General features: G+C 47.8%; 1 protein-coding gene across 2 annotated transcripts; it reads right to left on the bottom strand.

The window, feature by feature from the left end:
- Positions 1-7,494: 7,494 nt before the first annotated feature.
- On the bottom strand, positions 7,495-47,205 carry VIRMA (vir like m6A methyltransferase associated). Of its 2 annotated transcripts, XM_066578639.1 has the most exons (24): positions 47,110-47,205; positions 44,259-44,374; positions 42,365-42,451; positions 41,334-41,382; positions 37,886-38,060; positions 37,050-37,178; positions 36,442-36,723; positions 34,229-35,384; positions 32,695-33,186; positions 31,094-31,248; positions 30,623-30,705; positions 29,127-29,220; positions 22,469-23,013; positions 22,150-22,385; positions 19,564-19,819; positions 19,259-19,476; positions 17,323-17,455; positions 15,200-15,349; positions 14,956-15,116; positions 11,934-12,030; positions 11,635-11,798; positions 10,139-10,470; positions 9,415-9,555; positions 7,495-7,903 (listed from the first exon to the last, which is right to left on the bottom strand). In XM_066578639.1, the coding sequence occupies exons 1-24, from the start codon at positions 47,170-47,172 to the stop codon at positions 7,746-7,748; spliced, it is 5,472 nt and encodes a 1,823-aa protein (XP_066434736.1). In that variant the 5' UTR covers positions 47,173-47,205; the 3' UTR covers positions 7,495-7,745. The 2 variants fall into 2 exon arrangements, with proteins under 2 accessions (XP_066434736.1, XP_066434735.1); XM_066578638.1 differs by lacking the exon at positions 37,050-37,178 and having other exon boundaries at positions 47,110-47,191.
- Between the last annotated feature and the right edge of the window lie 13,743 nt (positions 47,206-60,948).

Here is a 60,948-nt window from a genome sequence, read left to right as displayed (position 1 = left end):
GTCGATCTTTTTATCCATTGGATCAGACAGCTGAGAGGTGTCCTCAAAGGGCAAGAGGGTTTTCTTGGCCACTTTTGCAATTTGTATGTCCACCTTAGGGGTCTCCCTGTACAGGCGGACGTCCTCAGTGGCGAACGCGAGCCGGTTTCGGATTTCTCTTTAAACCGCTATTCTTTTTTCCGGCTCCTGCCATTCGTCTGCAATTACTTGTTGCAGGGTCTGATTGACCGGGAACATGGTCTTTCTCCTGGACCGGAGGCCACCGAACATCTCATCTTGGATTGTCCTAGGCGGGTTATCCTCTTCTATTTGCATCGTCTCCCTCACCGCCTTGATGAGGTGCGCAATGTCGCTTGATGAGAAACAATATTTTTTCTCATCTTCTATAGAAATTGGTGGGTCCTCTAATTCTCCTTCAGACAGGAGCTCCAGTGATTCACCGGAGAGTGAGCTCGCCGATTCGGTCTGCCTTGGCCTTTTAGGGACCCGTGACGGACCTGGCTGGGCCTGGGGAAGGAACGCCATGGAGGCCTGCAATTCTTCCCTGATCATACAGCGGATGTCAGATTTAAACGCCGGTTTTTCTTCTGCAAGTATCTTCCCTGTACATTGCTCGCATAGGGGCTATTTATAATTTTCCTCGAGCCTTTTGCTGCAGAGGACGCATTTTTTTGACTTTTTTCTTGGGTCCGTTTTCTTTGGACCTTCCTTATCCATCTACCCATGCAAAGTGGGGGAGAGGGGAGAGAAAAAGGGGAACATATATGCATCCGACTTGGTACAAGTGGCAATTTTTGCGCATTTCCTTTTGGCATATAGCCTACTTACAGTTTGTAGGGTATCAGTCTCTCCCTCTCGTGCTGAGTTGTTGCCGGCAGACATACTCACTTGCACTGTCTGGCAGTCAGCAGGATCCTCCATGGAGCTTAGCCTGCTTATATGGGGAGGATTTTTGAATTTGGCGCCCATTTCCGGGTTCTCGCCGTTAGCCACGCCCCCTACGTTGAGCGCGTGACGTCACCACGCCGGATGACGTCACCGCTATGCGCGCCGAGGACCAGGGAGGCCGCGCGAGGGAGACCAGCGCTGCTGAGGCGACTTACGGCTTAGTCGGCAGCGCAGGTCGGGGATGCAGGGACTCGGGAGTGTGCGGCCCCGACCTCTACCCCTCCAGGGGGATCGCACAGCGTGCGGTAAGTTTTCCTTCTTCCTCCGCAGCTTGCCTGGAGCTTGTTCATCTGTCCCACCGTAGGGACAGGAAGACACTAAAGCATGGTGGAAGGGGAGGTGCTTTTAAACTCTTCCTGTCCCTACCTGGGTCAGAGGGCAACCTCCATATGTAATGGGGCCGTCGGGATGACGCTCTGGAACTACTAGTTAACTCATCAATAAGTTTTAAACTTTTTCCACATGGCATGCTAATTCTGACAAATTGATCCAATGGGCGGGCCGGACCATTTCAGCGGCCTAGAGTATGTCACCTTATGTCTCACTGCCAGCTGTACATCACGTAACGCTGCCCCTCTCTGTCGGCCTGATGTGAATGACATACCAGACGCCATCCACAGGGCTTCTGAAATCTCAAGCATGCGCCTGGAGATCACAGCCCGACGCATGTGCAGTAAATTGGGCCCTTCCGTGGGCGGATTCAGCATTTTAATATGCACATGCATGAAATTTTAATAGCCCTGTGGGTGACGCCTGGAACGACATCCACATCAGGGCTCTTTCACACGAGCGTATATCGTCTGCCGTTTTCACGGCCGGACGATATACGCTACGATCTGATGCATCAGATCACATGGCCATATTCCCATGGCGTAAAAGTGCCCAGCCGGGCCGAAATAGGGCCGGGCACTTTCCCGTTGGGCCGAAAATATCGTCCTAGAACTACAATTCTGAACGGAATACGTCGGCCCCTGCATGGGCTCCTATGGGAGCCAATGACAGCAGCCGGAGAAGGGAGGTGGGAGGGAGTTTAGCTGCAGCTCTGCTAAACTCCCTCCCTCTTCTCTCCTCCTTTCCAGCTGTTTGCAATGGGAAGGGACGGGAAGGGGGTTAAGCTAAGTTCCGCCCTGACCGCTCCCATTGCTGGCTGCAGACAAGGGGCAGTAAGGGGTCGGGTGCCTACCTCCATCCCACCCCCTCCCATTGCAAACAGCCGGAGGGGAGGAGAAAGGAGTGGAGCCGACGAGGGGGAGGGAGGCAATGGCATTGTGGCCTCGGTGTATATGTGTGGGGGGCTCGTGCCATTTGAATGGATGCACAAACGTTAGATTTGTGCGCCCATTCACACATGTTTGCGGCGCCGGTGGACACACCTAAAAATGCCTGTGGCCATGTGAAGGAGGCCTTAGGCTGCAAGTGAGATAATATGTGACATACTCCAGGCCGCCCTTACGGTCTGGCCCGCCCACTGGACCTTTTGATCAGAATTAGCATAGTGCGCAGGAAAAGTTTAAAACTCATTTTTCCAGGTATGATTTAACCAACATAAGTTTGGGAATGAGCAATACTCCCGCGTTGTACGGGTATAGGCAGTTTGATTGCCTCAGAAGAGGGGACTCGTTCCTTTTCTCAAAGCGAAACTTACCTCTGTGTGTAATGTCATCAGACCATTTACATCCTGAATCTAAAATCGCCATTATCGGACACTGATTATATTTCAGAAGTTAATCAACCATACTATGCTTTTGCATCTCACCTGATACATGCGGAACTGGATGCAGACCCAGTGTAAGAATTACAGAAGTGGCCGTGGGATGGTTTGTCCTCTGGAATCCATAGAGAAACATAAGAGAGAGTGTGAATATAGTCGTACGTCCTGTATAAATACCGGTGAGTTCATTAGCGACATTCTTTATCCTTCCATTCTAAGTAAAGTTCTATGTGAGCTTCCTTGTATTAGGCTGTCCTGTGCAGATTGAGAGAAGACAGGCAGATAGGCACCTGGCAGTGGGTGAACATTGGAGTCGGAAATGCCCCGATGGCTGTGACTATGCCATCCTAAGTGCTGAAGACTTACAACTAGAGATGAGCGAGTAGTGCCTTAGCCGAGTATCTCCCCGCTCGTCTCTAAAGATTCGTGCGCCGGCGGGGGGCGGCAGGAGAGAGCGGGGAGAAACAGAGGGGAGATCTCTCTCTGCTGCAACTCACCTGTCACCCCCGCCGGCCTCCGAATCTTTAGAGACGAGCAGGGAGATACTCGGCTAAGGCACTACTCGCTCGAGGAATGTGCCTTAGCGAGTATACTCGCTCATCTCTACTTACAACATAACTGTATAAGTGAACTGAGAACAGAGCTTGAACTTCTAAGGTAATAACCTTTATGCTCACAGAGAACACTTGGGACCCGACCAGAGATATTATTGATTGACCAAAGACTAAAGGCCCTTTTACACGGCTCATGCTACGCTATGATCAACAAGATCGGTGCTCATTTACCTGGCCTTCACATGGACTGATTTAGAACATATAGGAGATGAAAGATCGTACATATGATCGCTCATCACTCAGTTTCATCATCGTTGGCAGCACACCCACCATTCAGAGAGATGTGCTGCCAACAACAATGATCAGCAGCAGCTTTACATGGCTCAGTGAAGGGCAACTAAATATTCCTATGAATGTTCTAGCCCGATCATGAGGCTGTGTGAAAATCTCTTTAGCAGATCGGTATTTTGGAATAACTGCAAATAAGGAAGGCGGAACAATGCCTGTGCAGCGCCACCTATAGGATGGCAGCATTCTTGCACATCACTGTCAGACACTTTATACAGGCCTTATAACAATGACTGGGAATTCAAAACTAAGCCAGAATACAGCTGTTTTAGGGTGTTTGCCCCTTATTAAAGTGCAGTAGGTTTCTGGCTTGGCAAGTGATAGGCCTATAGACATGGATTGGGAAGTGTAGTGGCAAAAATCCCTAAACAGCTGTTTGTGTATGGTATTCTTGCTTGGTTTTTAATTCTCAGTCATTATTAGAAGGCTTGCATAAAGTGTTTGACATTGACTTGCAGGAATGCTGTCTTCCAAGAGGTGGCGCTGCAGGGGTATTGTTCAATGTTCCTTATTTGCATATTTCCCAGAGGAGCATGGATGGACTTATAAGTCTCTTCACACCTTCTAGGTGCTCTCCTTAAGGAGAAACAATGCCCTTCCCAACCAGAATCTTGACTGATATGCTTATGTCAGGGAAAAATTTCTGCGTACAGCACCAATCAGGCCCACCCCACTTGCCCCGCTGCCGGCGGTAAAGAAGAAAACACCACACGGAGGTCTGGTATAGTTCCTCACACGGGGACATGACTGCGCTGCCCTTTATTACAGATTACATGAGATCTTATACCCTTTGGTCTCATCACTAGAAATGAGTAATAGTCTCATTGGCTCAAATCCACCGTATAACCATATATGGGAAGTCCGGATTTCCGGCCTGAGACAGTGAAAGTTCAGATGCATAGTTGAACGGTCTTCATCTAGATATGGCGCTTCTGGGAAAACGGCCAAGTACACGGCCTTGTGTCTGGTTCTTCTTTGCTGGGTTTGATACATTTTGTCTTCGCCTTGCAAGGCCTTTTGGAATATCTGATGTAAGGCGACATATAAGTTTTTCTCATTTTAGCATTGAATAGAACTTGCATACAGGTATAAAAGCATAAAGAACATATGGCGCTATATATATATATATATATATATATATATATATACCCTCACACTTAAAACAAGTGTTTACATAAAAAATGCAATTTTACAGTACGGAATAACATGCGGCCAACCAGCAAGAACTTTTGTCATCACAAAAGATACCTTTAGTCAATGAATGAACGTTTGCTCCTTTTACGTGGCCCACCAATTGAGCAAACAAACATTTATGCAAATGTTCTTGCCCCCAATAATCAGGGCATGTAGATGGCCCATAAGATTATCTGTCCTGAAGATAGGTCATCAATAATTGATCAGTGAGGTCCACCTCTTGAGATCCCTGCCAATCAACTGATTGCCAGACCCACTGTCAATGCGATCAGCACTGGAAGCGGGTAGCCCTGGCCGTATTGCAGTGGCCTGGCCTGGTACTGCAGGCACGGCTCCTGTTGAATTCAATGTGGAGGAGTTTGAATGGAATGGTGGTTCAGCATGAGTTATGTTGCTCCATTCGGTTTCTCTTGGGGTTGACAAAAACTGCCAAGTGCTGTAGATATTGGTTTCCTTCAACCCCATAGACATTGAAGAGGGCGCCGTCGGCACAGGCTTGTACATTGTACTTCATTCAAACCTTAAAATATACTATTTATAACTCATTTAAAGCCTGAAGAGAACCAGAGAGGTCATAATAATCTAAGCTCTTCATGGGATGTTATGGAATGTGAATGTTTCCCTTTATAGTCACTGTTATCAGCCCCCTTTCATTGTAGTAGGCTGAAGATGAAAACAAGTCTCCTTAAGGGCGGACCCCCCACTGGCATTTTTTTCTCCATTGCGCTGTGAAAGCAAGTGAAAACTCTCGCCTCGCAGTGCGAGAAAAAAAAAAACCGGGATGCCGGGATATCGCCAGTCTTTTCAATGGGGCCAGCGGCAGCAGCGCTAGCCCCATTGAAAAGATATGGAGAATACCGCGGCCTTCTGCTACAGCTGTCACAGCTGTGGCAGAAGTGCAGCATGCTATCCCATTGCTTTCACTGGGATTAGCGTTGCTGCCGGTCCCATTGAAAGCAGTGGTTTTGGCAAACTCTGCAGTATGATTTTTTAGGAAAGGGCTTGAAATATAAACCCTTCCCTGAAAACCATCAATAAGTGGTTAAAAAAGTAAAAAAAAAAAAAAAGTACTCGCCTCTCCACCGCTCACACGCGCCCTCCAGCTGGCTCCTCGACACTGCTATCCAGCACTTTCAGGAGGCGGGGAATCTCCGCCTCCTGAAAAGGCTGTGCTGATTGGCTGAGCGCTCAGCCAATAACAGCTAGTGCTTAGCTATTCATGAGCAACATGGGTATCCTGGTTACGGTGAACGGAATGTATTCTGGATACTTTTGTAGGAAGGGCTTATTAGCTTGATCTCTGTCAACTGATATCCCTTTCACACAATGCTGATGAAAACCAGGGGATGTTAGTGGGAGCATTCTTTTACCAGTTTTTTCCATGGACTGTTCCCGTAGAGAGCCCCTGCAACTCAAAGCTGAAACGGCTTGGCAAAAAAAACACCATATCAATACAAAATCAAAAACAGCGAGTTGAAGCAAGGAATATTTATGGGCAGCAGTATTGTGTTTAAAGGGCCAGGATGCTAAACGGAGGAGCAAGCATTCTGACTCTGCATGTTGGGGGTTACATGGTGTGTATACCAGCCCTCTTGTATCGGTAAGTATATGGCCGCTTTCTGTGATTTTTTTTTGTCTGTATACTTCCCTTTCTGTGACTTTAAATTAATATTAGTGTAGTGATCCACAATAAGCAAGGACTCGTGATGTGGGTTGTGGGCTAACGTATTTTGGCCAAAATATCAGCTAATACCTTGCAATTGTCAGTATTTAAAATGTTCAGTGCGGCTTTGAACACTGGGGAAGCCTAGGCTGCCAGTGTGGTTCACCTGTGAGCTGCAGGGCAACCCGCTGGTTTCAGATATGGCGTCATTAATAGGTTGTAAACCCGTATGGTGCACCACACGTACCACGTGGTCCGAACAGCCTGTATCTACATTGCTGTGCAGGAATAAGCACTAAGCAGCCACCCTCTCAATATAAGGAAGGTGTGTGAGTGGTGGCTCATCAGGGTCCTCACTGGTGTTTCTTGCTCCTCTGTTTAGCAGTCTGGCTGTCTGCATGCTAGAGGATAAGTGGTGTTTATACCTGCTCTCCTATATCGGTAAGTATATAGATGCTTTCTGCGATTTTTTTTTTTTCAGTCTATATTTCTCTTTCTGAGATTTTAAGATTAGAAGTTATTCCCTTTCCTCAGGACTTGGCGATTGGAGGAGCTCTCACCGCTGAGACCATCGCTAATCTCGAGAAGGGGGTACCCCATGCCCCCTCAGTGTGAGGCTACTGCAGCCCTCGCACTGAGGAGACTGAATAGAGCACTACTACTGTAGCACTACATTCACTTTCAATAAGGGATAGCTGAGTGGCACCCGCTTGGCCATTTCCGTCAGTCCTATCGAAATGAATGGCGCGCCAAAATCACATACTCGGCCAGCAATCCATTCATTCTGATGCGACCTCTGCTGCAACAGAGCGGGACATGGGAGTCCCATTCTTGAGATCAGCGGTGGTCTCAGTAGGGACTACCCCACCGATCAACAAGTTATCCCCAATCCCGTGGATAAAGGATAGCTTCTAATCTTGGTACAACCCCTTTAACAATAAGGATTTGTTAACCCTTTCACGTTACAACAGAAGATATGAAACATCCCAATTCAACCGACTAAACATCCGTCCATTTACCAAACACCCCAAAACGGGTGAATACTGCGAGAACAGTTACACAATAAACAGAGAATCTCGTATTTTATTATTTTTATTTTTAAAAAATGAACCGAAGAAATAGACAGACACAGAAAAAATTACTATACTGTACAGAAAAATAAAAGGTTTAGAACTTTAACCTGAAACTTGGATGTGTATCAAAATACATCCACCGTCAGGCCCAATAATGCTGGTGTGGCTGTCTCACACCACGCCGCCCACGGGTCCTTCAGTGCCATGTTGCTTTCCAATATTCACATATATAACATTGTCCAGCAGAGTTCCTTCTATCTGGTGAAGGAACGTACATGACGTCCTCTGCTGCCATTTCCTCCAAGGAATTTTCCACGTGAAGCGTTTCCGCCACCTGCAGTAGTAGTCCAGGAGGGTCCAAGAGCACCACCCCGACCCCTGGCGACTCGTTCACGAGGGTTTGGACGGTATCCTAAGTAGTAATAATATTCATTGGGACAAAAGTAGAAATATACAGTCAATGCTGATCTTATGGAAAGCTTGAGTATGCAGTCATGTCTGGGGGGGGGAAAGATGGAAATCCTGGGGTTCCAGTATTTGACAGCAAGATTATCATTCCTCCAGCAGCCTTGGATCAATATATCCATCAATTTATGTGTATTTGGCCATTTTCCCATCTGTGTTGGATCCTCCAGTCGGATGTTGGGTCACAGATGTGGCTCAAAGTACCCGAAGAAAAAGCGCATCCCATCCAAAAGCCGGGCAGCTCAGCGGAAACGGAGTAGAACCCATTATAGTCAATGGGATCTGTTCAGTTCCTTCCTGAAATGGAGCAGTCCGGCTGCAGGAAATCACCTTTCCTGCTTCCGAATGGAGCAGAAAAGCGGAACCACGAGCGCAGGAGTAAACAAAACTGGAAATCCCTTACTTCACGCACCGACTTGTGATTTCTTCCACTCGGCATGGCAACGCTACACTGATTGTGACTACAGGAGCATGGTTTCCCCTAACGAAAAACGTGCCAAACCTAGATAAATAAAGTTTTTTGGTCTTTTGCCATGCTCGGCCTGATCAAGGCAGCCATAGTAGACATCTTAAAAGCATCGTAGCTCATGCTATTGGCAGTTATATTCTTTCATCAATAACTCTGGGTGCCACTTCTCTTTATCCGAGTCTATCTGGTTAGGACTTTGTAGTTATCCCTGTATTCCCACAATCTTTGTTGTTTCCTGAAGACCTAAGACATCTTCCTCCTGCAGACACTAAGCTAAAACAGATTTAGTTCAGTGCCTGAAGGAGGGATATATATATAGCTGGTAGGATGGACAAACTATTTCTTTACTTAGGGTCGCCTCCTAGTGGCATCAGCTACACCCAATTATATGGACAAGAAAACTAGTTTCTGCCAGAGAGACCCTTTAATAGTGTATGTGTACATCAGTATTCCTAGGGTGGACAAAAAAACCCTAAGTGTATGTTTATGTATTCCTACACCTATTACAGTCATTGCAATTTGGTACACCATAACATGTCATCGGCAGAGTATTTTCCGCATTTAAGCCAATGCACCCATAGACTTCAATAGCTGAACATGTTCCAAAAAAGAGTGACCTTTTGGCATACGTTTACCTGGTATACATTTTCCCCCTTATTAAAAGATTTAGCAAGGTTGGTTTTTTTAAGCAATTAGTAAACGTATGTAATTGTATAGATATACAGTTACATCCTCCCGGGTGATGTGTAACAGCATATTTCATATGTATGTACCAAAAGGCCAATTTCTTTTTATTTCACGACGCAACATTTAAACTGGCCTGAAGGCCGTCTCACAAGTACAAGCGTCGCAGTGTTTAATGTTAGACCAATGAGAACAGTTGTGGCCAAAAAAGTCAGACAGATTAAACTGTTAGGAATCAACCCAACAGAAAGAAACCTGCTGAGATCTGCAGAACACAAGACATTAAAAGGAGTGCGATTACTCACCTGCGGAGCTCTGCCTAAGAGAAGGCAAAGGCCCCCTATCAAAGTTGCTTTGTGCTCCTCTGCTTTCCACATATGTTGCTCGTTGTGCGGCCTGAGCAGTCCAGTTGAGGACACGAACACCTTCACGACGGCTGTAGTTGACTAAACAAACAGAACAGCAATGGAAATAAGTTAGGATAGAAGAACATTTTGCCCTTCAACAATGCATGGATGAGCAGCATCTCTCTGCCTACTACGGATCACACACAAGGCTTCAGCTTGGGAGCGGTGTCAAAATGTGTGTATTATATATATATATATTAATGTAGCACCCCCAGAATTACCTTACACTTTAAAAAATTTCATGTACATCTGCCGCGGATATTATATATATACATCCCCCCCTGCAGATATAAATAGGTAATTCTGCAGGAGGTAGACAGCTCTGTTCGCATTGCAGTGGCCAGGCTTGTCATTGCAGGTAGAGCATGAGCACACCGGTCCAGAGAATCAGAGGGCATCCCAGGTGGCACATACCCACTGATCTATCGATAGCCTATCCTGAGGACAGACCATCTATAGTTTACAAATGGCAACCCCTTTAAGATTATCCTCTTATGTGAGATTGTGCAACATTTAAATGCCTAAAAGGTTACACACCATTTCCTTTTGATACAGTAAAATGTCACAATGTATCTAATTAATAAACATAAGTTTACTGAATGCTTAAACAGTTGCAACCCACGTTTAGGAGCAGGAGGAGTGAAGAATCTGTTCTGGCTATGAAATGCCCCTCTGCCACCCCGGTTTCCTGGGAATCCACCACGAGATGAAATCTTCTGGGTAACTTTCGGAGGTCTCTTTGGCTGAGGAATTCCAACTTGAGGTACAACTTCTTTACGCTCAGCAGCGACAAAGTCATCCACATGCATGGAAGGAGGGCGGCTTGTATTCTGCTTCCTTTGTCTAAAGAGATCGTGGGGACGCATTGCCTGTCCAAATCCCCCTCTGCCCCTACCACGTGGCAGAGGCACAAAATGGGCTCTTTTGGGTGGTTCAATGTATTCAGACTTTCCACTGTTGAAGAAAGGTGGAAATTTAGGTAAAAGGCAACTCACACCAGCTGGAAGTCCTCTGCTCGGCTTAAAGAGAACCCGTCTGTTTAGTAAATACTTGCATTTGCCGTGACATAACAGTTCCATGTGCATAAAAAAAACCGTAGCATGTCCTATTTTGGTGCACGATACGCGGCAACACAGGCTATGGGGATTTGACATACGCAGCAACTACATAAGTACATATACATCTGCTGTGTACTGCATATTTTCCGTGCGCTTGATACGCATGTAAGCGAGTCCTATGAAACGTCGCTCCTCAATTTTTATTTTGTGGAGAATACAAGTGTTTACTAAACCAGACAAGTCAGGAGAGCGGACCAATCCTCTTCAAGATAGACGTACCGTGTTTCCCCGAAAATCGGTTCTACCCCAATAGTAAGATCTATTGGGTTTTTGGGGAGGTTTGAAATAGAAGCCCCCCCCCCCCCCGAAAATAGGACCTAGCTAAAGCGCCCCACCCCCCAAAATTCAATACTCACTTGGTTTGCGACATCCCGATGGTCTCCAGCGGCGCTGCGGTAAACTGTGTCGTCCTCGTCTCACAGCTGAGCTCCTACTGGTGATGGGGCTTTAAATACTCCGCCTCCAGCAAAGCGAGCGCTGTGATTGGCTGATCGAGCGCCAGCAGCCAATCACAGCCGGCGCTCAATGAGCCAATCACAGGCATTCAGTGAATGATGTCACTGAATGGCTGTGATTGGCTGCTGGCGCTCGAACAGCCAATCACAGCGCTCACTTTGCTGGAGTCTGGTATTCAAAGCCCCGTCACCAACAGAAGCTTAGCTGTGAGACGAGGAGGACGCAGTTTACCGCAGTGCCGCTGGAGACCATCGGGACGTTGCGGACCAGGTAAGTATTGATTTTTTGGGGGGCGGGGGCACTTTAGCTAGGTCTTATTTTCAGGGGGAGGCCTTCTATTCCAAGCCTCTACCGAAAACCCGAAGACCATCGGGACACCCCACCTCCCCTCCCTGAAAATAAGTCACTGTGCCCTTTTTGGGGGCAAAAATTAATATAAGGCAGTCTTATTTTCAGGGAAACGCGGTAGTATTCTTACATAACTTGTGCAATAAACTTTTGCCATTTACCAGCTTATTCCTTCACCATCGAAACCAAAACCCACCTCGTGATGAACGTCTCGTTTCTGTGTTTTCCCAGTTTGAACCCTTTGGAGGCTTTTGTCCGACCTGGTGATGAAGGCTCCAACAAGAAGGATCTTTCCAGTTCTGCTTTTAAGTCAAAATCACTGCAGCATTTGGCAGAAAGGTCGATTAAATCAACTTTCGCCTAGAATGAGAACACACAGAACTCATATCATGGTTTGCGCGTGCGCATTGGTAATGAAAGTGCAGCCATGACACATTCAGGGTTCTTCATGTCTAAGAGAAGTCTGATTAGCTGAAGCGTTACAGTAATAGTTACCAAGTCGAGGTCAACATCTGCTTCTTCAGGCTGGAAGGGTGAAAATGAAAAGGACTTCACCTGCTCGTCCATCACGTCTGCTAGAACATACACAGTCCTACAGAAAAAAGAGAGAAGATGCCAGATGTATCTATTGTCGGAACCACTGATCTCCAAGTACTAAAATAGATGTCAGCTGTCATGGCATACCAAAAGTTCAAAAATACTGTTAATATCAGTTTTATGTTACTTGCAAATGTTTCTAGCATAAAACAACATTTTTCATCATTTTTACTTGTATGTGCCTCCCTTGGTGCTGTTGCTAATCTGTACTGTAGTGATTGGGTTCGAGACAGAATCAGTCTCCTTCCCCCTCTGGTAGCTATACTGCAATGTATTGCAGAGGCTGTTTCTTCCCAAGCAAGCAGAGCAGAAAGTCACTTCTATTGGTTGCCTTGCAGTGAATAAAGGATCACTACGCAGAGATGTGGCGGGGGGTGGGGGAGTGACTGCGCATGTGGGTCCATCAGAACTGGCCTCGCTGTGTGCACATTTCTTTAAACTGTTTCATCCACAGGACAGGGGATAACTTTATGATCAGTGAGGTGGGGTTGGGCAGGGTCGACTACTGTGTCCCCCCATGTATTTTAAGAACGGGGATCACAAAGGTCTCTGCATGAATGGAGCGGAGGTGGCAAATGTGCACTTCAGAATCACTCATTTCAATGGCAGCACTGATTGATCTACAAGTATCCGTCTGTGGATAACTTTATAACTTGGCAAAAACTTTCTGAGGGCATTTTAAACCCCTCAGTAATTTAAGTAATTCTAGCCTTAAAGGGGTGGTCTGGAACTTTTACTACTGATGATCTGTCCTCGGGAATAAGCACTGTGCCTGCAGTACAAACCTAGGCCACTGCCATGTTGACAGTGCAATCTGCTTCCAGCACTGTCTGCAGGTCTAGTGAACAGGTGATCAGCGGGATCTCAAACTATCAACTTGAGAACAGATCATCAAAAGTAAAAGTCCTGGACAGCCCTTTGAAGGACCGAACATCCATATTTAAATACTAGTAATTACTAGGAAATTATAGTACCAGTGTTTCTGGTGGTGCAATGCGCCACACAGCTGTGCTACATGCTACATCCATCCTGATCCCCAGACATCACACACACAGCTCTACTACATCCATCTCGATTCCCACACATTACACACACAGCTCTACTAACATGCATGCTGACCCAACACATCACACACAGCGCACATTACACACACAGCTCTGCTACTTTGTACATCTATTATGATCCCCACACATCACACACACAGCTCTGCTGCATGATACACCATTCATTATGATCCCCACACATCACACACACAGCTCTACTACATCCATCCTGACCCCACACAGCTATACTACATCCATCCTGATTCCCACACATCACACCCCCAGCTCTACTACAGCCATCTAGATTCCCACACATTACACACACAGCTCTGCTGCATGATACATCATCCATTATGATCCCCACACATTACACACACAGCTCTACTACATCCATCCTGACCCCACACAGCTATACTACATCCATCCTGATTCCCACACATCACACCCCCAGCTCTACTACAGCCATCTAGATTCCCACACATTACACACACAGCTCTGCTGCATGATACATCATCCATTATGATCCCCACACATTGCACATACAGCTCTACTACATCCATCCTGACCCCACACATCACACCCCCAGCTCTACTACAGCCATCTAGATTCCCACACATTACACACAGAGCTCTGCTGCATGGTACATCCATTAGGATCCCCAACACATTACACACACAGCTCTACTACATCCATCTTTTATTCCCACACATTACACACACAGCTCTGCTACACTGTACATGCATTATGATACCCACATAGCTCTACTACATCCATCCTAGCCCCAAACATTACACACACAGCTCTACTACATCCACCTTGATTCCCACACAAGACAAAACACAGTTTGCTCATCCCACAGCAGTGACATCACCACAGGTCCTTTAGTTCACCGGATCTCTGTGGTGGCGGTAGGTCAGTATCTCTCACATACATACTCACTGACAAGTGGCCGTTAGTAGTTTGATGGCTTTCAGTTAGCACCCCATTTACATGTAACGATTAACGCTCAAAATGTGTTTAAACAATGAATTTGAGCGATAGTCGTTCAGTGTGAATGTGAGAAAAATTGCTCACTTGTCGTTAGCGGTTGTTTAAGTTGATTTTCCAGTCAGCTTAAAAAAAACCTCGTTAGCGGTTGGAGGTGAAGCGTTGATCGAGAAGCAGATGAGAAGCCCGCGAGTCGGCGGCAAGTCCGAGTTTAAATGCTCTGCACGAGCGCTGATGACCTTCGCAGTGACGCGGGCGCTTGTACAGTCGCTTAAAAGGCCGTCGGCCCGTGTAAGAGGGCCTTAAAGGGGTTGTCTCGTGAAATCAAGTGGGGTTCAGCACTTCTGTATGGCCATATTAATGCACTTTGTAATATACATCGTGCATTAATTATGAGCCATACAGAAGTTATTCACTTACCTGTTCCGCTGCTGGCGTCCCCGTCTCCATGGATCCGTCTAAATTCGCTGTCTTCTGGCGTTTTTAGACGCGCTTGCGCTGTGCGGTCTTCTCCCTGGTGAATGGGGCCGCTCGTGCCTGAGAGCTGGTCCTCGTAGCTCCGCCCCGTCACGTGTGCCGATTCCAGCCAATCAGGAGGCTGGAATCGGCAATGGACCGCACAGAGACCACGGTGCACCATGGGAGAAGACCCGCGGTGCATCGTGGGTGAAGATCCCGGCGGCCATCTTGGTAAAGGAAGAAAGAAGTCGCCGCAGCGCGGGGATTCGGGTACGTAATAAACTTTTTTTTTTTTTAACTCATCCCTTGGGTTTGTCTCGCGCCGAACGGGGGGCCTATTGAATAAAAAAAAAACCCGTTTCGGCGTGAGACAACCCCTTTAACACCTGAATTGTACAATTCTTTGTGAGTGATAAACTCATCACGGCTACCTGTTATTGAATAGGTTCTGCAGGGAATCACCCGCTGGCAGAACTGGCTCCACTTCCTGCTCACTCAATGGTACGGGCTCCTTCACAGTTTCAAGTATCTGCCGGAATCCGACCACATTATCCAGTAAGGACTCCAGACTGTCGTCTTCTTTGGACTGCTCCTAGGAACACACAGAAATCGGCACAATCAGCACGGAGATTATTAAAGAGCCTTAGAGCAGAGGGAAGAAAATCCCAAACTTACCAGGACGCTCTTCTCCAGGTCCAGCAGCAGGTTCTGTGCAGGGTCGTCTTTGTTGAGCACAAGTTGCTTCATCTCCCCAATACTGAGACCAATGCTCTTTGAGTTGTGAGCCCCGTCCACTTCCATCATCCCTCCGTCATCTCCACCAGTCTGCACAAGGACAGGCAATGGCTCAACCAGTTACTTTAAAAGTGACAAATCCAGCATTCATTCTCAGGACTGAGGGCCCCCGAGGTCGGAGCCCCACTGGTCATGAAGCCATGGCATGTGCCAACCATACATTACTTGATAAAATCAGAAATGACCCCTTAGTGGTCTACTCACACACCGTAGAAAGTCGGCAACAAGATCACATTTATGGGTCAAAATCCGCTGCTGATCAGCAACAAAAGCGTGGATTTGACATGAAAATGCTGCAGATTTGGCGGGATCCCCGTCCACAGTTTAGTTGCGGTATCGCAGCTCAACTCTTTTGAAATAAATGGGACTGATCTGCAATATCACAGCCACCTACGGACAGGGCTGGGGCGGTTTTTAAGAAGATTGCAGTTATACTTTTGTAACCCTTTGAAGGGGTTGTCCCAACTTCTATCCATTCATATATTGAGAGCACTCTATACATGCATTTACCCCTTCTTATCTTCCTAGTCGCCCCCCTGCAGCTCAGCCTTTCACTACCCAGATGGCAGGATGGGCAGTCCAGTACTTAGGACCACATGACTATCCGCTGCCCTACTCATTTCATGCTCATCCAGTGCAGTGAGGAGGACAAGACCGTGCATGTGGCGCCTCACTGTGGAGAGGGGAAGAGAACCGCTATGTTGAGATAGCGGTGAAGATTTGCTCATACTCGCCCTGAGGGCTTATTCCCACGAGCGTATATCGGCCGGCGCGTTCATGGCTGGCCGATATACGCTTCCAACTACGCAGTTCCTCCTCCTCACCGGCTCTGTCTCTCTCCTCCACTCCTGCATTTGCAATGGGAGAGGGCGGAGATAACCTCCGCTCTGTCCCACCCAATCCCATTGCTGGCTATGGACAAGAGGCGGGAGCTTAGCTCCGCCCCATCCACTCCCATTGCAAACCGCTCGGAGGGGAGGAAAGAAGCAGAGAGCCGGTGAGTGGGAGGGACAGCGTATATCGACCAGGTGTGAAAACCCAAGCGATATACACACGTCTGAATAAGCCTGAAACCAAGAAATCTACTGGGGGACATTGTCAGCGACAACAAAAAAGAAACGGAGGGTGGACTACTTCTGGGGTGAGATCTTGTCACACAAGCTTTTTGGAAGATGATTGTATTTGGAAATACTAATGCTTTTTGAATAGGTGGATAATCGGGGCATGAAAGTTATCATGAAATACCCCCTTTAGGGCTGTAAACAACAGACTTATAGGCCCATTTCCAGATTTAGGGTGCGTTCTCACAGAGCACATTCTGGTGCAGATCTCACTAATTCAATTGAAAGTGTGAAATCTGCACAAAATCAGCTACATGGGAACGCACCCTAAAGGAAATTATTTGCACTTCGATCCTGACCACATTATGGAACAGGCTACAAACATATCGCATCGTTCCATTGGGTTTGCAGGATTCACAGATAGGAGAAAAATCTGAATTTAAAGATATTGGATCCGGGCCCTAAAAATGCATTTTCACGTATTCATGAAATTTCAACCCTGAGAAACCCCTTTTGTTCAGAATTACTACAGACAGCCATTTAAAGCCTGGAGTTTATTACACGAAGGTCTCCAGCGCACTAACGTATTTGGGCTCATGTGCTATCCGTTTTAATTCGCGGCCCCATTGTAGCCTATGCAAATGGACGCACGTCGTATTTATGTCCACATCACAGATGAGAAATAGGACATGACGGTGCGAGTCAGTGTGCAGCCGGTGTTTAAATCGGACCGCAAGAGGACAAGTGTCCACGTGGTGTCTGATGCCAGCTGTGCCCGAGCCCCTCGGGTGCAGCTCGCACACCACAAGTGTGCCGGGGGCCTAAGGAGAATAGAAGACATTCTCCCATATACCCCCAAGATAATAAAAAAAGACATTATGTACTGAAGTTCAACATTATTGAAAAGGCTACAAGCATATCTGGCTGTAAGCGTTTACTTGCCATTGGCTCGGAATTCAGTATCTGCCGCATGAAATCCAAGAAGGATGAAACCAATTCCCCGGTGTCTTTTCCAAACCCACAAACTACTCGCTTCTGCAGTAGGAAGAGAGCAGAGTTGTGTTTCCTGAGGGAGCTGAGGAAAAATATACAAAAGGGGCATTAGAGAAAGACCTTGCTGTAACCAATGGAATTTCAATTAGTTTCTAAGGAAAAAAAAACCTCTTCTTTCGGTTGTACTTGGAAATGTATTGCAGGTTTGCAGCTTTCAAACTAGCCACTAGGTGTCAGCATACACACCAATATTCTGAGTAGGCGACCCGTGAGGCTGACTAGCTCCAAAACTATACTGACAGGCTAATGCGGAGAACGGTCAGATCACCGGTCGGAGAGCACGGCCCCATAGGGGATAAGTGGAACGCATCACTGGACCATCTAAAGGCTGTAGCCACCTTGGCAAACAATACTTTATTCTCCCGATGCTTCTAAAATGAAAAGTGAAGCATTTTTGCAAAAGGTCTTGATTAATAATTTCCTACAGCTCCTATGCAACCCTCCTTTTAACCCCTTCAGCACCAAAGATCTTTCACTTTTTTATTTTAGTTTTTTATCCCCACCTTCCAGGAGTCATAACTTGTTCCCCCCCCACTGACATAGGCAAATGACGCTTGGTTTTTGTGGGACAAGTTATAATTTTCAATGTTATCATTCAAATGTGTCATAAATCAACGTCTTTTTTTTTTTTTTTTTAACTTGAGTGTTGAGAAATTAAAAAATAAAAAAGGTAATTTTGCCATTTTGGGGGAGGGGTAGGTTAGTTTTTACAGCGTTCATGATGCAGTAAAAATGATATGCGATCTTTGTTCTGTGGGTCAGAAGGATTACAGTAATGCCAAATGTATATAGTTTGTTTTTCTGCTGTTAAAACTTTTTTTTTTTTTCTAACAAAAATTGCTGTCTATCGCCATATCCTGAGCCCAGGAGCGGAACTAAAGGCTCAGGGGCCTGGGTGCAAAAGCTAAGCTGGGGCCGCCCACCATCTGTACACATACCTAGGAGGCGTAACTTGAAGATTTCGGGGCTCCAATGCAAAATCTGTAACAGGGCCCCCAACTATAATACTTTATTCATAGTACTGGGCTCCCTATATGGAGAAGAGAGGCCTTATGGGCCCCCTAAGGCTCCTGGGCCCGTGTGCAACCACATCCCCTATAGTTACGCCCCTGTCTGAGACCCATACCTTTTATGTTTTCGTTGATTTGGCTGCCTGAGGGCTCGTTTTTGTGGAATGAGCTGTAGTTTTATTATATTAGTACCATCTTATGATATAAACGCCCTTTTGATCGCCTTTTATTCATATTTTCTGGGAGCCAGAAAAAAAAAAAGTAAAGGAAAAAAAATTTCTGGCATTCAGTATTTTTTCCTGTGTACTGCCTTCACCATGTGATATAAATATTGTGTATTTTAATAGCGATCCCAAATGTGATTATTATTTCACTGTTTAGAGTTTTTACTGGGAAACAGCAAAATTGATTTTTTTTTAAACTTTGCTTTCACGGTTTACAACAATTTACAAAAACGTTTTCACATTTTTATTTAGTCCTCGTAGGGGTCTTGAACTTACAATCACTTGATCGCTTGTACTATATACTGCAATACTTCAGTTAGTTATTTAGACGTGCAGTCGACTTTGACCGCAGCATCTCAAGAGTTAACTGACTGCAGCAGCCAGAAGCACCTGACATCAGCGGTGCACGGAGCCGACTCTGCTCCCAAGCTTGCTCCATACACCCTTCACGACCGCATGCCGTATCTTCACATTATGCGGTCAGGAAGGTGTTAAGAGTCGCAGTGATTTTTTTGGAGTAGCGTCAAGCCCTCCATCTCAACCCTTAAAAATGCCCATGAACCCAAACCTTAGATTGGATTTCCATGTTACCTCTTCAAGTAGAAGAACCCAAACTCATGCTCCGAGAGGAACATCATGGTCCTGATACAAGTAAGGAGTGTAGTAAAGCTGCTGTCACTGTTCGCTACGGTTTCCATCAATGCATCACAGATGGAAGACAGATGATCTTTGCTCGGTAAGGAGTTGGGAAGCTGATCTACTTCAGATGCCGGAGTTTCTCCTGAGATGGGCACAACGAGGGCGATGTCCTAAAGAAACAAGGTCATACAACGATCAATGCCCCAGTGGGAGCTATTAGCAGAAAGGAAGTTCATGAGGAGTAACGGAGTACGTACCTGGTCACAGAGGTACTGCACGATGGACGCCACATACTCCGCACATTGCTGGTGGACCACATTGTCATCTGAAGATTTCATAAAGGTCAGTAAGTCTTGGAAAACTTCAGAATATCGCTCATCGCCTTTCCCTCCGTTGATCAGGTGTAGAATGGCCACTTTGCAAGCTCTGTGGGCAGCCAAAGAGTCGAGGAGAGCGAGTAGTCGAGCCGTCTGACCTGTGCATTGCTTCTCCTTCTCCTTCTCTTCGGGGATACTGGAACACATTAGATCACAGATTAATAAATGGTTATCAACAAGCCTTGAAAAGGGGCTATAAAAAGTTTAAGTCCAGTTTTAAACCGAAGAACCAAGTCAGGTCATGAACCAAGTCTTCAAATCTCCTGCCGCCGTATCAATCGCTGATTAAAAGGCCGGCCTCGCGTCACAGGGGCCATAAAATTGCACGAGATTTATGCGTTTTGAGACACACAAACATGAACCTCATTCATCTGAATGGCTTCATACACACGAATGATGTTTTTTCGCACGGCAGTTCGAGAAAAAAAAATTATGACATGTTCTATCTCGTGCGTGATCTCACATCGCAGCCCCATTGTTTTCAATGGGAGAAACTCCACGACCCTCTGCAGTGTCTGCGACAGCCGCAGCAGAGGATCCCTTCATCACATGAAAACGCATCCCTTGGTATTTCACATGGAATATGTGAGTCCTGCCCCCATATAACGCTCGCCGTGTGAGGTTAGCCTTAGGCTGTATCTACATGGCCAAGAGCGAGATTCCCCCGAGATCCTTGGGTGCAACTCGCATTGCACGGCATACAGACACCCCGTCCGTGATGAGCGGCACACTGAAAGTCCTATTCTTCCACGAAAATAGGGCATGCTGCGATTTTTCGATCTCGCACTCTTGGTGCGAGCAAATCACCACCCTATGGAAAATAATAGGTCATTAGAATATCCGAGCTGTATGCGTCTCGCTATCGCCCAGAGCCACGCGCATTATTCTCAGCCATGTAAATACAGCCGAAGCTCTGGAGATCTGCATCATGCAGGGATCATGAATGGATGGGCTGGGTTTGCTTAGCAGCTCTCTGTTCTGGCTCATGGACAGCCCCTTTAAATATTGGGAAGCCATAGCGTTCGCTTTATCCCCACATAGAACACTTTGCAGGGCTCTTAGATGCTCATACACAGTACCTACCTATGAGAAGCCACTTCCGTTAAAGCTTAGCTGCTTCTGTTGGAGACCCGCCGTAGGGGTCCACACACATTACTTACATGCTGGACGAACCCGCTGATTTCAGAAGAATCAGCCAACTATCTGGTGCGTATAGGAGTCACCGGACTCTTTCTGGATGGCAGTGCCAAATCTCCCATGAGAAGGATGGGGCATGCTGAAACCCAACAAGCCCAATCGGTCTCCCAGCCCCCCTGCGTCTGCTGTCGGGACATCCCCATACATATTAGATAATGAGCGGTTGCAGACAATATTAATCTAAGTCGCACGGTCACCTTAAGAGCAGAGCGCATTCATTCTTTAATTCTAGTCCAGACATTAGAGCGCACACACTGAAGCGCACATCGTAAAGGATCCCCAGAAGTATTTTGGAAACTCTGTACTGCATCTCCTCCAAGTTACTACCGGGGTGCAGAGAGCTCACATCTGTGCTACTATATGTGGGCTCCTGGCACTAAAGGTATGACTGGAAAACTGGCCACAGAGGCGCAAGTTTATGTCTTAGTAGCCAGTAATGAATTTCTCTAATACACAAGCAACCATTTTCAAGAGGTGAACTTTGATTTCATTCAACCCATGCATGAAACTTTAACCCCTTACGTATACGGACAGGCGGCCTATCATTCATGGAAGCCTTCAGAATGCCCTGGGCTTCCATGACAACCAAACGACACATCGCGATCCCATTGTGTGGGGGCCATTTGGGACCCTTAAACCGTGATTGCGGTATTTACATGTCGCAGTGAGAATTGACAGCAGCATTTAAAGGGTTAACAGCTGCAATCAGCATGAACACTGATCGAGGCTGTTGTGGTCAGCTGTCAAAAAAAGAAAACAAACTACAGCCGGCACCCGCTGTGTATGGAGCGGCTTGCGATCGTGGTCCATATAATCCCTGCACCTGAAAGGCATAAATGTCCGCTCTTGTAGGGTTAGGAAGTCTGTATGGGATAAAACGTATTTTCCTACAAGTTGGGAATACTGACAGAAAACATTCCAGTATGAATTAGAACAGCTCCACCCAGAGCAGCAAGCAGATCTGCAGTATCAAAACTGCTAACAGACTCTCTTTAATCCTTTGCAATCCAATTTTGGATTCAGGGTTTCCTAGGGGTTTTTCTCTTTCTGCCATTATACAATGGCGCCATCTGCTGGCTAGATCCAGGACTGCAGTATGTGACATGCTGGAGAGGCCCCCAACAACAGAGCGGCCAGTAATCTACAGTAAGAATACCCTGACGGACATCTTCCGACATCGGAGCTGTACAGCCTTCAAATCAGAATGTCTTTAGACGTCAGACAGTGGATTGGAAAAGGTTAAATCAACATCTAAAATAGGTGACCCACCTCTGCTGGTCTTCCACAATAAGATCGAGGACTGTGCGCATGATTAGGAGAGCGGTGGGAGAGGCCAGGTCACACAACTGGATGCAGACGCGTCGGATCATATGCTGCAGAGGTTGACATGAAGTCCCGGAGAAGGACCTGACGATATCCTGGAGGAGCTTGGAATGGACATGAAGGTGCATGCTCCACAGCTTCCTGGTGTTCAAAGCCACTGCAATGTCCTGCGCCTCGATAGCCTGTAAGACAATACAAACCCTTATGTCTAGAATAGCAGAAGAGAAGTAAGGAAGAGCTCGGATACTACTGCCAGCGAGTTTACCTGAGTGGTCTGCATGGGTAGTGGGAAAGGAAGAAGTTCAGACAGAATGACAAGTTCAGAGAAGAAGCCTTCAGGTGCTTTTAAGACACAAGAAAGCACCTCTTTGAGCATCAATGACCAGGTATTGTTGGCCAGCGTTTCCTCAGAGATGGTCAGCTGCTCGTTCACGCCTTGCGTAAAAGTCAGTAAGATGTCTATGGCATCACTTTGAATTTTCTGTTCCTCCCCGTCCAGCTTGCCAGAAAGAGGTATGGAACATAAGAGCATGTGTAAATTTACCAGAGTGGATGGGACCCGCATATCCTTAAACTCAAAGGAGCCCCCCCTTAAAAGCTCTGTAAGCATCGTCTTGAGCAACGATAAAGTGCAGCGAGCCAAGGAGATGGTTATTGCTTTGTACAGGGTGGTCCCGAGGTTGACATGCAGCCTCCACGGCTGGATGAGAATGCTGTTCATTTTCTGCAGGATGCGGATGAAGGTATCAAGTCCCTCAGCAGAGAAGAGCTGAATGACGGCCAGATTCCACTTCAAGTCCTGTTGCTGCCCTAGAACGGAAGACAGGAATTAGGTTTACCTGTTAATTCCTTTTCTGGAGTCATCCTGACAGCATACACATGGAGGATGTCCACTGGACCCCTGTTGGGACAGGAAGCGGAAAAACATACAAAAGGCACCTCCCGCCACCAGATCACCAGTGTGTACCAAATAACTACAGTGACCCGGCTTTGCTTAATCACTCATTTTTAATACCGAAATCATAGTACAATACGTTACCTCACGTAGAGAAGGATAACTGAAGGGGAGGGAAAAGCCCCTATGCTGTCAGGATGACTCCAGAAAAGGAATTAACAGGTAAACCTAATTCCTGTCTTCCCCTCGTCATCCTGACAGCATACACATGGAGGAATACCAACAACCAAGGGCTTTAGGGAGGGACCACTGCTTGCAGAACTTTCCGCCCAAAGGCCGCCATGTGGCGGCTCTGCAAATCTGGTCGGTTGTCGCCTGGGCTCTCTCCGCCCAGGAACAGGCGACCGCCCTAGTAGAATGGGCTCTAACTTCGCCCGGGAGTGGGATCCCTTGGGATCTGTATGCCTCTTCTACGGCCCTCCTGACCCACCACGCTAGGGAGTCCTTAGTAGCGGCCCCTCCTCTGCGTGGACCCTGAAATTGAATGAAGAGGTTATTAGTTTTCCTAAAGGTATGTGAGACCTCTAAGTACTTCAGAACTGCTCGTCTCACGTCTAGGTTATGGAACCTCTGTTCCGTAGTGTTCCGGGGTTCCTGGCAGAAGGAGGGAAGTACTATTCTTTGCTCTCTGTGAAAGTCCGTAAGGACTTTCGGTTGAAAGAAGGGGTCGGGCCTAAACTCTATCTTGTCCGGGAAGATGGTCATATATGGGGTTTTTATAGAGAGGGCTTGGATTTCCCCGATCCGCCTGGCGGTTGTAATGGCCACTAGGAAGGCAACCTTATATGAGAGGGTCTTAACCGAGAGTTCTTCCAGGGGCTCGAAGGGGTGTGCGCAAAGGGCCTGTAAAACAAGATTCAGGTCCCATGGGGGCATGGTTCTTCTTATAAAGGGGTGAAGTCTAACTGCTCCTTTAAGGTATTTTTTGACTAGCCTATGGTCGGCTAACGGGAAGTCAAAGAAGGCTCCTAGGGCGGCCACCTGGACCTTAAGGGTACCAGGTTTTAGGCCCATGTCCAGTCCATCTTGAAGGAACTCTAGAATCTTATTAATGTCTGGTTGTTGGAGGTCGTGAATGCTGTGCCCCAACCACCTAGAGAAGGTGTCCCACACCCTGGTGTATATGTTCCTGGTGGACTCCTTGAGGCTCTCACATAAGGTGGTGGTCACCCTCCCTGATAGGCCCTGGTTCAGGTATTTTACCCGCACAGCTTCCAGGCCGCTAGTCTGAACTGTCGGGCTTTTGGGCAAATCAGGGGACCCTGTTGTAGGAGGTCGTCTCTCCACGGCAGATGTAGGGGCTCCTGTGTTGATAGAGCGGCCAGGAGCGGGAACCAAGGTCTCTTGGGCCAGAACGGGGCCACCAGGATAACGGAGCCCGGGGACCCCTGGATCTTCTTTAGAACCCGAGGGATCAGGGGGATAGGTGGGAAGGCGTATGTCAGGTCCCATTCCCATGCTTGGGATAGTGCGTCTATTCCCAGGGAGCCCCCGTCTGCCCCCCTGGAAAAGAACCGGGGACACTTGTTGTTCTCCCGAGAGGCAAACAAATCCACCTTTGGAGTCCCCCATCTTTCTGTAATCAATTGGAATGCCTCTGGATGTAGTGCCCACTCCCCAGGGTCTATCCTCCTGCGGCTGAGGTAGTCTGCCATGGCATTCTCTGGGCCCCTTACGTGGAACGCTGAAACGGAAGGCATCCGCTGCTCTATCCACCCGAGCACTTTCGCCGCCAGGTCTTGTAGTCGGGGGTTCCGCGTGGATCCCTGGTGGCGAATGAGGGACACAGTTGTTATGTTATCCGAAAATATCTTAATGGGTCTACCCCCGATCTCTGTCTCGAGGTCACGGATGGCCCTCCAGACCGCGCAAAGCTCCTTGTAATTGGAGGATTGAGTGGCCTCTTTCTGGTTCCAGACCCCCTGGACATAGCGACAGCCTAAGTGGGCCCCCCAGCCAGTTGCGCTCGCGTCAGTGAAGATGGATACTGGGGATGCCGGGTCCCAACTTGTGGACCTGGCGAGGTTGGAGATAGACGTCCACCACCCCAAGGAGGACCTTACTTTGTGAGTGAGGGTGATTTCCTGATCCAGGGAAGCTGGAGATTTGTCCCAGTTGCTCAGGATAAAGTCCTGGAGAGTTCTACCATGTAACTGGGCCCACGGGACTACTCCAATACAGGCTGTCATGAGACCGAGGACCCTCATGCCTCTCCTAAGGGAAACTTGGGAGGCTAACGAAAGTGCCCGGCTTTCGTCTTGGATCGTTTTTTGCTTTTCTAGCGGGAGGGAAGAGCACTGGTGGTGTGAGTCCAGGATGACCCCTAGGAACTTTTTCCTTTGTTCGGGCTGAAGATTGGATTTGTCGAAGTTAATGATCCAACCTAGCGACTCGAACAGGTGGAGGGTGAGGTTGACCCGGTGCTGGAGTTCCGAGGGTGATCCTGCTATAAGCAGGAAATCGTCGAGGTATGGGACAATTAGTACTTTGTCCGTCCTTAGTGCTGCTACCATCTCCAATACTAGTTTGGAGAATACCCAAGGTGCGGAGGAAATCCCGAACGGCAGGCATGCGAATTGGTAATGCGAGACTGACCCTTCTATCACCAGGGCGAATCGAAGAAACTGTTGGGAGCCTGAGTGTATGGGAATATGATAATAGGCGTCTTTTAAGTCCACCGTGGCCATGACGCTATCTGGTGTGATTAGGGGGATTGCTGATCTTACTGATTCCATCTTAAATCTTCGGTATGTTATAGATTTATTCAGGTATTTTAGGTTGATGATAACTCTGTAGGTCCCGTTAGGCTTCTTAATAAGAAACAAGGGGGAGTAGCAGCCTTTGAACCGTTCTTCTACGGGAACCGGGATAATGGCCCCCAGGGATAGCAGGTCCCGTACCCCCGACTGGAGGGCCCGGGCTGACGCGGGTGACTGGCAGGGGGTAACCACGAACCTCCGGGGAGGGGGGGCGGAAAGCTCAATTCTATAGCCCTCTGAGACCAGGCGAAGGGCCCAGGGATTGGAGGTTATTTCGCTCCATCTACTGGCGAACCCCCTAAGTCTGCCCCCCACCTGCCGGATCCCGATGGGCGGATTCCCACCCTTTCCGCCTTTGGGGTAAGACCAGCGTCCGGTTTTCCCCTTCCCCCTGTATGTTCTCGGGGGGACAAAGGGAGGAGGGTAGGAGGAGGAAGGCCGCTTGACGGGTCTCTCTGCTGGTAGCCCCTGACTTTTGTCTGAGGCCTTCTCCAGGAGTGTATCCAGGGAAGGTCCGAAGATGCGATGTCCCTGGAAGGGCAAAGAGCAAAGCCTGTTTTTTGAGGCATTGTCCCCTGTCCAGGCTTTTACCCAGACGGCCCTCCTGGCAGTGTTCGAAAGTGCCGCCGACCGGGCCCCGAACCTTACTGACTCCATCGAGGCGTCCGCCAGGAAGCCGGTGGCCTGTTGGAGGAGGGGAAGGCAGTTGGAGATATCTTCCCTCGAACCCCTTTGCGAGACCAGGGCCTGGAGTTGGTCTAGCCAGACCGTCATGGATCTTGCTACCGACGTGGCCGTAATGTTGGTCTTCATGGTGAGGGCCGCCGACTCCCAGGCCTTCTTCATTGCCGAATCCACTCGTGAATCCAGTGGGTCCCGCAACTGGGAGATGTCCTCAAAGGGGAGGGCAGCCTTCTTCGAGACCCTGGCGACCGCCAAATCCACCTTCGGGACGGTGTCCAAGAACTCAATGTCTTCCGGGGTGAAGACCATACGCTCTCTAAACTCCTTAGACAGGAAAAACTTGCGTTCTGCCTGTTTCCACTCGGTCAAGATGAGCTGTTTTAGGATATCATTGACCGGGAATGATGGTTTGGGCTGAGGTATGAGTCCCCGGAACAGGGTATCCTGGAGGGATGGCTGCTGCGGCGTCCGTTCCTCCACTTGCATGGTGTGACGGACCGCTGTTAGTAGCTGCCCCAGATCCGCCGATGCGAAGAAGTACTTCCTCGTTTCTTCCATGGGCGGTATGGATTCTGAGGGGGAATCTTCTAAGAACCCTTCCTCCGAGTCTGATTCTTCTATCCGTGACCGCCTTACCCTTTTCGTGGGGGGCGGAACGGAAAGAGACGAGAGAGAGGCCTCGATCTCCTCGCGGATCATAGCTCGGATGTCCGATATGCCCGAGGGGCCTTCCTCACGGACCACCTTCTCTGTGCAGGCTGCGCATAAGGGTTTGGTGTGTCCCTCGTCCAGTCGCCGCAGGCAGACTGGGCACTTGCGCACGCGCTTCTTGGCCTCTCTGCCCTTTTGTGCTTCTCTGTCCTAAGAGACAGAGACAGCAGAAAAAGAAAGGGGGGGTTTTCCAGCACCTGACCCTTCCTTACCCCTGGTGTGAGCCCCCGGAGGTTTACTCACCAGCGGGCTGCTCTCCGTGTCCTCTCTGGCCGACATCTTTACTTAGGTGCAGACCGAAGACATGTGGGGAATCCTGCCTTCTCCTTTTTTTTTTTTTTTTTGAATTTGGCGCCTTTTCCCTCGAGGCCCCGCCCCCCCGTGACGCGGCCGTGCTGACGTCATGCCGCCGCGCCGGACCCGGGGGATACACTCTGCGTCGGGCCCTGAGGAGGGCGCATAGATGTCCGGGGATGTCGGATCGAGCGCCGCCGTCGCCCGCGCCGCGCGCTCTCCCCCCCCCCCCCGCCCTCGCTGGCATACCTGCTCAGCCGCTCCGCCGACAGAGGATCTCTGGAAGCCAGGGTCCCGGGCCCGACGTCCAGAGCGGGTGCCTGATGTCCGGAGGCGGCTTCCAAGCCCTGCAGGTACGGGCTATATCTTCCCAGTGCGACAACCCCACTGGGCAGCGCGCTAGGGAAGGGTTCCCCGCAGGGAACGTGGTGCTGGTTTGGATCCTGCGGGTGAGGGTCCCCACGTAGGGTCTCACCCGCGCAAGCTCTGCCAGCCCGACCAGAGAGTCGTCCCCCCACGGGCGGACAGGCTGCATAGGAATTTTCCTTCTTTTTTCCTGCCTCCAGCATACACCTGGAGGCTTCCGCTTGGACTGTCCTGTAGGGACAGGAAGACACTGGTGAGCTGGTGGCGGGAGGTGCCTTTTGTATGTTTTTCCGCTTCCTGTCCCAACAGGGGTCCAGTGGACATCCTCCATGTGTATGCTGTCAGGATGACGAGGGGAAAAAAGCATTACATCAGTAGAATATCTAGTCGGTGACCATTAGTGCATTGTGATATATCCCACAGCTATGTCACCGAATGCCACTACAATGGGCTTGTGCACAGAGAGGAGCGATCATGAACAATGATAAACCCAGCCGAGGCTTACCACTACTAACTAGACAATATGGATATAGAAATGGGCTTTACCAGCACTGCAGGGCAGGACTAGACCAAACCGTGCAAATGGGAAGGCAGCATTACTTCAAGTCAATGTCAGACTTTGTAACAATGACTGGGAATTGTGAGCCAGAATCTTCTCCAGAAGGAAGAGATAACCGTGCAGACATCTATTTCGACGCTGTAGAGGAATTGTTCCATCTTTCCATTTGCATATTTCCCAGAGGAGCATGCATGGCCTTATAAGTCTCCTCCCCCTTTCTAGGTGCTCTCCCCAAGGAGAAACGATACCCTGCCTGACGCATGTCTATAGGCCTCTCACTAGCCAAGCCAGAAACCTGCTACACATTGATGAGGGGCAATCACCCCAAAACGGATGTCTGTACCTGGTTATCTTTTCCTTCTGGAGAAGATTTTGCTTTGGCTCACAATTCCCAGTGATTGTTAAAAGGCTTGTTAAAGAGTCTGACGTTGACCTGCAGGAATGCTGCCTTCCAATAAGTGGCGAAGTAGAAGTATGGTTCCATCACCCTTATTTGCATATTTCCCAGAGGAGCATGGATGGCCTTAAAAGTCTCCTCGCTCCATCGAGGTGCTCTCCCTAAGGAGAAATGACACCCTTCCTGACCTATACCTACCTTCAATTGGAGCAGGTGGACAAGCCACGTGGCAAAGTATCCTGAGCGCCGTCAGCAGTCCCACGCCTTCTGGAGCCATTAGATTGTCCAGATTCTAAAAATGCAATATAACAAATAATAAATATATATATTATACACACAAAACACAGTTAATCAAACCCCGCAAGATACGATTTTCCTGAACTGTACACTTATTATTTCGTTTAAGCAAATTCAATGCTTTTTTATTTTAACCCTTTCACCCTAAAGGGCATAATATGTATGGTGTGGGATTTGTATGCAGCAGGCATAGGACCCAATCGTACTACATACACTGCAGAAATTGGCCGTCTTTGACAGCAGACACCCGCCTGCAGAAGCAGTGATCAAGACTCATGATGATCGCAGCTGTCAACCCTTTAAATGCCCGTCAATTCCAACAGTGGTATTTAAAAGCCACGATCGGTGTTCGTAGATCCCAAACATCCTACTTGCGATGACATTGTAAGGTGCCATTTGGTTGCCATGGCAGCCCAGGGCCTTATAAAGGCTGCCACATGCATGAGGCCCCATGAAAAATAAATACCAAAAAAAATTGAACAGCTGGGCATGGCAGAAAATAAAAAACAGGCAATGGTCACCTCTCTTCAGTGTCCCCATGAGACAGTTGAGCGGTTCCAGCTCTCGGTACGTAGGTCCGGCGGAGGTCAAGGGATTGCTGCAGCCAATCAGAGGCCACATCGTCACCATCCGAACTCCTGGCATCAGCACTTATATACTGAGTGCCATGATGCCAGGAGTGTGGGAGGATATGAAAAGGCTATAATACTTCTACATTTTAGTGACAACTAGCATCTGCACACTACTATATACAGGTCATCCGTCAGGGATACGGTTATGCCTTGGCTATGTCTTTAGGGATCTAGGGGCACCGTGCAAACAGTCTGCTAATTTAACCACAGGCAAATGAGATGATCTTAAGTTATATAACAAAAGTTAAGTTTTAATGGGGGTAATATCAGGCTAATGGGCTATTCCACAGTGAGGGGTGTGGGATGGTGATGCTGTGACCTCTAATGTCCCCTGGATGCACATACCAGGACTGGAGCCACTCATCTGTTTGCAGGGGCTGATGAGAGGCGAGCACTGTCTCATTAATGAGCCCTGACCAACGGCATAGCACGCCGATCATGGCTTGTTACGACTCATTCGTTAGCTGATCGCAGGCATATTCATACAGGCTGATGATTGAGAAATGTCATGCCCAATCGGATTTGTAGAACGTAATGTATGTTCCACTCCTTATTGTGAAACCGCACAGCCCTTTGAAGTTGTAGTTACAACCTGCAGCTAGTGAGGTTGAACAGCTTTGGTCTACGGGATGTAGGCGATTAATAAAGTAATTGTATAAACAGATCATTCCGCCTGCAGTATCCCATTACCCAGAACACTGCTTAAAAGTAAACTTTCCTAAACTGCCAAAACAAGTTGTGTCACGTGGCCGGCGGGTCACCTACCTGTTTGATGTAATCAATCAGTTCAGGAATGCAGTTGATCTCAAACCGAATGCTTTTCAATGGCTCTAGCCACTTTGCAAGCTCTGAAAAAGAAATTGTCAAGAGGCCTTGATGGGTGATTATATTAAACGGTTTAAGAAATTGGTAAAAAAAAAATAGAAAATTAAATCCAATTCTACTATTGCAAAAAAAATCCTAACATCACAATTAGAGATGAGCGAGCACGCTCGTTTAAGGCGGATTACTTGACCGAGCACCATGTGGGGAAGGAGGGGGCCCGTGAGAGAGATCTCTCTCCCCTCCCCCACCCTTGCCCCCCCACCACATGGTGCTTGAGTAATCAGCCTTAAACGAGCGTGCTCGCTCATCTCTAGTCACGATATCTCTGACTGACATTACTAGAGGTCACATGTATGAGGGCCTACAACCGGCACCCCACAGATGCAAGAACGAGGGGGTACAAGCTCTTACCTTGTAACTTGGCATTGTTCTCATCCCCTTTGCAGAGCTTCAGCAGGGGTGCAGAATGAGTTTCCAGCATCTGCACATCATTTGACATCTGCACCACCAGCAGCACCAGCAGACAGGCGTAATTATAAGCCACCGACTTCTTGGATTTTGTATCCCTGAAAGGAAGGCACACAATTCTTTAGCTCTTGTTCATTGATCATTAGATGTGCAGTTAAATAGAAGAGGAGGGAGGAATCTGGCCGGCAATTAAAAAGGTGCATTAAAAGGAAAGTCTTTATTAAAGATGTTTATGGGGATCCTGCATCACCTTGGAGCCCCTTAAACTATGTCATGAGGCTGATAGGTGAGGGAGAGGGAACTGTGTCCAATACTCACCAGATGCCTCATTTTAGCGCTGTGTCCCCGAGAAATCAGTATGTTCACAAGGCTCTTCCATCATCCCTATGGGAGAGAACGCACTCAGAGCGGTCTGAAAACAGTCACTTTGTGTGCGCACGCCAACTTCACGGAGGTACAGCGCTGGAGAGGGGCACCCGCTGAGTATGACCCAGCTACCCGCACTCCCCATGCCCTCACCTTTAGACCCCATAACGTATTTTACAGGGCTTAAAGAGACCCTTTAAAGCACAATCTTCATGGTTTTCAACTCACAAGATTATTGCAAGTTCTGCTCTCCACTGCCGACACGTTTGACAAATAGCTTCACAGACAAACATTAGGGTGTTGTACCTAGGTAAACACTGATGGCCTATCCTTACGATAGTTCATCAATGTTTATCGGTGAAACTCCAGAAGGCGCCTCTGTTTCAGAAAGCGCTGCACCCTCCTCCTCATTTACGATGCGCCAGTGCTGTACAGAGAAGTGTGGCTGCAGCTCAGTCCCGTTTGCTTGAATGGGACTGAGCTGCAGTTGCAGGCACAGTCATCTGTATGGATGACCCATGGCAAGGAGTTGGTGCAGCATCATGGCCACTTCGTTATGTTAATTGGCAGAGATCAGACATCCACTGATCAAAAATTGACTAAGTCCCAGAAAACGCTTTAAAACCCTTTCCGATCCACTGTCAGATATCTTCCGACATTCTGTTTTGAAGCCTGTATAGCTCTAATGTTGGAAGACGGTCGACAGGGTATTCTTACTGTATATTGCAGGCCGCTCTGCTGTCGCAGCCTCTCCAATGCGTCACATACTGCAGTACTGACTTTAGCCAGCAGATGGTGCTGTTGTATAACGGCAGAAAGAGAAACCTCCCTCCCCTAGGAAAGAAACCCTGAATCCAAAGTTGGATTGGAAAGGGTTAATACCGTTCAAGTGAAAAAGTCATGGCTGCAATATCCGTAAAAAAAGAGGAAGCAAAAAAAAGATACACTCTCACTTAATGCTGTGCAACCCCTTTAAACCAGTGGGACAGTGTGAGACCCCCCACTAAACACCATGCCAGATTGTGGGTACTCTGTGGGTACAACTGTGGGGGCAGTCAGTGGCAAATTGTGTCAAACTGTAGATTTTGTAGTTTTAGTGCACTAAAGTGCTTAAATCGAAGCGGATGGTGGCCAACTAGTCTATGTGCGAGAAGCAAAAGATGCAGCAAGTAAATTACCCGAGGGCTTCCTTAGAGCAAATCTCCATCAAGGTTATGAGGCACTGCAGGTTTTTGTCAAGGCTGAAGACGTGAGCGACTGCAGACCTGCCGATGGGATTGAAGGTGATAAGGTAGAGGTTGTGCAGTATGCCCAGTAGATTGGCATGGTCAGCCTCCTCAGTGGCTGTACAATGCTGGAAGTGGTTAAAGAGCTCAGAGATGTACTGCAGAGCCTGGGTGGCATGAAGAAGCCACAAGGCACAAGAGTCTTCGTTGTTCCCCTCCGACTGCAGATTGTCATCCTGATCTTGTTCGGCTGCCTGACACAGAGCCCTGGCGATCAGATTTGTCGCTTCGTTCTCAAATAACAGAAACAAGAGTCCTTTCTGAGACTGTGCCAGGAACTGAAGTATCTCCCTAATGGCCTGAACAACGCCAGGGTGCGAACTTGTCCCGGGTATGGAGAGAAGCACAGTAGCCGACTCCAGGAACTGGTGATTGTGGAGGTACCTGAGAAAAGAGGGGAAAAGGGGGATTAAAAAATAATTAAACCACTCTTTACACAAAGACCCCGCGAGGGCAGGACGAGCCCCGCCAGGGCAGGACGAGCCCCGCCAGGGCAGGACGAGCCCCATGACCGTCTAAAGTCTCAATACAAAATAATCAATGGTTCGGACAGCTCATCTTTTTCCTGGAGGCCAGGACTATGACTATGGGCTAATACACCCTCTGTAATGAAGTCAGGCAATTTGGCAGTGCCATGCACGAGCCTAGAAGACAACCCATCCAGCAGAAGGTAATGGGGAGATTACATGGTCGAGTAAATAACCATCTATGCAGGAATGGATCCCCCAGACCGTCTCCCCATTCTAGGCGGTTCACAATCAGGAGACGTCCCTCTGACATCTTTATGTCCCCGTAGGTCTTTATGCATTCATGTCTACTGAAGATGCACAAATTAAAGGGATTGTACCAAAACTGACTTTTAGCTCTTATCCACAGGTCAGGTGATACAGAATGGCGGTCCCATGTCCCCCTCTCACTTCGACCCCTGCAGTAAGCAGCATATTAAATGGTCACGTATGCGCTGTGCTACTCCATTCATCTTCTACGGGACGGCTGGAAATAGTTGAGCGTTCAGAGGTTAGTACTGCTGCCTTGTAGCGCTGGGGTCCTAGGTTCAAATCTCACCAAGGCCAACACTTACATAGAGTTTGTATGTTCTCCCCATGTTTACGTGGGTTTCCCCCCCCCACGCTCCAAAAACACACATATAGGTGAATATAGATTGTAAGCCCAGTGGGGACAGAACCAAATATCAATTGATGTACGATGCTGAGTAATACGGTATGCGTGTGCTATATAAAGGGGATTACTATTGTTCTCTGCTATCTGTCAGCCCACTTGGAGTGGCACCGTGCAAGCGTGACCGTCGCTCAAGCCAATCTTCATGTCCCTGAGGTTGGGTGTAGGGAGCGAGGGGCGCTCAGGATCCTCAGTCTAAGGAGTGGTGAGACCCCGCTGCACCAACCTGCCAGCACTTCCGCCTTACCTAAACAAAGGAGGATAAGGGTCATCCCGTTCTGGGGGGCCAGTGATTCTGGCAGAAGTTGGGAAAGACTTCACAGGAGGCTGGATCATAGAGTGAGGTGCAGTCTCTAAAAGATGAAAAATCTCATTGAGAAGACCAAGCAGTTTCTCCAAGTCTCCTTCACTGATACTGGAGGACTCCAACAAATGATCCATATCCATAGGAACCTCCACCTCGCTGTCAAAGTCTCGGCCCGGTCTTTCTACCGCAGCTGGCGTTTCCTGGTCAGCATCTTTGCTGTCGGTAGGAGGTGGCGGAGGAGGGATGTCGGCTAACTGGTCCGCCATTCTCTTTACATCAGAAAGGATTTCATAAAAATGACACTTCTGGAGGACCGCCGAGCAAGCGGTGAACACCCTGACCGTCTGATCCATGAGGATGAGCTCCAGGAGTCTCTGGTAACCACTTTTTCCTTGTGAATCTAGAGGATTTTTCAAAAAGGCTTCCATTCCCTCGGTTGTGCTGAGGATACCATCCAGCGACTTAAATGCATTTAGCTTAAGGGATGACGACACATGGTCTGCAAACAAAAGATCGTATAACTTGGCAATGACATCAGCCTTTAGCAGAGATTCGATCCCCCGAGCGCCACATTCTGCAAGGGATGACACCAGCTTAGTGCCCGCTTTGAGCTGACGGACATTCAATGCGATTGGTTGCTGGAGAGCAAGCTGCAAGTCCAATGCCTGCATGGCCCAGTCCGCTAACTGACTCAGATGGTCTCGACTTGGTTCTTTAAGCTCTAAAAAACTTAACCCTTTAACTATCAAGCTAGGAACTTCTTCCAGCGCCGTCACCCACTTTGCACCTCGGTCATCTTGATAGAGATCGAGAAGTTCCAACAGCTTCAGCGACACCTCACTGGCCCCGGAGGTATCCTTATCGAGGTCCTGGTCCCGCAGCTTGCCAATTTCATTCTCAAAAGCAGTTCTGTATGGACAGCTAAAGTAAAGAAGGGGCCCCAAATCCCGGTCATAAGGATCATAAGTCATAGTGGGAACAGAAGCTAAATCCTCCGGCGTATAGTCAATATCAAAACTTGGATATTTAAATGCCTCCCGTTCAAAGTCAGCGATCACATCTTCATCACTCGAAATCTGTTCGTAGCCGTCATCCCCTGCAATCAACAAAAGCTTACATTAGGGAAAGGCAAGAAAGGTGAGAATCAAAGTTGGAGCAAAAGCAAAACCGGAGCCGTGCCAATAGCAGCCAGACTGATTCTTTCCCATCCTAACAGTCCCTGAAAGAGGAGATGGAATCTAATAGATCATTATTAGGGGCAATGGCACTAGGCCGGATTTTGCAGCAGAAGATCTGCGATACGTTGCGGAAAGTAACTGCGTCGAAGATTGCGGACACGATCATTTTTCCGAGCGGATGTATGCAATGCACAGTGTATCGTCCGTGCGGAAGAAAGATCTCTTGCTCCTTCGGCTTTTCTATCAATTTTCCTATGAACCAGCGAGCGTTTCCGCAGCTCATACGCAATGATAATTGCGTATGGGCAATGGGAACACTCACATCCATTGACTTCAATAGAGGCCGTCCCCACACTGCGATTTTTCTTCCACTCACAGAATACGCAATTCCTACCCGCACGTCTGAGCGAACGAGCGATAGTTCATGCCTTGCAATGCCCATGTATCATCCACGTGGACTCTGCAATTCAAATCCGCCCGTGTGAGCTCGGCCTTACACGTCTGCTTTAGTAAATACCTGCGTTCCCCATGAAGTAACAATGCTGGGACACTTTCCATAATCTACATTGTGCTGTTCCTTCGTAATCCCTCTTGGAAACGTATGACTAAAGTGACAGCCGAGTGTTACGATTATTCTTGCCAATGGGGCGGTTCCGTACACAGTCGTCAGCACTTATTGGACAGTGTTGGCATGTGTAGCGTCACACCCTCATTGACAAGAGGAATGGTAACACCCAGAAGTCAATTTGGCTATATATTTCTGAGAGGGAGTCCAAAAAGAACAGCACATGGCAAAGTTGTAGGAGATGGTGCCCCAGTGTCATTTTATGGGTAACACGGATTTACTAAAATAGACAGGTCAGAAGGAAAAAAAAACAAAAAAAGACCACTCTCACTGAATCACTCCAAGCCTTCAGCTCATATACAGCGTGCTGCAAGAGAACAGTGTCGATATCAACAAAAGGTCAAAATCACCTTCAATTTCTTCCTCGTCCCCTTCCTCATCATCATCTTCATCAGCAATGCTGTCCCCTGTTTGCACATCATCATCATCATCGTCGTCGTCGTCATCCTCAGCATTCATGTCATCATCCTCTTCATCCTCCTCATCATCATCTTCATCTCCATCATCCTGAGGATCATCATCCCCTTCCTCTTCATCTGAGTAAGTGCCATCAGGGTGAATAGATACTCGATCCGGAGATATGGGCTCAAAGTACCCTTCCCTTTGTTCGCGGTCATCCTCTTTTTCTGCTCCTAATATTACAAAAAAGTACATAAAAGATATTTTAAATTGATCCGTTCAATAAAAAGTAACAATACGACCAAGCGGTTCATTCCAAAAGATCTGCATTAATTTTCGGTGAAATCGGGAACACGTTCAAAGCAAAAACGCCAAGTAAGAGAGTTCGCTTTGTTTCATATTGGAAGAGCAAGACGACATATGAGTTAGTCCAAGCCTTATCAGCACCCCATCCTCTGCTCTAAAATACCTACTAATCGGAGAGCCCCGTTCATGCAGGAAAGGGCAAGAATCAGTAAAAGCTGAAGACGTTATTGCCAATGAACTAGCAGAGGTTTACCTGCAGCCGGCATTGGCTCATCATCGTCATCATCATCATCGGGAGGGGGAGGACCGGGTGGAGTTCTAGGCCCTCTTGGCTGCGGTCTTGGTGGACTACCATTGTACTGGTCTTCTTTGTCTTCTTCAACTAAGAAGGGGAGAGAGACAAATGCAACCTACATATCCCAATATATAGCCACAAGCACGCAAAGAAGAAAAGGAGGCATAAAATTATCAAAAAGCCAATGCCAAAAATTACAGAACTCCACCCAAGAGGTTAAATCTATGCAGTAAATATAAGGGGCAGGTGGTCCATGAGCTTAACGAGAATCTGTTACAGGTACGACCTCGACACAAAAGCATTCACAAATTCTGGTTAAATCCTGGATTACGACCGTCTCAGAAAAGTTGCGCAACCCAAAAAAGTAGTGCAACTTGCAACTGTTTCAGAGCTGCCATTTAGCCGTTAAACAACACCCAAATCACAGATGGGCTGCAGGCAAATAGCAGCTACATTGATCTCTATGGTGGAAAAGCCGAATGTGACTTGCAACCCAAATCCACCCAGAGACGGTCCTGTTGCAGTTGCGTTGGGTTGGGTTGCAGGGCGACAACATTGACAATCAATTGCATGATACCACAATCTTCGTGGTGTGCGACAAATGTCGTTGTGCGGCCCTGGCCGCACTGATCATTGCGTTCTCTAGACAGAGCAAATTGTATTTAAAGGAACAGTCGGCCAGATCTCTTTACTGAGATGTCACTTATCCACTGCCGCTCGGCATAAGTGACATCTCATAGAAGGCAACTCTCCAAAGAAGCGATTCATCATCCAAATAGTCTGTGGACACTTACCATGCTTGGGATTCCTTTTGAGCCCTATCTGTTGGTGCTGGGGAGGTGGCGGAGGTGGAGGAGGGGGTGGAGGAGAGTCTCGTTCGTGGTTGAGAATAACTCTGTCCACTGATCCATACACAGCAAGAGTCAAGCAATTGTACCAACCCTTCAGCACCAGGCCGTCTGTATTAACCTAACTCAGAAACACAACAAATGCACTAATAAACAGCAATATTCAGAATTAAAGCCGTACGCACATACTATAGGGTTAGGACATGACTTCAGCTGCATAGCCCACTGGCATCTGTTGAAGGGGTGTTCCCATGCTGTACATTTATGGAATACGCAGAGGTATTATCAGAAACGCCTGACATCGCTGTGACGCTGATACTGGGAGAATAGAGAGCCAATGGCTGCTTGCTTCTTTCCCCAACTCTCAGACTTCAATGGAGAATCACATACAAACCTAAGCACTTTTCTATCATCTCAATGGTGAAACAGTCAACGATAGACGATTTATATCAGCAAATGGGTTCATGTTCTCCTAATAGGTGCGGGTCTGACTTAGTGTACATTTACACACAGATGATCGCTCACAATTCGTCAGAATCTGACAGTTTTGAGCGATCATTTTGCATAGGTACTAGTGGGCTAATCAGCCCATTAGCAGCCAACTAGCTTCGTGTGCATGTATTTAGAGAACAGCGGTGGTCTGTTCTCTAAATACATCACTATTGTTCTGTAGCGGGACAGCAGCTGAAAGAATGTAACCGCTGCTCACGGAGAACTCAGCGCGCGGTCCCCTCTTATCAGGGACGATGGATTTTAAGTGGAGCTGAACTCAGCGATGGACGAAAAGTGCACGGTAAGAGCACGATGGGCACACGTTTACACACAGCGATTACCGCTCAAAAGATGGCTTTCGAGCAAATTTTGGGTAATAATCGTTGTGTGTAAAAACGCATTTAGTCCATCTAGTTCAGCCCATTATCCTACAATGTTGATTCAGAGGAAGTAAAAAAAAACAAAAACCCAGAGGTGTAAGCAGATTTTCCTCATTTTAGGAAAACATTTTCTTCCCAAATTTTACGTCTGGCACTTTTCTGTCCAAACCCTCAACTTATGCAGATCAATTTGCAGCTGTATACGGTTGTCTCTTGTGCCAAAAACTTTACATAGTTTTGTATCATCTGCAAATATTGCCATTTCACTGCACAATCCTTCCATCAGGTCATTAATAAATATATTAAAAAGAATAGTGCCCAATACTGCCCCCTGTGGTACCCCGCTAGTAACGGTGACCCAATCAGTGTATGTACCATTTATAACCCCCTTCTGCTTTCCATCACTGAGCCAGTTACTTACCCACTCACACACATTCTCGCCCAAGCATTCTGCTCTTATATACCAACTAGAGATGAGCGAACGTACTCGTTTCGAGTACTTACGCACCCGAGTACCGCCATTTTCGAGTACTTTAGTACTCGGGTGAAAAGATTCGGGGGGCGCCGGGGGGCGGGGAGAGGCGTGGCGGTGCGGGGGGGGGGGGGAGCAGCGGGGAACAGGGGGGAGCCCTCTGTCTCTCCCTCTCCCCCCCACTCCCCACTGCTACCCCCCGTGCCGCCACGGCGCCCCCCGAATTTTTTCGCCCGAGTACGGAAGTACTCGGAAATCGCGGTATTCGGGCGAAAAAGGGGCGGGACCGAGCACGTTCGCTCATCTCTAATACCAACCTTTTATGCAGCACAGGATCAACCGCTTTGGGAAAGTCCAGATACACAAGATCCAGAGAAAAAAAAGATACAGCAGCACTCACAAGATATACCTCCTCGGGGTGAGGTGGAAGGCAGATGCCCGCCACTATAGTAGGTCAGAGCCCAACGACCTCATGCAGTCCAGAAGGAGTTAGAGGCAGTGGCAGCATAAACCGCAGCAATGGTAGGCTACGCTTCGGCCCTTAATGAGCCTTTATTAAGCCTTGATAGAACATAACCTACCATTTTAAGACTAGGGAGAAATCAAAAGGTTGCTTTTGTAATATTTGCTCCGGTTTATGCTGCCACTGCTTCTAACTTCTTCCAGATACACAAGATGCAATGACTCCCCTGTCCAGTCTAGGACCTACCTCCTCGTGGAAGCTGATCAGGTTGGTGTGACAGGAGAGACCCCTCATAAACCCATGCTGACATGCAGCTATTTTCCTTGAGGTCCTCCAGCGCCTCTTAGAAACCCTTTAACCCCTTGAGTGGCAGGTTTCCTACCACCCTGTCGTGCCCACCAGGGCAGGTTTTTTAAAATGGTCTAATCATTGAATTTCAACTAATTTTGCAGCTGCGTCTCAAGAGCCATAACTTTTTCATTTTTCCATTGACATGGCCATATGAGGGCTTGTTTTTTGCGGGACAAGTTGTGATTTTTTTAAACAGGGGGGGAGGAAAAAAAAAAAGAAATGGGGAAAAAAGAAAAAAAGGGGCCATGTCATTAAGGGGTTAAATAATGTATTAACTTCCTTCTCTGGGTCATTACGACGCATGGATACCACATGTGTGATTGTATTTTTGATTTTTTACAAAGTAAAGGGAGACAAGTGTTTTTATAATTTTTTTATTTTTATTTTTTTGTCCCTTTAGGGGACTTCCACAGGGACCCATCAGCACCCCTGATCACATTCCGGGGGTCCGATGGTGACAGCCCTTTACATGCTGCAGTCACAGCCCTTTATATGCTGCAGTCACATAGACTGCAGCATGTAAAGGGTTAACAGCAGAGATCGGAGGTTTTCTCTGATCCCTGCTGTAAGAGCTGGTACCTAGCTGCCCTCTGACAGCTAACAACCAGCTCTCCCTGCCACAGAGACCATCGGCTTGCTTCTGACATGCCGATGGTCTCTATGGCAACCTGTAAACAAACCAGTGCAGGAGATTGCCGGCATATCTGCAATATCTTCTGCTGGTTTTTCAAAGCCCTTGCTATGTTCTTTGTGGGACTGTGCAGGCAGAGCACACTGTCACAGCTTGTGGCATTGTGCTCTGCAGCTCCCATAGTGATACATAGCCCGGAAATCTTCCGGGCTATGTTGCTATGAGCAGTGGAGCTCGTCCCGGAAAATTCCCGGGCGTGCCACTCAAGGGGTTAAACATCTTACCCACAATATAAATAAGACTTACCGGTAGTTTCCTGGTTTACCTTTTGACCCCTTTTTGAATATTGGCACTATATTTGCTGTGCGCCATTACAGTGGAACAGACCCCATCACTATAGTCCTTAAATATAAGAAACGAGGGTCCTATCACATGAATTCCCTTAGAACCCTCTGAGGAATCCACAGCACACCTTCTGGATAGGCTATAAATGCACATGATGGGAACACCCCTTTAACCTGAGCTCAGCCGTTCTCATGCTTCCACTCCCCATTGCTTCTACATATCTTATATTGTTCAACAAGGATTTCATTTTGTTCTTTTACCTTTGCGTTTGGTCGGAAGATGATTGAATTATTCTCATCGTACTCCAAACTGGAAGAAGAAAAACAAAACAGGATCTCAATTACTTACTGTAAAAAAAAAATTAAAATTCAACATGTTTATTGGAAGTACAGAGAAAGACCTTGGGTATAGCTGCTGCCACTAGGTGGCGACACCAGCTCCATTATGATTCAGTTCTTTCTACCAGCTGTACCCCATCCTGCAGACACTAACCTAAATCACTTTTAGCTTACTGTCCGTAGGAGGCAGACCTCCTGCTTAGTTGTGCTCTCCCTTATTCGGCTCTAGCAAGAAAGGTCAAAGGCCCATAATTCCAAAAAGCCAATCTTTTACTGCATGCACAGATATATCCACTGGGACGCGTTTCAGAGGCGAGCGCTCCTTCCTCAAGTCAAAAACAATAGTGATGCAGGAAGGAGAGTTCATCTCTGAAACGCGTCCAAATGCTCAACTATCCAATGACAACACTTGCAGGATGAATGGAGGGAAATCCCAGCTAAAGTGTATCAGGCATTAGTAGAAAGAATGCCACGGGGAGTATCCGATGTCATTAGGGCCAAGGGGGCCCCACTCAATATTAACATATATAAAGACTGCTTTTGATTCTTGCTCAGGTGTCCAAGTCCCTTTGGTAGGATGGTGCATTTTGGAAGAGTAACTGCACTTTTTAAAAACATTTGACATGTTACAACATCATGTTAAAAAAGTTTTAATCAGCAGGGGTCTGGAGGCCGAGACCCCCGCAATCGCTCAAATGAAGGGGCTGCAGTGCTCACCTGAGCGCTGCACCCCTTCGGCCGTCTTCGCTGGCACCTCTCAGCAGCAGACAGGCACATAGACTTCATTTGAGCAGTAAGCAGGGTGGGGGGGGAGTGTGCAGACCCCTACTAATCTAAACTTTAAACACGTCAATGTGTTAAAAGTTTATAAAAAGTGCAATTCCTCTTTAATAGACATTATCTAATATGTAAAAAGAACATTTCAAGACAAAGCAAGAGAACTTTGTACAAACCTGCCCAGTCGGTCAAAAACGTTGGCACTTGACTTATTGACATTGCTGAAGAACAGGTCCAGGTGAAACGTATGCGGCGAGGTCTCACTGCAAGAAAGAATATACTCATTATCAGTCGGGGTCAAACGGATCGGCCTGGAGTCCTCTGCAGCCTTAGGCTGGGCTCTGACTGGGTGGATTCCGGGCGGAAATCTCGCAGCTTGGCCACAGCGAAAAAACACGAGCTGTCTGCGGGTTTTGAAACGACCACGCTTTTCCGCTGCGGCCGGTGCGCCCATATAGGAGAGCGCGGCCGCAGAGGAAGAATAAAAAAAATAAACCTGCTGCGGCCGGCGAATCCCCGCTGCAGCACCGGCTTTGCCGTCCCGTGTGGACAAGATTTCTGAGAAATCTTGTCCACATGGCTAACTAATCCTGGGATTAGTGGCGGCAGCAAAATTCCAAACCCAGTCTTAGTCCCTCTCACTTAGAGCCGTCACAAACCCTGGGAAGATTTCCATTCACTGACAGGAAGGAGAAGGTCTTGAAAAACACTTAAAACAACAGATAAGGCAATGATGCTCTGCTAGATCCACAGTGTAGCGATACCAGCCACGCCGGACTAAAGGCCCCTTTACACAGGCTGACTATAGGGCACAGATGATCCTGCAAACACTTGTGACCCCGACGATCGACGGTGTAAAGGGACGATCAGCCAACCGACGCTCAATGTTCACCTGATTGGTCAGTTTCAACAAGCATATAAATATTTGCCGATTGGTGGTGAGCAGGGAGGTGAGCCAGCCTTCGGGGATGAACCATCGTATTCGTCCCCACAAATAAGTGTCGATCGGCGCTCGTTACATCACGGCATTTAGTTTAGGGGAAAAAAAGACAACAGAGGGGCGACGTAATAACTGCGTATAAATGTATCAGGGGACAATACAGAGATCTCTCCCATCATGTATTTATACCCAGGATTGTGAGAAGGGGCCATCCACTACATCTACAGTAAAAAAGGTTTCTACACCTACACAGAAGGGGGTTCTTTACTGTAAGAGCAGTGAGACTGTGGAACTCTCTGCCTAAAGACGTGGTGATGGCAAAAATTAATTAAGAAGTCCAAGAGGGGCCGGACGCCTTTCCTGAGTGTTACAATACTACATATTATAACAAAAGGGGCGGAGCTCCAGGAATTATTCTCATTGCCAGATTAGAGTCGGGAATTTTTATCAATGAGGAAAATTGGCTTCTGTCTCATTGGTTTTTTTGGGGTTTTTTTTTTGTGGGGGGGGGGGGGTAATTGCCTTCCTCTAGATCAACATTGGGGGTAACAGGCTGAACTGGATGGACATATGTCTTTTTTTCAGCCTTAAACACTATGTTAAGAACTTCGCCATCTAAAGGGACCTTAAAGGGATTGTGCCGAGTCATAGTGACACAGTATGCAAGACTGAAAAAAAGTCATCCAGTTCAGCCTATTACCCCCCAATGTTATACAAAAAGGGATACTTTTATGATCAATGGGGATCAGACCCCTGAGAACCTCCCTCCAATCCCTAGGATGGGGGTCCGGTCAGTCCCCAAGTGGATGGAGCAGAGGCCGCACAGGCACGTTGCTGCTCCACTCACTTCATGGGCAGTGCCAGAGATTACGGAAGCACTCCGGCACGGTCATTAAAGTGAATGGAGCACCAGCACAACCCCTGCTCCATTCAATCGTGGACCGAGCAGACCCCCGTTCTCAGGATCAGTGGGGGTCCTAGCCGTCAGACCCCCACCAATCACATCAGAGATAAGTTTATAACTTGGCACGACACCTCAAAGCCAACTGGCTTATATAGGAGATCCTTCATGCTGGAGGCTCCAAATGTAGCCTGGCTGGTCATCACAGAAAGCTATTACTATTACTCACCCATAAGCCCTGCTGTCCGGCAGGTTGTTGTGCGCTCGCACCCCGGGTGGGATAACTCGTACTTCATTGATGTACACGACACATGGAAATCGGACCACGTCTACGTTACTACCTTGCTGGAAATACAAAGTGGTAAACACGGGGTTAATGGCGGGATTATAGGAAGAAATGAGGAGCAAATGCAGTCAGACCCCGACACAAGCTGATTGAGAGTGGGGTCCCCCCAGTGATATCTATGTGGTGCAGAGAGTTAAGGCCGCAGAATGCAGTCCTAAGAGGAAGGTTGTGGGTTCAATCCCCGCATGGTTCAGGTAGCCGGCTCAAGGTTTGACGCAGCCTTCCATCCTTCCGAGGTCGGTAATGAGCACCCAGCTGGGTGGGGGGTAATAAGTAATAATTACCTGAAAGCGCTGCGGGATAAGTTGGCGCTATACAAATAATAAGATTTACTTATTTAATGTCCTAGAAGCAAAAAGACAGGTAAAATAATAATCTTTATTTGTATAGCGCCAACATATTCCGCAGCGCTTACATAGACAGGGGATACAGAAAGACAAAAGTACAAAAATTACAGAACCACAGTTACATACTGTGTTTCCCCGAAAATAAGACAGTGTCTTATATTATTTTTTGTTCAAAAAGGTTTAACTTTTTTACATGTATAGCTGCCTGGACACTATTTAAATTGACTTTTTTAATTAACTGTTAGCAGGGCTTAATTTTGGAGTAGGGCTTATATTTCAAGCATCCTCAAAAATTCTGGAAAATCATGCTATGTCTTATTTTCAGGGAAACAGGGTAGTAATCAGTTGATGGAAACAATAGGGGTGCGGGTCCTGCTCCAACGAGCTTACATACTACAAGTAATGGGGTGATACAGAAGGTAAGGGGGCTGGTGATGATGTGCACGGTATGGCGAGGTGGAGAGTGAGGGGTGATATACACATAGACAATGGTCAGACATTTAGCCGTGTGACGGCAGAAACGGTATGACTGCAGGAGCGGTTTATGATGGCTAGCAGGGATTGCAGTCAGTAGGTCAGGGAGCATGTTATCAGGCGGAGTACAGAGGGGTTTGTTTAGGGAATGCGGTATGCCTCCCTGAAGAGGTGCGTTTTTAGAGCACGCCTGAAGTTCTGCGAGTCCTGGATTGCTCGGGTAGCCTTTGGTAGTGCGTTCCAGAGGACCGATGCTGCTGTGGAGAAGTCTTGGAGGCGGGAATGAGAAGTTCGAATTAAAGGGGCACTCAGTCTGGTTTCGTTAGCAGAGTGGAGAGCCCCGGCTGGGTGATGGATTGAGATGAGGGAGGCGATATAGGGGGGCGCTGCACTGTGGAGGGCTTTGTGGATGAAGGTAGCGAGTTTGAATTGAATTCTGTATTTAACGGGCAGCCAGTGCAGTGACTGGCACAGGGCAGAGGCGTCCGAGTAGCGGCTGGACAGGAAGATGAGCCTGGCTACCGCATTCAGGATGGATTGGAGGGGGGAGAGTCTGGTGCAGGGGAGGCCGATCAGCAACGAGTTGCAATAATCGAACCGGGAGTGGATGAGGGCAGTGGTGAGCGTTTTTAACGTGTCCACAGTGAGAAAAGAGTGGATTCTTGCGATGTTCTTGAGGTGCAGCTGACATGTTCGGGCCAGAGATTGGATGTAGGGGGTAAAAGAGAGATCAGAGTCAAATATGACCCCAAGGCAGCGGGCATGCTGGGAGTTATGGTGGCGCCACCAAAAGTAAATTACATGCAAATATAATGTACTGTAAGACTGAAGCCCCCTGAACAACATGAGACGCATCCAGGTAATTACAGGGGTCTCCAGAACGTTTGGCCTTGATGGCCTATGGTTGGGGTAGGACATCAATAGCCGATCGCAGGGGTCCGCCGCTATAGATCCCTGCTGATCGCCAGTCTCGCTATCAGTGTGGACACAGCAGTCAGCTTGCAGCAGCCGGTTTGATACTCCAGGAACACCTCATTGAATTCAATGGGAGCTGTGCCTGCAACACCAAACCTGGCCACTAGGAGAAGGACAGCGCTATTTGTCCCCACTGATAGCAGGGCTGGTGATCAGCTGGGATCCCGATCAGCGGATCCCTCCGACCAACTAGTCATGTCATATCCTGAGGATGGGCCAATAGTAAAAGTTCTGGAGAAGCCCTTTAATATTTTCACAATCATGTGATCTAGTCACATGACCTGGCTGCTTCCTTTCCTAGCTCTCCGCTTGCTGTCACTAAGGGTCCTCTTACCTGGGACTCCTTCCGGGCGCTCAGAGACACGTTAAATAATGGGATTCAGAGGTCGAGCGCCCATCCTGATCCCACCGGCTGCACCCGTTACAGCCTGACCAAATCGCAGCCGCCCATGTGAATACTAACGGATCCATAAAACCGCTCTGCGCTGTCGCCCCACCCCCACCGGCTTGGGATTGTGATCGCTGTGATCCTTGGCTTCCGTTCACTGACAGCATGCAGAGATACTGATAACGTAATAGATCAGAACACAAGTCTAGCAGTAACAGGCTGACATTTATGAGGAGTTTTCATTGACACTAGTGTGTAAGTAACAGCAGGTGAACCACAAGTACCAGCCTGCCTCCCGGTGCATTATGGGACTTGTAGTTCCCCAGCAACTTGGTCATAACTAACACAACTGCATAGAAACATCTCCAAGACGTGACTGCTGCCGGCGGGTCTGGACACAAGCAGCTTCCTGCGTCGGGCAGCAGGCCTCAGGCGGCCTCCGACATGACTACCCCGTACACAGCAGCCTGTACGCCCCTCCTACAGGACCACCTCCAGGGACATTGCTAACACAAGCGGCCGCCATCACTAACAAGACAGTTTTTCTCACCTCCGTGTTCTGGTGCTTGAAAGTATCTAAAAACAAGAGCTCCATGGCGGACTCACCCGCCATGTTTGGTGTGGGCGGGGAAGTGAGGAGGCGGGACTTCCGCTCAGTGACAAGAGCGTCTCAGCGAGCGACGTTCCATCAGCCAATCACATTGTAGAGCGGCTATTGGCTCCGCCTGTCATGAAAGTGTCGCTACTAAGGCGCCATGAGTATGGTTGGTTTAATACCATTCCATAGGAAGCTATACGCTTGTGTAAAATTGGCCGTAGACGACAGAGTTAAACAGGATAATAGTGTTGTGCTGTAATAAAAAGCAGGTTTCTGATAGCTCTGAAGAAAGGACCGTCTCCCCCCTACCTTCTTAGCAACCAATCACAGCACAGCTTTAATTTCTTAATCTGCTCTGGTAAAATGAAAGCTGCCTTGTGATTGGTTGCTATGGGCAACAAAGATAGTTCTAATTTCAGGGCACGTTCACATATTTCCTCAGCAAGTTTCACAGTTATATCCGCATATAAAACAGTTAAAATATGCAGCATGGCTGTGGATCCGCAGCGGATTCTGTTTCATACTAAGGGCTCCTTCCCACGGACGGATTTCTGCCGCGTAATTTGCGGCGGAAATCCGCTGCGCTGCCTGCAGCTATTAGGTTCTATTGAACCTAATAGCTCAGGGCTCACGGTGTGGAATGCCACCGCGGAATTCCGCACCGTGAAATCACCCGTCCTCACCCGCGGCATGCTCTATTTGCCGCGGGTGTACGCACGGACGGCTTCCATTGCAGTCAATGGAAGCCGTTCGTTCATGCTATCTTCCGCTGTAGCACAGCGGAAGATAGCGTGAAAACGCTTCCCCGCCTACCGCCGCCGTGTCACATGACACGGCCGGCCGCGTCATGTGACGTGGTGGGCATGTCATGTGACGTGGCCGGCGGGGAAGCGTCATGCGGGAGCGAGGACGCCGGATCCGCAGGTAAGTCTGGGGTCTCTTGGGGGGCGCCATGACGGGCTCTCCTGCGGAATTTTGCGGCGGAGCCCGTCACGGCCGTGTGCAGCCGGCCTTAGGTTGGATGCCCACGGACGGATTATCTATACGGAATTCGCGATCAGACACCCGCAGCAATGTTCGACATAGCCATGCTGTGCTAAACAATTCTCCCCTGCCCACAAGCGGAAATGAGCTGCGATTTTCTGCTCGCGGGGGAGAATCGCAGCACGTTCTATTCTGTGCGGAAAATCGCATGGATGGTTTCTATTTTAGTCTATGGAAGCCGTCCGTGCCGCGATACTTCCGCTGTGAGCACTGCAGGAGTATAGGGTCTCTGGGGGGAGCCGGCTCTGATTCCACTGCGGTATTTCACAGTCGTAATTCGGCCTGGCCGTGGGCATGAGCCCTTAGGCCGAGCATTTCTGGCAGCGTCTTCCCTGCGAGATAATCATGCGCGGCACGCAGTCAGTATGCAATGATATTGCGCACTGGCTGCGTGCCACTCCTCGCCATTTACTATCTCGGCGTGTATGCTCGCATAATACGCGCCAACATAGGACATGCTGCGATTTTTCTTGCGTGTGTATTTCATGCAGGTCATGTGAGCGGCAACATGGTCGCCTATGGCAGATTGGTACAGCGTATTATGCACCCAAGACCCCGCTGCACCGACACGCTCGTGTGAGCCGGGCCTTAAGATTCTCTGAAGAATTTGTCGCAGAGTTGAACTTATTAGGAAAGATAGATTTTGATCTGCGGCTCCGTTCACACTCGCTTTTTTCAAGGTGCTTTTAGACGGATGCAAAAAATCGTTCAAAGGAGCGAAAGTGAACAATTAATCATTTGGTCTAAACGTGAAGCGACGACTGAACGGCGAATGACAACCGCTTACTGTTCATTCATCGCTCATTTCATTCAGGCATAAAATGACTCGCTCGCTTAACGTTCGGTTTAAACCGCGATCGTTCAATCGCTTTCATCTGCTTATATAGCGAATGTAAAAGACTGAACCATTGGCGTTTCAATGAGCCAACAATGTTAGCGGTGACGTCACTCATTCATTCGCTCATTCAAACGATAATTGCCTCGTCTGAAAGGACACCTTAGTCTTGGAAAACTCCTTTAAATTGTTGGCGAAGGTCCTGTTAATAACTGAATAAGAATAATAAGTGTAGTGACCAATGTCAGGGATCGCTCTGGGGAAAATGGCGGCAGGAGATCTTTATCATTACAAACAGTCCAATTTAGATCCTAATGAAGGCCCATAACTAGAGATGAGCGAGTAGTGCCTTATGTGAGTACCTGCCCGCTCGTCTTTTGAGACAAGTGGGCAGGTACTCACATAAGGCACTAGCTCGAGTAATTTACCTTAGCGAGTACGCTTGCTCATCTCTACCCATAACCCTCTGACAGCACACCCGCTGCCTTGGGGTCACACTGGACTCTGACCTCTCCTTTACCCCCTTCATCCAATCTTTGGCCCAAACATGCCACATGCACCTCAGAAATATTGCTAAAATCTGGCCGCTCCTCACCACAGACACACTAAAGACACTCGCTCTCGCCCTCATCCATTCCCAACTCAACTACGGCAGCACGCTGTTCATTGGCCTTCCCCGCACCAGACTCTCCCCTCTCCAATCCATACTAAACGCGGCAGCTAGACTCATTTTTCTATCCAGCTGTTTCTCAGATACCTCTGCACTATGCCAGTCATCGCATTGGCTGACCATCCACTGCAGAACTAAATTTAAACTCCTCACCCTCACCCACAAAGCTCTCCTTGGCGCCGCGCCAACATGCATCGCTTCCCTCCTGTCCTTACATCACCCAGCCCGCACACTCCGATCCGCTAACACACTCAGGCTAAACACCCCTGTAATACGAACCTCACATGCTCGCCTCCAGGACTTCACCAGAGCAGCACCCATCCTCTGGAACGCTCTACCCCAAGGCATCCGGACAATTCCCAATGCACGAAAGTAAGCTGGACTGAACTGTCCTTAATACTGAGGGGGGAGTTGAGCGTTTCCTAGAGACCATATATTGTTAGTATACCCGTATTCCCTACTCGTTCGCACAGATCACATTATGTATTGATTTGTCAGGACTGAAGGCCCATTTAAATACAGGGATTATCGCTCAAAAGATTTCTATTGAGCGACTTTTGAGCAATAATCGTTGTGTCATTTACAGCGCAAGATGATCGCTCAATGGAAGCCGTCCGTCCCGCGATATTCTGTGCAGTGGGCACTACGGGAATCCACGTCATAGCCCAGCGCCGGCGCGTCATGCTCTACACTGTGCACACGTGCTGGCTCGTCAGGCGAAACACTCGCGGCGGATGGGGAAAGGTGAGTATAGGGTCTCTGGGGGTCGCCGGGTCTGATTCTGTGAAATTCGAAATCCGACCCGGCCGTGGGCATGAGGCCTAATGCAGGATGATTCACTTGCTAAAGTGTTACAAACAGGCATTAGATTTGTGGCTAGGAGGACTCACACAATTGGCAACATGGTTGCTCTTAGTCTATTTACTAACAAGTTCGTTAACTTTAAGAGGATGTTACAGATGTGTCGTACCTAGATGTAATGAATGTCCTGTATTGACCCAGACAAAGACTTTCTCTTCTCGTGTTAATGCCAGATCTTCCCGCATCAGGACATTTGTTAGCTGCTATACGACTTCTGTGGTCTATCTCCTGGAGTGCAACATATGTTGCCAACAGATGCAGATCCCGCAAGCTAAAGGCACGGATTGCTGGTTCTATTCCCAGCCCCAATGTTCTGCTGTTAGACATAGATTAGGGGGTGTACCTTCTCTTGTGATACAGAGAGTGTCTCACCCAATGAGGCGATGACTGGTTTAAATAATTACTCTCTGGGGAAGCCTATTGGATCAGGAGATTACAAATGGTTAAAATTTTCACACTGATTTAGGGCTCCTTCACACCATGATTCCCAGCCCGATATCGCGCTTCTCACCACGTGATGCGAGGCATTTTCATGTGAAGCGCTTTCCCCACCGCGGCTGTCACAGATCCCGGAATCCCCCCATTGCTTTCAACGGGGCAGCGATGCCGGGCGATCTCACAGCTAGATAGGACACGCTGCGATGTGCTTCCCGCTTAACATCGCATCGCAGTGCCATGCACGAAAACATCGCTAATGCGAATGACCAATTTGCACGTCTCGCAAAGCACAAATCTCGCACGATTTTCTCGCAAGGCGCTCTTAATGTTTATTAACATTTGTTACTTATTTGACGGTTTCCATCGGTGGGAGGTGCGTTTCACTACGTCATATCTGCTATCTTTTAAATATATGATCTATCCTGTAATTCGTTCAACGAATTTTAGCGATAATCGTGTAAACACGTAGAAATCGCTCATTATTCGCTTGCGGTTGTTTTTACCGCCGACTTTCAGTGAGCAGAAAAACTATCACTGGATCGCTGACTTCTCATTCCGTGTAAACGCTCCCCACTCAGCGCTTCACATGAAGCATTGAGCGAGAAGCCCGCGATCGAGCGGTGAACTCTGCCCGTGTAAAAGCTCTGCACGAGTGCTAACGGCCTTAGCGGTGACGTCAGCAGTCGTGCAGTCGTTTAAGCGACTGTCGGCCTGTTTAAAAGGGCCATTAGACTTTACAGCCAAAATGCGTCGTTTTCTAACTTACTACATAGCGCTACTGCTTGGCGTTTGTTCCTAGTGCACTTTATTACCGCCTCTGGCTGTAATCTCCTGTTGGAAGATCTTGGAATGGTGAGCTGTATTTTACCTTTTTCCTTATCTCACAGGTAGTTCCTATGCCAGTCTTAATATTATTTCCCACGATGCACCCAATTTATGAAGAGGCACATGCTTCAACCAGCTTCTGGTATAAATCCTACATAGACATGTCAGTATGTGGCAGTCACGCCACCTTTTGGAAAAGCGGTGGATGGCAGCTCAAACAGCTAAAAGTTGTAACATTTTTCTGCAAAACGTGCAAAATTTTGCAACTTTTTAATGCCAGAATTTGGCGTAAAATGTATTATAAATGTCCCCTTTGGTGTATATATCAAGTGCTTTACCTAGGAGGTACACCAAGGATAGGGCCATATCATGAAGTGCACACTTTGTAGGTCTTACTTGTACAGGTTATGATTTTGGCCACAGACCCATTATAACCAATTAGGCTATACAGTTTGGGTGTTTTTCCACGCAGACCAGCGGCCCACATAAAAAAAAAATCGCAGCATGTCCTATTCTGGTCTGTAGCATGGACTGGATCGGACATGCAATGTCAAATGCCCGCGGGTCTAGTTAGGTCTGAGAATGTCTGGTGCAAATCACATGCGCCCATGTGCATGAGCCCTTAGCGCAGGGTCGCTGGCCAGGCTCAGAGCCGGAATCCGCTGTAGCTTAGAAGCCCGGTCACAATTGCCACCCCTGCAACCCCTATAGCTACGCCACTGGTTGTTACTGTTGTTATATCATTAATTGTTATGGACTCCTATGGCCGTATTTCGACTTGTGTATTTATAAGTTTGGATATTATTTATATCCACATGTCCCGGTATTCCTCGGTCATCTGAGAGGGTGGCCTTTGTGGTAAAGTTGTTTCTTTTATTAGAGAAGTATTTTAAAACTTTTTTGTATTCTTATGGTCTATACATACGATGTGGGAGTATATGATACGCTTTCACTGCTTAGACCAAATGCTACTCTCGATCAATTAAAGGGGTTGTCTCGCGAAATCAAGTGGGGTTCAGCACTTCTGTATGGCCATATTAATGCACTTTGTAATGTACATTGTGCATTAATTATGAGCCATACAGAAGTTATTCACTTACGTGTTCCGTTGCTAGCATCCTCGTCTCCATGGAGCCGTCTAAATTCGCTGGCAGCTTGCTTTTTTAGACGCGCTTGCGCAGTCCGGTCTTCTCCTTTCAGCACGAGCCGCTTCAGTGTGCTCCCCGCTACAGCTCTTCTGCGCATGCGCAGATGAGCTGTCACTGCTCAGGAGCGCGCTGGAGCGGCCATTCTGTACCATCCTCTGTTAGAGAGGGGTGCAGAAACTGGAGCCGCCCAGCAGTGCCGAGAAGCTGCCCAGCCGTCCAGCTGTCCCGAGAAGCCGCCCAGGTAAGTAATGGGTCGGGGGTGATGTGTCACTAACAGGTGAAGGTCGCGGGCCACAGTGGTAGGCCCCGGAGCCCAGCGCTCCGGGGCCTACCGCTGGGCCGAGGGGCCTTCGTCTGTTGTCAGGGTCTAGCGCGGGGGGGCCGGGGCGTAGCGCTGGGGAGCCGGGGCGTAGCGCTGGGGGGCCGGGGCGTAGCGCTGGGGGGCCGGGGCGTAGCGCTGGGGGGCCGGGGCATAGCGCTGGGGAGCCGGGGCGTAGCGCTGGGGAGCCGGGGCGTAGCGCTGGGGAGCCGGGGGCTAGCGCGGGGGAGCCGGGGGCTAGCGCTGGTTACCTGCTGCCTGGCGGTGGGTGACTGGTCGGCGGCGTTCAATCCCGGGGTCCGGTCGGCGGCTGCGGGGCGTCTGGTTGTCAGGGAGACACAGCTGGTAGCGTCTCGGGAGCGCGCACGTCGGGCTGCAGCAAGCGAAGGGAAAAGAGCCGGCGGCCATCTTGGGGAAACTTTTATAAGTTGCTGAAACGCGGGAACAGTAAGTAGAAACCAGCTAGAAAAGTCATTTACAGGGGGACTTAGTAATGTATGGTTAATTAGGGGGACTGGGCAAAAAAAAAAATTCACTGTTTCCTCGAGACAACCCCTTTAAGTATTGTGTCCGGGACTGCTCATGCTTATAATGTTATTGGGGCTGGTGCAAGCATAATTTATGAATAGATTGTTCTAATATAGGATATTTGGATGTTATTGTGTTGATTGCATTATTTGCACTTTTTTGGGAAGCTAGCATTGTAAATGTCTTGTAAGTGTAGCAGTACCAACCTTGGGCTAGGGAAGATGATGGGGTAGAAGACTTACTCTGTCATGGCTGGCTCTACCATCCTCTCCTGCGAAACCCAAAGTGTAGTTGGCCTAGCCGCACACCGGACCTGTAAACAACAGCTGTGTAGAGAACGTTTTTAGTACCTGTTTGTCTTCGTGACGCCAGTGCCCCTTCCAAGTGATCAAAGTAAATAACAGAGTCCACAGTCAAAGAAATAGATTTCAAACTGGAGGTATATGGTTTTCTCTTTATTTGAAAATTCATTAGTAAGGTTCCATTCCAAGGCATTTCACAGTCTTAGGCATTAGTATGTAAATACTTGTACTTCTTATTCTCCCCTCTACAAGTTTGTATCCAAAAGACACTCTTCCCCTTTTTGGGCATAGTTACTCAGTGTCTCTCACGTCTGCTTGTTACTGGGATAGATGAACGGAGGAATCATGTACTTGCCAGTGCCTAGTCCAGGAAAACAGGATCTGCTCTCCACACTCAACATAAAAGGCACTCCATGGAAAGGCACTCTCCACTAAAGGCACTCCATTACCGCAGGAGTGAGCCCAGGACTCGGCACAGGTAAGCTCCAGATTTTCTGTCTCCTCACATGGTTTTCTTCCTCCATCGCATCTCCACCTGCGTACGGGAGCAAATCCCTACTCTGCTACTCTTCAACCGCTCGCGCACACGCTCGCACCTCTTCTCTCTCCCTCTTCCTGACTACCATTCATTAATTCCTCCCCCTATCAACTGACTCTTAACTCCTCCCCCTAGCAAATGACTCTTAACTCCTCCCCCTAGCATCCGACTCATTCAACACATGTCACACCCACAGAAGGTTAGGCAAGACAAGACACATAACCAGTCTAGACTCAAATAACACCAGACATCAGATATTAACCCTTCTATGACCTGTTTGGGCCAATACACATACCATCACATAGTCTACGACACTCAACCATACAAAGAGACTAACACACACACAGACTACAAAAGTGCTATGGGGGCCCCTAACTCTGGGCCACTACTTAAGCAGGACTTTGGCATGATGTAAATTACAGTTTCATGTGGCATGCGCCCTCTGCTGACAACTAGATGTAATAGCAGTACTCTCATTGTACCTGTATTCAAAGCGATCCTTTGGGGCTGGACAAAGAAAGATGGCCGCACCAGCTTCTCTGACTACTTAATGCCCCCTGTTCATTAGTATGCATTATTAGACTACTACATACTGATGTGACTGGTATATGGACAGCACCGCTTAATCAAAGCAAGTGTAGTTCTTAGACTAACGATGCATTGTGATACACATTCTCTGCTTTTTGGATCACCACATCTCCAAGAAAAATGTAACAAAAAGCAATCAAAACATCCTGCGTATTCCAAAATAAGACCAATAGAAACTACAAGACGTCTTGCAAAAAACAAGCCCTCGCACAACTGTGTTGATGGAAAAATATAAGAGTGAAGGCTGTCAGAAGATGGCGGCAGAAAATCATTTTACTTTTTTCCAAAGATATTTTATTTTTTTAACCCTTTCCAATCCACTTTCTGACGTCTGATGACATTCTGATTGAAAGCTGTACAGCTCCGATGTCGGAAGACAACCAGCAGGGTATTCTTACTGTATATTACTGGCCGCTCTGTTGTCGGGGGCCACTCCAGCATGTCCCATACCGCAGTTTTGGCTCTAGCCAGCAGATGGTGCCGTTGCATAATGGCGGAAAGAGAAAGCCCCATAGGAAACCCTGAATCCAAAATTGGATTGCAAAGGGTTAAAATAGTACAGAAAAAAAATAAAACTATATAAATTTGGTATTGTAGTAATCGTACTGACCCATAGAATGAAGTTATCATGTTATCTTTGCTGCAGTGTGTACGCTGTCGAAACAAGGGGCCCCCTCAGAGATAGTGGAATTGCATTTTCTTTTCCTTTTCACTCCACTTTTTAAGTTTTTCAGTGCATTATATGATACGTTATATAGCACCATTAAAAAATACCACTCGTCCCGCAAAAACAAGCCCCATACAGCGACGCCGATGGATAAATAAAAGTTATAACTTCTTGAAAGTTGGGAGGAAAAAACAAAAATGAAAAAAAGGGCCGCATACTTAAGGCGTTAAATAAAAAAAAGATATTTAGGTCCGACTGCAATATTCCCTAATATTTTCCATTTGTTAGTCGAATCATAGCTCGATCAACATTTGGGGGGAAATAGGCTAAACTCGATATACATGTCTTTTTTCGGCCTAACATGCTATGTTAACCCCTTAGTAACCACCCCAAAGTGTTTTTACATCCTAGCTAAGTGGGCTTTAATCCCCAGGGCCGTAAAAATACACTCGCTCTGGGGATTAAAGTCACGTGGGCTGTGGATGTAACAGCTCCATGCTGTCGGCTGCCGGAGGTAGCCGACAACCTGGAGCTGTCATGGCGTGCAGCCTGAAGCGACCTCCGGTCATGTAATCAGCGTTATCCAATGGATAACAGCGATCGCATTAAGATAAATAGAGAGCTTTAAAAAGTGAAAGATTCAGCTTTCTTCACGGATCGGATCCATGAGGGGAGCTGAGAGTACTCACCCCCATCCTCCGTGATGTCCCACGGCATTCTGGTCTTCCAGGACCTTATGCCGGCATCTGCGCATGCGCACCAGACACCATGCGTCACGCGCAAAAGGTCGGGAGGCTCGGGAAATCTAAAATCTCTCTGCTCCCAGCTAGCATGAGTAGCCGAGATCAGAGAGATGTCACCGGGAACCACTGTATGCGGTTCCCGGTCACATGATCGCCGTTATCCAATGGATAACAGTGAACATGTAAAAGTTTTTTAAAAAGTATAAAAGCAGAAAAAAAAAGTTTAAACATTTTAAGTTTCATCTCCCCTCATGGATCATATAGAGATCAATTGAGCCAACCACACATATCTCCCAAGGCCTCATGTCCACGGGGAAAAGATTATTTAAAATCCGCAGCGTTTTTCCCGCACATAGATCTGCACCCCATAGGGATTCATTGGACACCCGCAGGTAGTTAAATACCTGCGGATGTCATTTTTCCCTTCAGGCGCGGATCCGCGCGCGGGAAAAAAACCGCGACATGCTCCACTTTAGTGCGGGTCTCCCACGGGGACGGCTCCTGCAGGCTTCTATTGAAGCCTATGGAAGCCGTTCGGATCCGCGGAACACCCGTACCAGAATTAAAACTTACCTGCCCAGACGCTGTGGATCTTCCCTCCGTTGCGGCCGGATCTTCTTTCTTCGGCCCGGCAGATGTGCCTGGCACATGCGCGCGGCACGCTTCCGGCGTGCCGAGCACATCCGCAGGGCTGAAGAAAGAAGATCTGGCCGCGACGGAGGGAAGATCCGCAGCGTCCGGACAGGTGAGTTTATTCTTATTTTCAGCCTCATGTCTGCGGGAAAGGAGGGACTCGCTGTGGGATTCTGCATGGAGAATCTGCAGCGGGCCTGATTTTCCCCGTGGACATGAGGCCTCAAACTCCTGCATATTCATCAGCCATGTCATCAGTAGACACCAGTGACCCAGTTTCGTTGGCACCATCCATGCCCGTGCCATAACCCTGCCTCTACCTTGTGTGACAGATGATGGGGAGCTTCTGGTCCATGAGCTCTTCCTTTGCTTCTTCATTCTGTTCTCCTCCCATCATTCTAGCACATGTTCATCCTGGTTTCATCTGTTCAAAGAATCTTCTTCTAGAACTGGGTCACTTTTATAGATACTCTCTAGCAAAGTTTTGTTGACCTTTCTGTTCTTTGGTGTTACCAGAAGATTTTCCTGAAAAAGTGGAAAGAAGGAAGACTCGTGCTTCATGTGCAGTAAATCTTAGTGTGGATAGACATTTTATATATATGGGCTTGGGTTATTTGCATGGAACTAAGTGCAATGTGTTGATACACGATACTGCAAGAATAGTATTAAAGTGACTCTAGAGTAGTGATGAGTGATTAGAGGAATAATCGGTTCATGTTGGTATCGGACTGATTTCACAAAAATCATCGTAAATCGGGTTGGTTGATTCCAAACCTTTTACATCAGCAAAGCAGCAGGCATTATGGAAAATATCATGTTTACACTGAGAAAGACATCTTGCAACTGCTGTTTTCATTCCTCTTGTCCCAGGAAATACACTTGCCCATCACAGTATAACCTCAAGTCACCAAATTCAGAGATATGAATCTGTCTAGTTCAGAAGCATAAGTGATGATCAATCAATTCATCTGCTTTGGCACAAATGAAAGTGACAACCAGTGCACTGGAGTTGCACGAAGACAACTCCCAAAAAGAGAATGGAGACAATTCCTCTCCTTTTCCGTCTTGACTGATTCTTCTCTAGTTTTGCTAGTGTTATTGCAACAGCCGAGCTGAGCTTGCCAAAGGAGGGGGGACCACGGGGATTGAAAGATGGTTGTCACGGGTGGCTTTGTAATCCCTGCTGGCAGTGGCAATAATGGTGCTCTGCTTAGTCGCACTATGAGGGTTAAAATTCTAAGTGCAACACCAATCGGGCCCACCCCACTTGCCCCGCTGCCGGCGGTAAGAAGAGACACCACACAGGGATCTGGTATCATTCCTCACACGGGAGAAAAAACTGCGCACTTTATTACAGATTACATGAGATCTTATACCCTCTGCCCTCTCACCACTAGGGGGTGATGGGCTCATAACCATATATGGGCAGTCCGGATTTGCGGACTGAGACAGTGAAAATCATATAACAGTCATGTACATTTGAACATCTTGATATCTTGTTCCAGCGCTTCTGGGAAATCGGCCAAGTACATGCGGCCTTGTGTCTGGTTACGTATCTTCTTCTCTGAATTTAAGATACATCTCTTGCAAAACCTTGGCATATCTGATGTAAGGCGAAGTATTAAAGTTTTTTCTCATTTGGAATTGAATAAAACTTGCATATAGGTATAAAAGCATAAAAAACACATATGGCAATATATATATATACCCTCACAAACCCCCCTAAAAAACTTAATATGGAGATCAAGCATCAGACCTTGCTCTCTTCTTCGGTCGTCTCTCCCTTGCGTCAGGGTTTCTCCACTGCCCGTAAGTCCCTACTCCTAAAAGGGAGGGATCCCTACCTCACCTCAGAAGGAGGCCATGGATTCCCTGGGCTTATTTCCGGGCATCCATACCCTCTATCTGTACGAGTTAACACCCCACAGGGCGTGCCCTCGCCGGAACCTAAGGTCTTCTGCACTTTCCCTAGGCAAATGGGAAGTCCACTGACAGTCCATCTTATGAGACTGAGGCAGGCGCAGTACTAGTCCATCTCTCCATTCTTCTGGTAACATACGTGGTTGGCATTATCGGAACTGGCTCTTCATCTTTTTCAAACAAGGGAAATTTTGGTCACATAAAAGGGATAATACACATACAGGAAATTACATACCCAGGGCCACTCTATTTTGGAACGCCATGGATGCAGTGGGCCCTAACTGGTCAATTAACCCTTGCAAAGCATCTCTGGTGTTGTTTACAAACCTTTGCTGATTGTAATAGATATAATTCATCTAATCTACATTATTAACAGTGACAATAGCAAATAAGGACTCAAAACTTGCTTTAACCTGATCTCTAGAATTAAATTCATCTGGCACCCCCCTTGGCACTCCTATTGTATCTATGTGTGCATGTGGGTGAAAGTTACCACCTTGAGTGTCAACGTCTCTCTTAGCACGATGCGGTGTTGGATTCTCACCCTCAGTGTAGGCTTCATATTGCACATTTAATTGTATTAATTTGTTGTGAAACAGGGGCTAGTGTACAGTAGTCAAAGGTGTGTGTTAGAGGAATTGTACCACATTATAGCATGTAAAGGATATGCAGGATCATTAGTTTTTTCAGTGCGAAGTGTGGATCCAAGTGGGCTTTCCTTCGAGCTTGACTGCAGTTGGGGTGGTGAACAACATCTGGTAAGGACTTTTAAACAGGGTTTGTCTCTCAAACTTTTCCACATAGACCCTGTCACCTGGTTTAAGATTGTGACACTCATCTGTAGGACCTGGGAGAAAAGCAGAGACTACAGAATGCATTATTGACAATTCCTTGGAGAAACCTATGACAAAATTAACAAGAAAATCATTCCCCAAACTCAGCTACTGTGGCATGTATCCTCCAGAGAAAAAGAAAAACTAATAGAAGACACTCAATTCAAAATTTTCCCACTTTCTCTATTGCCTTTTGGATCTACTTTCCCACTACTCAGCGGATGGTAGGGTGTGTGAAAAGCCTAGAAAATACCCAAAACAGACATGATGTGTTGCATTATTATACCTGTGAAGTGTGTACCTTTGTTTGACTCAATCACTTCCGGTACCCCATATCTGCGGATTACCTCATTCATGAGCTTCTGTGCGGTTACCTGCTTATTTACTTTGGTAACAGGGTAGGTCTCCAACCTGAAAAGAAATCAACAACAAGCACATATTCATGCTTCCCAACAAGTAGAAGCTGAGTGTAGCCAATTTGCAATCCCTGAAATGGGTAGAGTGGTCTAGGCAAGTGTGATGTGGCAAATTTTACTTCTGCCCTGTTGCTTTACGGCAAAGATCATGCAAAATTGGACAAATGATGCAGCAGCTACAGAAAACCAAGGAGCCACCCGTCCTTGTTCAAGCGTTGACATCATTACTGCTTTGAGAGGTGCGTCTTTTCGTGCGTCAGCTGGGCCATTATTGGGCACAGGGACTATGGTAAGCAAGTTCTGTTGACTGTTCACCATACGCTGTCCCTTTTTAGTCCATTTGTCTTTTTCTTAACTGTAAAGTCTTTAGCATATCAAAGTCCAAGTTGTTATCAAAGTCCAAGTGTAGTCAAAGTCCAAAATTATTATCAAATTCTTCTTTTCTTCTTTCTTCCACGGCTTGAGGGCCGCTGCTTTTGCTGT

The sequence above is a fragment of the Eleutherodactylus coqui genome, chromosome 9 (assembly GCF_035609145.1).
Source record: "Eleutherodactylus coqui strain aEleCoq1 chromosome 9, aEleCoq1.hap1, whole genome shotgun sequence".
Classification (NCBI taxonomy): domain Eukaryota; kingdom Metazoa; phylum Chordata; class Amphibia; order Anura; family Eleutherodactylidae; genus Eleutherodactylus; species Eleutherodactylus coqui.
The sequence above is the reverse complement of the archived record's forward strand: the minus strand, read 5'-3'. Positions and strand labels throughout refer to the sequence as shown.

Excerpts from the sequence above, each read along its gene's own strand:
- VIRMA (XM_066578639.1), bottom strand. The coding sequence starts at position 47,172 with ATGGCGGGTGAGTCCGCCATGGAGCTCTTGTTTTTAGATACTTTCAAG. Across the intron at positions 35,385-36,441 it reads GGACGAGGAAGAAATTGAAG|GGGATGACGGCTACGAACAG; the intron begins GTGATTTTGACC and ends TGTTGATTGCAG. Across the intron at positions 23,014-29,126 it reads TCCACCTGCTCCAATTGAAG|GGCAGCAACAGGACTTGAAG; the intron begins GTAGGTATAGGT and ends CTTCCGTTCTAG.